This window comes from Suncus etruscus, chromosome 3 (assembly GCF_024139225.1).
Source record: "Suncus etruscus isolate mSunEtr1 chromosome 3, mSunEtr1.pri.cur, whole genome shotgun sequence".
NCBI classification, from domain to species: Eukaryota; Metazoa; Chordata; class Mammalia; order Eulipotyphla; family Soricidae; genus Suncus; species Suncus etruscus.
In genome coordinates, this window is record NC_064850.1 from 88,478,380 (window position 1) to 88,550,468 (window position 72,089).

The window sequence follows — 72,089 nt, forward strand, 5'->3', positions numbered from 1 at the left end:
GATGAATAACTCTGTGACATTTTAAAATCTCATGTTATATACTTCCTTATTGCTGTACTGTTGAAAGAGAGAGTGAGTGATGTGGTGGAAAAGACTTTAACCTTAGGATGCATTGAGTCAGCACTTGGCACATTAAATAAAACCAGCACAGGGGAGGAAAAATAGATTCCAGTATCAGAATTAGTCTGAACTTAAACAACAAATTAGTTGAGAAAAACCTGGGAAATACTTCATGTAAGGGCATATAGATATGCATTGCTAAGGTAGGACAAATTAGAAGGCATGAGGAACCCAAAGACAACAACGTCTGACAATTCTAAGGACATATACATGATAGAGTAGGCCGAAGCTTTTATGGATTTTTCTAGAGAAAGCTAAAGTCAGGTGATAATTTGTCTGGGCCTACTCCATACACTACTTTTTTTCTTATCTTCTCTAAACATTTTTCTTACTTCCATTTCTTAAAAAATTGCCTAATTTTCTGCACTTTATCCATCCCCAGATAATTTTATTTTTTCTTCTTTAGTTTTCTATCCCAAATTAGTTAAGAATACATTATCTTACTTTACTTGAGACAGAAATTCCTTTAAATGACTAGATCATTGATCCTTGGGACTTATTCTTAACATTGGTTAAAAACCAAATTACAGTAGAATGGAAAAAATCACAATGATGGATCATTGCTTTAAAAAGTTTTATAATGATGCTGGAGCGATAGTACAGTGGTAGGACATTTGCTTTGCAAGCAGCTGACCCAGGACAGACCTGGTTCGAGTCCCAGAGTCCCATATGGTCCCCCACTCCAGGAGCGATTTCTGAGCGCAAAGCCAGGAGTAACCCTGACCATCATCGGGTGTGCCCCCCAAATGTTCTATAATGAAGGAATATATAAAATTGGTAGATTCAGTGAACAAATTTCTTTTTCTTCTTACCTTTCTCTTATAATTTTTATTTGTGTGATAGCAAATTTCAGTACTGGTATATATTTGGTTGTAGTGCTTATTAGGGGTTGCTAACTTTTAGTGGTGGGACTTTCACTGACCTATTTTTTTTTATGACATTGGGAATCTCAGCAGCAGTATTGCTGTGATCTTACTCAGACAAGGTTAGGAAGAGACCTACACAGATGAATCTCTCATATGAAGGATATAAAGAAGTAGAATAGCAAATGCCCAAAAACCATGAGAACTGCTCTTCAGTAAAAAAGCATGCTACTTAGGAGGATAAGAGGATAGAACAGCAAAGGGAACTTTACAACAATGGAAGGAAACATTCTACCAGGAGCAAGAGGGGGAGCTGAAAGTGTAGTAAAGTGTCAAGGAAACCCTGTCGGTAATAGTACTGAAAATTGTAGTGTTAAAAATATTTTTAAGAACTTAGAGAGGTAGACTGGGAAGTAGGAGGCAAAGGGGGGTGGTTGGTGGAGGGAAGTAGACATTGGTGAAGAGTTAGCATTAAAACATTTTATGCCTAAAAATCAATCATGAATAACTTTGTAAATCACAATCACTAAAATAAAATATAATCGAGGCCTTATAGACTGCTTTAAAACAGGTGCTCTGTTACTAAGCAATCTCTGGATCCATCAAAGAGTGTAGTTTTAGGGGATGGAACAATAGTACAGTGAGTAGATCTCTTGACTTACATATGGCCAACCAGGGTTCAATCCCTCACACACCATATAGTCTCTGAGCCTCATCATAAGTGATATCTTGAGTAAACCCCCTGGAGTAAGCCATGAGCATGAATGGTGTGACCCCCAAAAATATTTTAATCAATCAAAAGCACCATTGGTGTAAGTCCTAGTCAAATATAGAGCTGCACACCTAAAATTCTATAGTATTGTAAATTATAAATTTATTTTAAAACCCAATAAGAAAAGAAAGGAAACAATAGAAAATTTATGTTGTTTTTATGTGGAGAAAATGAATATCAGTGTGAATACTTTGTATTCCTAGTAACATCTGGTAATAAGCTGGATCCTGATTGAGAGAATAAAGTTAGGAAAGACACAAAGTCCTGTCCTCAAGGATCTCCTTAAGAAAGTAGGAGAAATTAGGGCAAGATGAAGATCTTCAAGCAGTGAAGAGGGGGTGTGTGTGGCAAAGAAGGTTTTAAGAATAAACATAATAAGGCCCTTGTGTAGATAGCTACTTAACCTATGGGTTCACTTTCACTTTCTTGAGTAAACATTACCTAAAGTGGAAAAAATTCATTGAAGCAATAAATTCTCTTTTGCACAATAGAAAATGTAGGGGAGAAAAGTAACACAGAATTACTTACACAAACTCATGTAAAGTATATCACATAAATTCTCTCATTCTCCTGGAGAGGAAACTGATTCCTGAAACTGAGTAACATTTTCTAGATTATACAATTTCCAGAAAATCTCATACTTCAGAGATATAGTCTTTTATTTACATAATACTACTGCAAACTCAAAGCTTCACAGTGACAATTGGCATGGACTCTGGAATTCTGTGGAGGGAATTTCCCCTCTTTCACTCATAGACATTTCAAAGATAGAGCATATTTTAGCTCTGGTAGTAGTGGACTAGGATTGTGAAGATAGTCTTGGCTTAAAGAAGAGTGTCTGCATTTCTTTTTAAATATATCCAAACTAACTTCTATACTGAGAAAATTGAAATTCCTAAGCTGGTAGTTCTTAGGACAAAAAATTTATTTTTTGCAAATTGCCAACTATAGGGATGAATAGAAGACATCTGTTTTCCTCCTATTCTGCTGCTACATGGTAAGAAGTAAACACAGACAGATTTGGAACTTGAAAAATAAGACCCTGGCTTATTAGATTTAGAGTTCAATGGCAGGAACTTCAATGAAATTCAGTACTTTAGTGGCTTGGACATAATCATGTTCTTCTCTTCTGGAATCCAAGAATATGCAGGATGACTTTGGCAATGGGCAATTTTGTGTCCAGATAAATGAATGAAAGAGGTGCAGAGTGCCAGGGAGCAAAACCAGCTCATTGGTATGCCTCAATACCATTACTATCTCTTCTAATCTCTAATAGTATAAACCACTTTGAAATTGCACTAAGACAGTCATATCTCCAAATAAAACCCTTTCAAGAATATAAATTTTCTGCTAATTCTGCTGATTTCCCCTCATCAAAGAATTGATGAAATAGCATGGCTGCCAGTTTCTTTTCTGTATCTTTCTCTGTTCCATGTTATCTTATAACGAGAGCAAAGGCACAACCATAGGAGGAAGAGGAGAAAAGGCAGGATGCATCCCTTCTTTTCTTTTCCCCCCTTTATTTAAACATCTTGATTACATATATGATTGTGTGATTGTGATTAGTTTTCAGTCATGTAAAAAACACTCCCTTCACCAGTGCAACATTCCCATCACCAATGTCCCAAATCTCCCTCCCTACCACCCCATCCCCACCTGTACTCCCGACAGGCTTTCCAGTTACCCCATTTATTCACATAATTATGGTAGTTCTCAGTGTAGTTATTTCTATAACTGCACTTACCACTCCTTGTGGTGAGCTACATGAAGTGAGCTGGAAGTTCCAGCCCTCCTCTCATTGTCTCTGAGGATTGTTGCAAAAATGACTTATTTTTCTTAAAACCCATAGATGAGTGAGTCCATTCTGTGTCTCTCTCTCCCCCTCTGACTTATTTCACTCAGCATGATAGATTCCATGTACATCCATGTATAGGAAAATTTTATGACTTCATCTCTCCTGACGGCTGCATAATATTCCATTGTGTATATGTACCACAGTTTCTTTAGCCATTAGTCTATTGAAGGGCATCTTGGTTGTTTCCAGAGCCTGGCTATTGTGAATAGTGCTGGAATAAATATAGGTGTGAGGAAGGGGTTTTTGTATTGTATTCTTGTGTTCTTAGGGTATATCCCTGTGGGGAGCCTAGCTGATGAAACCTAGAACATAGGACACCTCAGTAATTCCTAATCTTGTCACCCATGTGACCAAAGGCGCCCATGCCTTGAGAACAAAGGAAATAGACAAATACTAAAGTAATTCAAAGCAGCCCAATACATCCAGCCAGAAAGAAAAATATAGAGCAACTTGCCTTTGTGTTAGCAAAAGGTTATTAGGATTACAGCTGATGTTCTATTTATGCTTGTTGAGTAAAATTTATAGAACTCTGTTTGAATCTTATGTTTTCAGGTAAAACGTGCTCTCTACCTCTTTGCCCCTCCCTATTACCTGCCCCCAGCTTACGCTAATAAGTGCTCACAGTTGTAATTGGTGGAAAACTTGTAACACCCTCTGACATATTTCAGCCCTTAAAAGCTGATTCCCCCGGACAATAAATCCCTTTTGAACAGCATGCGTTGTCTTGAGGACTTCTCTTACTAACTTCTCAAGTTTTTCTTCACAGGTCGGTTCTGCTCGGGCAAACCCACGAATAACTAGCAACCTTCATTTCCACACCCCCGCGGGTCGGGGGTCCCCCACGGGAGGTTGCATATCCCTAGGAGTAGAATAGCTGGGTCGAATGGGAGTTCAATTTCAAGATTTTGGAGGAATCTCCATATCACTTTCCATAGAGGTTGGACTAGACGGCATTCCCACCAGCAGTGGATGAGTTCCTTTCTTTCCACATCCCCATCAGCACTGATTGTTCTCATTCTTTGTGATGTATGCCAATCTCTGTGGTGTGAGATGGTATCTCATCATTATTTTGATTTGCATCACCCTGATGATTAGTGACGAGGAGCATTTTTTCATGTGCCTTTTGGCCATTTGTATTTCTTTTTTTTTTTTTTTTTTTTTTTATCAAAGCGTCTGTTCATTTCTTCTTTCTATTTTTTGATGGGATTAGATGTTTTTTTCTTATAAAGTTCTGTCAGTGCCCTGTATATTTTGGATATTAGCCCCTTATCTGATGGGTGTTGGGTGAATAGTTTCTCCCACTCGGTGGGTGGCTCTTGTATCCTGAGCACTATTTCTTTTGAGGTGCAGAAGCTTCTCAGCTTAATGTATTCCCATCTGTTGATCTCTGCTTCCACTTGTTTGGGAAGTGCAGTTTCATCCTTGAAGATGCCTTTAGTCTCAATGTCATGGAGTGTTTTACTGACGTGTTGTTCTATATACCTTATGGCAATGGTCCTCAAACTATGGCCCACGGGCCACATATTGTATTTGTATCTGTTTTGTTTCTTCATTGCAAAATAAGATATATGCAGTGTGCATAAGAATTTGTTCATAAGTTTTGTTTTTACTATAGTCAGACCCTCCAATGGTCTGAGGGACAATGAACTGGCCCCCTGTTTAAAAAGTTTGAGGACCCCTGCTATGGTATCAGGTCTGATATCAAGGTCTTTAATCCATTTGGATTTTACCTTCGTACATGATGTTAACTGGGGGTCTATGTTCGCTTTTTTGCAAGTGGCTAACCAGTTCTGCCAGCACCACTTGTTGAAGAGGTTTTCCCTACTCCACTTAGGATTTCTTGCTCCTTTGTCAAAAATTAGGTAACTGTATGTCTGGGAAACATTGTCTGAGAACTCAAGGCTATTCCACTGATCTGAGGGTCTATCTTTATTCCAACACCATGCTGTTTTGATAACTATTGCTTTGTAGTACAGTTTAAAGTTAGGGAAAGTAATGCCTCCCAGTTTCCTTTTCCCTAGGAGTGCTATAGCTATTTGAGAGTGTTTATTGTTCCAGATGAATTTCATAAGTGTTTGATCCACTTTTTTGAAGAATGTCATGGGTATTTTTAAGGGGATCACATTAAATCTGTATAATGCTTTGGGGAGTAATGCCATGTGGAGAGAAAGGAACTCTTATCCACTGCTGGTGGGAATGCCATCTAGTTCAATCTTTATGGAAAGCAATATGAAGATTCCTCCAAAAACTGGAAATCGAGCTCCAATATGACCCAGCTATACCACTCCTACGAATATACCCTAGGAACACAAAAATACAATACAAAAATCCTTTCCTTACACCTATATTCATTTGCAGCACTATTTACCATAGCAAGACTCTGGAAACAGCCAAGATACCCTTCAACAGATGAATGGCTAAAGAAACTGTGGTACATATACACAATGGAATATTATGCAGCTGTCAGGTGAGATGAAGTCATGAAATTTTCTTATACATGGATGTACTTGGAATCTATTATGCTGAGTGAAATAAGTCAGAGAGAGAGAGAGAAAGATGCACAGTAGCCAGGGTCTGGAAACAACCAAGATGCCTTTCAACAGACGAATGGCTAAAGAAACTGTGGTACATATACACAATGGAATATTATGCAGCTGTCAGGAGAGATGAAGTCATGAAATTTTCCTATACATGGATGTACATGGAATCTGTCATGCTGAGTGAAATAAGTCAGAGGGAGAGAACAGACGCAGACTCATCCATGGGTTTTAAGAAAAATAAAAGTCATTTTTGCAACAATCCTCAGAGACAATGAGAGGAGGGCTGGAACTTCCAGCTCACTTCATGAAGCTCATCACAAAGAGTGGTGAATATGCTATAGGAATAACTACACAGAGAACTACCATAATCATGTGAATGAATGAGGGATCTGGAAAGCCTGTCTGGAGTACAGGTGGGGGTGGGGTGGGATGGAGGGAGATTTGGGACATTGGTGGTGGGAATGTTGCACTGGTGAAGGGTGGGTTCTTTACATTACTGAAACCTAATCACAGTCATATATGTAATCAAGATGTTTAAATAAAGAAAAAAAGAAAAAAAGGAAAAATGAAAGACATTCTTGTAATAATAACTTTCAGACACCAAAGAGAAAAGAGCTGGAAGTTACAGCTCACCTCATGAGGCTCACCACAAACAGGGATGTGTTTAGTTAGAGAAATAGCTACGTTTTGAACTGTCCTAATAATGAGAATATATGAAGGAAATAGAAAGCCTGTCTAGAGTACTGGTGGGGGTTGGGTGGGGAGGAGGGAGATTTGGGACATTGGTGATGGGAATGTTGCACTGGTGATGGGTGGTGTTCTTTACATGACTGAAACCCAAACACAATCATGTATATAATAAAGTTGTTTAAATCAGATAAGGGGCTAATATCTAAGATATACATTGTATATGTATATTATACAAGGTATTGACAGAACTTAACAAGAAAAAAATTTAACCCCATCCAAATTAACCCCATCCAAAATGGGAAGAAGAAATGAACAGACATTTTCTTAAATAAGAAATAAAGATGACCAAAAGGCACATGAAAAAATGCTTCACATCATTAATCATCAGGAAGATGCAAATCAAAATAACAATGTGGTATCATCTCACGCCATAGAGACTGGCACACATCACAAAGAACAAGAACAACCAGTGCTAGTGTGAATGTGTGGAGAAAGGAACTTTCATTCACTGCTGATGGAAATGTCACCTAGTTTAGCCTTTCTGGAAAAAAAAATTGGAGATTCCTCAAAAAACGAAAATGAGTGCCCATATGATCTGGCAATACCACTATTAGGGATATACTTTAGGAACAGAAAAATACAATACCAAAATACCCTCTTCACCCCTATGTTCATTGAAGCTCTATTTACAATATCCAGAATCTGTAAATAAATCAGGTGCCTGACAACAGATGAGTGGCTAAAGAAACTGTGGTACATCTACACAATGGAGTACTATGCAGCTTTAGGAAAAATGAAGTGATAAATTTTCCTATACATGGATGGACATGTAGACTATTATGCTGAGTGAAATGAGTCAGAGGAAGAGAGATAGATATAGACTAGTATCACTCATCTGTAGTTTTAAGAAAAATAAGAAACTGTATGGTAATAATCCCTAGAGACAATAGAGATGAGGGCCAGAAGGATAAGTCCATAAAGCTTAGCACAAAGAGTGGTGAGCATAGTTAGAGAAATAAACACATTAACAACAACCATGACTATGATAGTATGAGAGAGAAATAGAATACCTGTCCTGAAGAAAGGCAGGGGGAAGGGGAGGAGGGATATGGAGACATTGGTGGGAAAGATGCACTGGTGAAGGGGGTTGTACATTTTATGACTAAAACCAAATTATGAGCATGTTTGTAAAATTATTAAAAATAAAATAAAATAGAAAAACCCTATAAATTGGGCTTCCATATCACCCAGGGGTAAGATTCCTAGGGATATGTCTTTCAAGCACAAAAACACAATGTAGAAAAGCTCTCTGCATCCCTATGCTCATAGCAGCACTACTCACAATAATCAGGATCTGGAAATGATCCAAGAGCTTGAGAACAGATAAGTGAATACATCTGTAAAGAAACTGTGGTACATCTACACAATGGAATATTACACAGCCATTAGGAAAAATTAAGTTATGAAATTCACTTGTACATAGATGGACATGGAAAATATTATTTTGGAAAAAATGAGTCAGAGGAATAGGGATGACATAGAATGATTACACTAGTTTGTGGGATTTAAAAAAAAAGATAATATAATGATAATTTCTAGCCTTGGTAGGAAGCTTCTCACAAATAGCAGGAGAATGCAGTGAGGGCAGATAAGGGACTATCATGAAAATGATAGTTGTAAATGATCACTCTGGAGAAATATTGGGTGCTAAAAGAAAGGAGATAATGTGATAAGCATGTTGCCCCTCAATAACAATATTGCAAATCACAGTGTCTAAAAGGAAGAAAATAAAGAAAGGAAGTGAGAATGAGAGAGAGAGAGAAAGAGAGAGAGAAAGAGAGAGAGAGAAAGAAGAAAATATTTGCCCATAGGCAGGGAAGGTGGAGATTGGGGACACTGGTTGGACATGTGCACTGGTGAAGGGTGTTGTGCATTGCATGACTGAAATTCAAGCATGGATAACTGCATCTGTGTTAAAAGCCAACTGTATTATGAACAACTTCACAACCACAGTGTTTAAATTAATTAATAAAACTAAAAACATTAAAAAAAGAATGTTTTCCAAATCAGAGTTTTAAGAGAATCTATGTCTATCAACAAGAGGAAGTAGTACAAGTTCAAAGGGCTGGAGCAAAGTTGAAATCAGAAGTTCAAGGCCCACTTTGTATCTGGGCAGAGATAAGACCTGAATGCAATCTTGGCCAAGAAGGAAGCAGGGGAAATCCCGATATTTATAACTCTTCTCTATAGTCTAATTGATATCTTCAGTACACATAGAGGAAGTCGACTTAAAGGGCTAGAAGTAAAACAGATAAAGTAGGACAAATTTACCTTTCCAAACTATGATTTTTTGATCATATATATCAAACTCATATCAGAAACAAGGTTCAAGAAAATACCTATGAGATTAGAATAATATATATATATATATATATCCATACAGAGCTAAAATCTAAGATACAGGGAAATGTTCACTTTGCTAAAATTAAATAAATTCTTAAAGTTACAGTCTAACTCTGCAGTTAAGATCACTCTGCAGTTATCAAATATAGTTACAATGGCTACTTGTTATGCATCTTTGCACAGTAGGCACTGCCCTAGCAGCTTTCTCACTCCATATTGCATTTGTCGCAAAATTTCTACAAGATAGGTAGTATAAATTCAATGTAATGTAAACATATATAATTATTTCCATAAGCATAGAAAGGACAAGATGAGAATTGTAGGCAAATATTCCTAATTGAAATCTGGCAGTAAGTTACAAGATCCTTCTCTATGTTTGGATTTATATTCAGGAAATTTGATTAGGCATTTTTTCTTTATGTACATAAAGACTTCCTTGTTTTCCTATTTTATGTCCACAAAAAGTTTCATAATAATTTCCAGTAATGTTTTCTTAAGCCACCCAGCAACCTTAATATTGTTCTGGCTAAATGAAGTGTAAAAGATCAGGAACTTGGAACTGAGATATAAAAATTCAGGATCTGTCTCTGAGGTTTTTTCTATGAATCCAGTTTCATTACCAGTAAGAACATCTCTGAGTAAACTGCAAGGTACTTGCTTAAGCCCAGCCAAGCTTTCAGTATTCCCCATGGAGATGTTGGAGGTTCTTCCTCTATAATCAGTCTTGGAAGTAGAGGGTCAGTTTAGATCACCAAGAGAAAGTATTTTTCAAGAAAAGAGCAAGTTTAAACAGGTAGGGAGTTTATTTTCTTTGTGTAATTGTTTTTTTCCCCCCTTTGTTTCTGTTTAAATCGTCGTGAGTTACAAAGTTATTCATGACCGAGTTTCATGTGTACAATGTACCAAAACCAATACCTTCACCAATGTCTCTTTCCCTCCATCAAAGTTCCAGGTTTCTCTCTCCTCTCCACATCCTATCTCTTGTTAGGTACAATTCTATTTTACCTTCTCCCTGCTCTTTTTAACTTTTTAAGCACTGTGCTTTATCCTACTGATTCTGCTACTACTCAGAAGAAAACACATTTTCTGTGGCTGACCTCACATTCAAAGGCCAACAATACCAATTTCCCCATTTTGATTTCTTCCTTGTTTTGTTCTATGTTACAACTAGTGGCTTTCAGAGGCTACTCTGGATTCTTTGTTTGGGGAGCACTCCCAGAAATACCCTGGTTCTAAGTAAAAAACCTGGGCCTCTTCATAGAGTGCATGCCTTCATAACCCTTTTTGAGTTATCTTTTTGACAATGAACTGTTTTTAATATATATGTATAGATATTTGGTATGCAACACTATAGAATTTCAGAAATTTATATGTAGACATACATACATACATACATACATACATACATACATACATACATACATACATACATACCTAACACTCCCATAACCAAAGCTCCAAAACTATCTCATCTCCAAAATTAATCCTTCTACTTATAGTTTCTGCTTACTTTCCTCTGGTATTCCTTCATAGTTTTTTATCCCTACTAAGTGTTAGTTTTGTTGGTTTTACCAGTTATTTTTCTTTAGTTTCATTTTTATTACGTTAAACAGACTTATTACAGGAACTGAGTTCCCCAGATAAACCTCAATTCATTATTAGTAACATGATAAAATTTAATTTTTCTCTCCTCTAAGAGGTCAACTGAAAGAGAGATGGATAGCGAGAAGTAACATTAACAGGACAGGTTTCTATGCAACACTTACAGAAGCATATACATATCAAAACGTGAAAGGAAGGATATTTTCATTTACCTGTTGGTTCTATTAAAAACTGGTCTAAATTCTTTATTTATTAACATTATCCTTATTATACATAGTGCAGGCAACTAAAAATAAAAGTTATAACTAATATATACATCAAAGTAAAGAATACTGTGTACCATTGCAGAGATGAAAATTGTAGTGGCTAGGGCCAGAAAGACAGTTCAGCAGGTAGAATGTTTGCTTTGCATGAGGCCAGCCCAGGTTAAAATTCTAGCATCATCTGAACATCCCAGAAATATTTCCTGAGAAAAGAGCCATGAAAAATGCTCAAGTCTATAATCATATGTGGTAAAGAAAGAGAAAGAAAGATGAAAAAGAGAAAGGAATAAGAAAGAAAGAAAGACAAAAGAGAAAAAAGAAAGAAGGATGTCAGGGCTTAGATAAGCACACATTTATTTATATTTTAAAACAATATCTTTAGGCACTATGATTACAAACATGTTTGTAGTTGGGTTTCAGTTATAAAACAGAACACCCCCTTTCAACAGTGCAACCTTCCCACCACCAATACTCCCCATTTTTGTTCTCCTCCATCCTTCATCTGTATTCTAGACAGGCATTCTATTTTGCTCACTCACTAACATTGTCATGATAGTTGTTAGTGTAATTGTTTCTCTAACTGCACTCACCTCTCTTTGTGGTAAGCTTCATATCATGGTCTGGTCCTTCCAGCCCTTATTTCTTTTGTCTCTGGGTATTATTAAAATACTGTCTTTTATTTTTTTCTTAAATATCACAGATGAGTGAGACTATTCTGCGTCTAACTCTCTCCCCCTGACTTATTTCACTCAGCATAATAGTTTCCATGTCCATACATGTATAGGAAAATTTCATGACTTCATCTTGTCTGACTGCTGCATAGTATTCCATTGTGTATATGCACCACAGTTTCTTTAGCCACTCATCTGTTGTTGGGCATCTGGGTTATTTCCAGATTCTGGCTATTGTAAATAGTTCTGCAATGAATATAGGTGTGCAAAAGGCACATTTGTATTGTGCTTTTGTGCTTCTAGGGTATATTCCTAGGAATGGTATAGCTGGATCATATGGGAACTCAATTTCCAGTTTTTGGAGGAATCTTCATATTGTTTTCCAGAAAGGCTGGACTAGACAGCATTCTCACCTACAGTGAATGAGAGTTCCATTCTCCCACATCCCTGCAAGCACTGATTGTTCTTATTCTTTGTGATGTGTTTCAGACTCTGTGGAATGAGATAGTACCTCATTGTTATTTTGATTTGCATCTTCCTGATGATTAGTGAAGTAGAACATTTTATCATGTGCCTTTTGGCAATCTGTATTTTTTTTGTTCATGTAAAAACTCTTCAACAAGTGGTGTTGGGACAACTGGTCATCCACTTGCAAAAAAGTGAACTCAGACCTCCATCTAACACCATGCACAAAGGTCAAATCAAAATGGATTAAAGACTTTAATATCGTACCTGGAACCATAAGGTATATAGAAGAACATGTAGATGAAACACTCCATGACATTGGGACTAAATGAATCTTCAAGAAGGAAACAGCACTGTCCAAACAAGTAGAAGCAAAAATAAACAAATGGGACTATATTAAACTGAGAAGCTTCTGCACCACAAAGGAAATAGTGATTAGGATACAAAGGTCACTCACAGAATGGGAGAAACTATTTATCCAATACCCATCAGATAAGGGGCTAATATCTAAGATATACAAGGTACTGACAAAACTTAACAAGAAAAAATACATCTAACCTCATCAAAAAGTGGGAAGAAGAAATGTTAGGCACAAGTTTAAATTCAAGATCACAGAGCACATTTTTTTCAGTGGCCACATTCCATAAAAATGCTGGGCTAGAATCCAGGCTTAGATCAGGAACAGGGAAATAGGAAGTCTTCAGAAGGACCCCAATGACTTGGAGTCTGATTGAGTTCTCTCATCTGACTTTATTCTTGTTGACTTTGGGTGTCTACTCAAAAAAACACCCCACTTCCCTTTCTCCCAGCCAAGGTAAGGAAGAAGTACAGTGGTTTGGAAACATAAGTAAATATTTGCTCATTTGTTTCCTAAGTCTCAGAGGTCAGGGAAAGCTCTTTAGCGACAGAATCTTGCCACAGAGAGGATAGAACTATTTTCTATGTTTTTCCTCTGTCATATTCTGCAGCATCATTTATATTTCCATAAGAACCTCAAAAGGAAAATACAGCCAAAAGACAGATAGCCACAGGTGATTCCCTTTATAGTTTCTATCTTTATTCTTTCAGGAGGCAAAATTATAGCATACAACCAACAACCCATAACCCCACCCTAGAAGAAAGGCATCAACATATGTGAGGAAAAAAGGTGAGTAACTTAAACATTGAAGAGTGATAAAAAGGGATAAATTCTAAGGGAGATGAAGGAGAGATGAAAGAAAAAAAAGAAAGTATTTGAGAATTTTAGGCATACACTGAATAAGTCACTCTCTATATCACTATTAAATAAACAAAATTTCTAAGTTGGTTGCAGCTCCATTATTTTATACTCCCACATGATAACAACATTTGTAATCTTCTGACATCTACCAGAGCACAGATGTCATGTTCCAGCTTCTTAGGAAGGACCATGGGAAGTATCTACAAAAATCATCTAATATAAAAATATATAGATAATTATCTTTTGATAAATTTGTATTTTATTGAAACCATTGTGTTCTACAAAGTCCTTCAAAATTGTATTTAAAATATACAGTCAATCAGGACCATGTCCACCATCAGTGTCGACTTCCCTCCATCAATGTTCCCATAGGGCATCACCCTTTGCCCTCTGGTCTGCCAGTATAACAAGCCCACTTAAGTTTAGTTTGTTAAGTTTGGTCTTTGGATTCAATTGTTGAATGTGGCTTGGATGTTAGTTCTGTCCCCTTTTTCTTCCACCAGTGCACCTGAGACCACTTGGCCCTGGTCCCCATCCTTTCTTTTTTTCTTCTTAATATTATAGAAAAATGCAGAAATTTGAGGTAAAACAAAATAATCCTTGCCCAAAGGTTCTATAAAAAAGGCAGGAGCCCCTATTTAAAAGATAAAAAAGAAGAAAAATAAAAATAAAACAACAATAAAAGAGGGTGGTAGAAGTTTTTTTTTTTGCCTAGGCACAGCAAAAGTTCGAGAAAATAAAAAGGAAAAACCTTTGTTCTAAAAAACAGGGAGACCCTACCCATGAAGTATCTTACCATAAGACCAACTACAGGCTCCAGGCACACTAAGTTGTCTATCCCCCAAATATTTCTTCATGGTCCCAGAAAAAGTTTTTATCTTTTGTTTTGTTGATTGTTTTTGATTTGGGTCCACACTCAGCAGTGATCAGGGGTTACTCCTGACTCTGTATTCATAAATTATTCCTAGCAGGTCCCAGAGATAAGATGGATGCCTGGAATAGAAAATGGGTTGGTTGCATGCAAGGTAAAAGCTCTATACACTGTTTTATTGCTCTGCCTTGGATAATTATCTTTTAGCCCTATTTCCTTTTCTAGCAGAAATACTTGGACACTGGATTAAAGTTGAACATGAGCCTGGGCTCAGAAAATTTCACAAAGTTTTACCAAGTCAAATAACTAGATTATTTATTTAAATTCTCTCTCTCTCTCTCTCTCTCTCTCTCTCTGTCTCTGTCTCTATATCTCTCTCTGTCTCTGTCTCTCTGTCTCTCTGTCTCTCTGTCTCTCTGTCTCTCTGTCTCTCTCTCTCTCTCCCTCTCTCCCCCCATACCAGTGCTTACTCCTAGCTCTTTGATCAAGAATCACTCCTGGACCCAGAGAGATAGCACAGCGGCATTTGCCTTGCAAGCAGCTGATCCAGGACCAAAGGTGGTTGGTTCGAATCCCGGTGTCCCATATGGTCCCCCGTGCCTCCCAGGAGCTATTTCTGAGCAGACAGCCAGGAGTAACCCTTGAGCACTGCCGGGTGTGGCCCAAAAACCAAAAACCAAAAAAAAAAAAAGAATCACTCCTGACATTGTTCAAGGCATCATATGCAGTGTCAGGTGTCAGTAGCATGCCTTAAACCAAGTACTATTTCTCTAGATTCTTTTTGAGAGTAGATTTTCTTATAAGAAAAGGGCAAATAAAAATTCTAATGTATAGGAGGCAATGTGAGCCAATAAGGCAAAGATTAAAAATCCAAGTCTAATAGTGCCAAGAAGTGCTAGGGGCAATAAAGAAGAGTTAAGAAATAGATTTATCTCAGAGTCTTCAGAAAAAGCATGACCATTTTCACATTTTAATTAGTATCTACTTTGCTCTTCAAAACTGAGGGAAAAAACATATATTTTGTTTCTTGGGCTAAACCCGGCAGCACTCAGGGGTTACTCCTGGCTTTGTGCTCAGAAATCATTCCTGACAGGCTCCGGAGACTACATAGAATGCTGGGGACCAAACCTAGGTCAAGAAAAATGCCCTACTAGCTATACTATCATTCTGCACCCCACATTTTTTAAATTATGTTAAGACACCGGGATATGATCATTTATTTTGGTGACCACAGGAAACTGATATAGGGGCTCCATAAAAACACAGAACTTAAAAAGCCTTACAAAATATCCTGTTACTCCCATTTAGTATATGAAAAGACAACTTTATAGAGTAAATCAAATTAGTGAAGGTCACCAAGTAAATATGGAGCAGAATAAAATCAAGACACAGGTATTCTAAGCCCAAGTCAGTACTTCCTGCTTTTCCTTCACAAACTATGACATATCACATTCTTAAAATTAAATGAGATTTTTATATTCTTCTTATATTATTGTTTTAAAATAGCATGCCTTTTAAGCTATTCTTATATTATTACGTTAACTGGGAATGGTTCTTAAGCAGATGAAATCTTACAAATTTTAAATGGTATAAGAATTACCATTATTTTTTTGCCCTAACAGTACATTCAATTTTACCAATTTAATGTGGTAAACAATAACAGGTCTGCAAAATACTTTCTTCAAAGAGGGAACTACCCGACCTTTTGAAAAGTGTTTGTATTCAAATACTTCATATCCCTTTTTTAAAGATATGGTCAGAGATAGCAATACTATTCTATTAAATATTGAGCAGAAATCCCAAAGGGAAAGTAAAAAAAACATTCATCATTAAATAGCTTGCTCTATTCTACACAAGGTTAGAACTGCAGCTAAAAAGTGAGGAATTCTGCCGATGATTTATTTAATGTTGCTGGTGCATACATTGTCATCTCACCATTACACACAACATTGTATAGTTTATTTCAGAGGAAAGAAAAAGAATTACCATTATCATTATTATTGAGTTGGGCAATTGGACTCCCTGTACCAGATTTTTCTACCCGAAGGCTTGAAGATAGGGCTGCTTTAAACCTAAAGAATTGCAGAGTTGCAAATGGGGAAGTCACTGTGAGAGGGGGAAGTTGATGGTTACGTCACTAAGTGTATGGTTGGGTCCAAAATAGAATGTAGAGTTTTACATTCCTAGCTTTTCTTTAAGTTCTGCTTCTCAATTTGCCTTTCCCTAAAATGGATTAAGAACCATAAACTGGCAGAAACAGAATTTTCTAGTCAGCGTTCCTGCATCTTCTCCATCTCCCCTAATTTCATTCCACTCGAATTTCTCTGGAGCTAAGGAAGATAAAGTTTGCTGATGGGCCAAAGAAGTTAGTTAGGTACAAACAACTTTGTTCTAGTCCTGCCATCCACCTGCATGGGGCTTGATACTGCAGTTTGGAGAGATTCACAATGGTGTATTTGCAAATATTAGAGTCAAGGGAGCCTATGTCTTGCTTGTCTTTATAATATTTTGATGATTAGCTATTGAATAACAGATTAATTACTGAGTCCTGAATGGAGGTGGATGATGGTGAGATGAATGGAAAACCCTTTCTCTGCCTGCTTGGGCCATGCTCCTCCAACTCCTTCCAGCCGGCAGATCTGAGGGTTCAGGATAGAGGCAGGGAAATGATCCACAGACAGTCAGGTTTCAGGAGACATGAAGCTTTCTTAAGGCCCTGGCCAACATGTGTGACCTATAATCTTAAACCTATTTAAGCATGCTCTCTTATTAGCCCTGCATTCAACCTTGTCTCTTCTAACTCCCCATTCTGCCAACATTCTTTCTCCTTTTCTCTTGCTGAATCCTCCTATCAATCCCCTTCCTTCCCCTAAGGTAATCCTTTTGTTACCTTCCAAAGACCCCTTCCCAGAAATGGGTAGATGTTACCATCAGGTAAGGTTTCACAGGAAAAATGAGGGGTGGGGTAACAATTAGCAATATTGTCAATATTTCTTTTAGTTCCACTTACATTTGAACAATGAAATGAAATAACTTCAAAAAAGTGTTATGAGAGAATGAACTCTGTTTCTCATAATCTCCTAGAGGACTCAGAAAAAATGTAGATTAAAAAAATTTACCAAGAACTGACAAGAAAAGTAAAGATAAACTGAGAAGCTCCAGAATCTGAAGACACTTATAAGAAGAGATGAGAATAGCTCGGGAACAAAGAATTAAAATAAAAGTATTGAGGTGCTTCTCCTGCATGTGGCCAACAACAAACAGTTTGCTAACCAGCACTGTATATTGTCAAGAACCATCAGGAGTAGGTACTGAGTACCACCAGGTTTACCATAAATTGAAAATAACAAAACAAAACAAAAACAACGAACATCTTTCGGTATGAGCATGGATAAACATTCAATGACAGGCATTACAAAGTTACAACTCAGAAAACAGAATTTAATTTTTGAGTGGATAAAAATGGTCAGAACTAAATACCCAAGCCAAAATCAATGACAATAGAATCAAGATAGCCTAACTATATAACAAGCTAAACACAAAATGGGCTGTTACACTGGTAGATCAGGAGAATAATGGTGGAAGTATGGGATGCATTCTGGGAACTATGGTGGAGGGAGGTCAACACTGGTGGTGGAAATGGCCCTAATTTCCTGTCACTATGTGCCTAAAGTAGAAAGAAGTGTGAAAGAATTATGATTCATAATGGTTTCAATAAAAAAATAAAAAAGAATAAAAGATCAGCATAATAAAAGGCAAAATAAAACTCTAGTGATGAGTTTTCTCACCACCATGAAAGTAACAGATCCTCACCTATACTCTCCCAGATTTAACATAAATGCCAGAAAGAACAATTATGAAAAGGAAAATATATAAAATATGACTGAGTAGAAATATGAAATTTAGTGACTGAAGTATTATTAAATAGGGCAAGATTTGCCAAAGTAACTGGGCATATTATCTTCTATTAATACATTATGGGACTAAGGCTCAAAATTTAACTCTATAATATAGCATACAGTTACTTTTCTTGATATCCAGACAAATATCTTCTAGTTGATACCCATCATGAATAAACCTGAGCCTCTGACTTTTGTATTTCTGGGATTTCATTTTTTCCATTTCTCTTTTTATTCTTCCCATTCAGGATCTTTGTCTAAGGTTGCTTCAGGAAAGAGACTGTCATGTCAGTCCTAAAATGGTAAGATGGGGGAAAACTGAAGAATGGGTGAGGAGTATATATATATATATATATATATATATATATATATATATATATATATATATGCATCTGTATATAGGGTAGAGGGCTTCATATGTGTGCTAATGACTGACAAGATTGTTTGAATTATGCCTAGGATCTCTAATACTCAAAGCATTAACACAAGTAGGCAGAGAAATACATATCTACTCCAGATAAGTAGACCAGTACTATTTTTACTATAGTCCCAAGTCCAAATTCTAATATGACTCCAAGATCAGCTGTTTTTAAGGGAAGCCCAGAAGTGGTCAAAGTCTTTAATTTGCCTACGGTGTAAAAAAAAATTCTTAGTAACCTAGTTTCCTGAAATCTCTGAGACTGAAAAAACAGTAACTGCAAAATATATAGAGCTTCACCTAAAGCAGGTGAAATTTCCCAGGGAATGGGAAATAATATCCCCAAGTAAGCTAAAGATTACAGCTTTCCTGCTCTCAATCCAATTAATATTCAATTTAATTCATATCAGTTTTATGCCATGCACTGGACCAAATGTCTAGTTTATACTTTCTAGTTTTTACTCTCTACCTGTAGGTTTTTAATTAGTATCTGTATTTTTGAGATTAAAAAATAATGGAAAGGTGACTTGCCTAAGACTTTGATTTTAGAAAGCAGCAATAGAGGATCTTCTTGCTTTTATAGTCTTCATCTCCTGCAGCTGCAATTATTGAAGATTTCCAAGTAATAGAAACTCACCAAGATCAAAGCAAATTGAGCTAGTCAGGAAACCTAAAAAAGTAAAATACAGGGAGATATGAGTCACGTGTTCCTGGCTGGCTGCCATAATTATAGTCGAATGTCCCTTTAAGAAGACAGGTATGGGATTGGTTCGACACAGTTTCAGTTTTGTTAGCAGCATTCAATGCCTCTCTGACAAATTCTTGAAAGACAGGGATTGTAAATGCCTTGCAAGTTGTGTTCTGAAAACCAAGTCAACAGAAGAGAAGGAAAAAACTAAAGGTAAGTGCTGTTATTATGGAATTTCTCAGAAGGTAGGCCATATGGAAAGGGGCATGGAATGGTGATTCAGGCCTTTGGCACTGAAAGTATGGCAAAGGAATGAAGATTCATATCCCAGTGGGACGAATAAAGACTCACATATGTGGAAGTCCCCACTCTTTTACTACAAATAGTAGGAGGTACAAAGAGGGTTGTCTAAGTTGGTCCTAGAGTTACATAATAACTCTTCCCTGGTTTTATATGTGACCTAAGAATCACCTATCATATGAACATTAGTTCTTTTTTCCCTTCCCTTCTCTTCCCTTCCCTTCTCTTCTTTTCCCTTTCCTTCCCTTCTCTTGTCTTCCCTTCCACTCATCTATTCCCTTCCTTTCTCTTCCTTATTCCCTTCCCTTTCCCATACCATCCTTTTTATTCTCTTTCCTTTTCCCTTCCCATTCTCCACTCTTTCTTTCCTTTTCCTTCCCTCTCCTTCCTTTCCCTTCCCCGTTCTTCCCTTCCTTTCATCTCTCCTCTTCTTCCCTTCTCCCCTCTCCTTCCCTCCCCTCCCCTTTCTTTCCCTCCCCTTTCCTTCTTTTCCCTCTTTTCTTTCTCCCTTTCCCTCCAGTTCCCTCCACTTCCTTTTCTTTCCTAAGTATTGAGCCATACCCAGAGATTCTCAGGGCTATGCAATGAGAATCAACTATTATCTACTGGGTAATGAGTCTGGGCCAGTTGTGTAAGGCAAGTGAAAGTGCCTTATCCACTGCATTATATATCCAGCTTCTAGTTTATTTTCTTTCTTTCTTTCTTTCTTTCTTTCTTTCTTTCTTTCTTTCTTTCTTTCTTTCTTTCTTTCTTTCTTTCTTTCTTTCTTTCTTTCTTTCTTTCTTTCTTTCTTTCTTTCTTTCTTTCTTTCTTTCTTTCTTTCTTTCTTTCTTTCTTTCTTTCTTTCTTTCTTTCTTTCTTTCTTTCTTTCTTTCTTTCTTTCTTTCTTTCTTTCTTTCTTTCTTTCTTTCTTTCTTTCTTTCTTTCTTTCTTTCTTTCTTTCTTTCTTTCTTTCTTTCTTTCTTCCTTCTTCCTTCCTTCTTTCTTTCTTTCTTTCTTTCTTTCTTTCTTTCTTTCTTTCTTTCTTTCTTTCTTTCTTTCTTTCTTTCTTTCTTTCTTTCTTTCTTTCTTCTTCTTTTTCTTTCTTTCTTTCTCTTTCTTTTCTTTTCTTTCTTTCTTTTTTTTTTTGGTTTTTGGGACACACCCAGCAGCACTCAGGGGTTACTCCTGGCTCTATGCTCAGAAATCGCTCCTGGCAGGCTCGGGGGACCATATGGGATGCCAGGATTTGAACCAATGACCTTCTGCATGAAAGGCAAACACAATGCATGAACTATACATTGTAATGTCCAAAGTAATATAAATTTTCAGTATTTTCCAATATCATTAAATTAATCAAAGACTCACTGAGACCGTAACAGATCTGTATACAGAACATGAAGGTAAGTGCTTAACATTTTATCTTAAATGCTTAACATATACTATTCTTTTTTTTTTAAAGAACTTTATTTAAGCACCACAGTTACAAAACTGTTCATTGTTGGGTTTCAGTTATACAATGTACACCATTCTTTACCAGTGTACACTTCCTGTCACCAATGTCTCCCATTTTTCTCTCACTCCCACCTTTACCTTGCTCTAAGGCAGGCAAATTGCTTCTCTTTTTCTTTTCATTTTGACATTGTGGTTTGAACTATTAATATTAAATTTTGGGGGGGTTATGGGCTTCACCAGTGATGCTCAGAGATTACTCCTGGTTATGTGCTCAGAAATTGCTCATGGCTAGGGGGACCATATGGAACACTGGTTGATCAAACCTCTGTCTTAGGTTAGTGTATGCCAGGCAGATGCCCTACAGCTTGTGTCACTGCTCTGGCCCCAACATACACTGTTTTTTTAACTCATCTAGTCTTGAAAGTTCCTCACCTCCTTTTTGTTCTTAAGAGGCATTTCCAATTTCAACCCAGTTTCACTTCAACAGATTCTTTCTATAAGGCACAATGTGTATCATAATATTGTCCTAGTCTTTCTATAGTGGGAAAGAAACAAGGTCCTCCAGAGTATATAAGTAAGATTGGGCTTGTGCACTTTCCTGAATTCTAACACTCCCTGGCTCTGCAAAAAGATGTCTTAGGTATATTATTTCTCCATGTTTCTCCATGCTTTCCTCCTAGCCATCATAACAGCATCACCTAGTCAGTTATGGGAGCCTACATTACCAAACCAAACTGCCTAATATTTCTAATATGTCTAGTATTTCTTTTTCTATTACCTCAAATTTTTTGTATGCAGTTGGCCCAGGCCCAGGGTCACCCAAGCTGCTGGTGCAGCTTTGTATCACAGCCTTCACTATAATCACTTTTATTCCTCTTTTTTTTTTTTTTTTTGGTTTTTGGGTCACACCCGGCAGCTCTCAGGGGTTACTCCTGGCTCTATGCTCAGAAATCGCTCCTGGCAGGCTCAGGGGACCATATGGGATGCTGGGATACAAACCACCAACCTTCTGCATGCAAGACAAATTCCTTACCTCCATGCTATCTCTCTGCCCCCCTTTTTAATTGCCAACATTTTTTTGTGGGTGAGATCTCCCTAGAAGTGTTCCAAGACTGGGTCTCTCCTGGCTATTCTCAGCCTACTTGGTAAAACATTGTGTCTAGGATCTGAGGATTCTGTGTTATTTCTGAAGTGTAGGTGCTCAGAGTACTGGGACCATTAGAATCAGTTGGGTTCCATGTCCATAACTGATGATTCTGGCATGCAGTAAGATGATCAAACCAGGGTATAATCAAGAATTAAATCACTTCACTATTTTCCTACCCTCACACATTTTTTAAAATAATATTTTTATTAAAGCACCATGATTTACAAAGTTATTCATTGTTAATTTTTAAACATACATATTCCAGCATTACTACAATCACCAGTATCAATTTCCCACCACAAATGTTTCCAGGTTCCTTCCCATACCTTTCTTTCCAGCTTGCCATCTTAACAGGTTGTTGTTAAGAAATGACAGCGCTAAATATCCTAAACACAAAACCAGGACACATATTTTGAAAAAGTAATTGTATTTAAGATTATTCTAAGTAGGGGCTGGGCAGTGGCTCTAGAGGTAAGGTGCCTGCCTTGCCTGCTCTAGCCTTGGACGGACGGCGGTTCGATCCCCCGGTTTCCCATATGGTCCCCCAAGCCAGGAGCGACTTCTGAGTGCATAGCCAGGAGTAACCCCTGAGCGTCACCGGGTATGGCCCAAAAACCAAAAAAAAAAAAAAAAAAGAAGATTATTCTAAGTAAAGATTTCACTCAGAATCTAAGGGGATATATAAGGAGAATACAATACATACTTGCAGGCAGCCAACCCAAGTTTGAGTTCAGACACCACATCGTTCTCCAAGCATTGCTGGGTGCAGTTTGGAAGTCCCTAGCCACTGCCTTCAAGACCCCTAGATGTTGCCAAAGTGGATAATATTTTTTGTCATAGGATCTGAGCATCATTGTATCCTTAGTTCTTCATGATTAAACCATCAGACCACTTGACAGAGTCACCCAAAGAGGGTATCAGCTTCCTGAGAACTCCAATATAATATAAATTAATTATTTAATATTTTGGCATTGTTTTATTGATGATTAGATGAATGTGGCTTCCATAACCCACTGATGCAGTGTTATGGAATAAAAACATTATTTAGAGACAAAGCATCGGGTTACAGAAACAAATATAATGTTCCCTACACATGGTAGGATAAATATCAACTATTATAATTTTCAAATGTAAATGTTACTGTTGAAGCATACTTCTTAATTCATATGCCTCTTCAGAGGAATATTTCTTTTGAAAACTATACAAGGGGGGGGGGAAGAAAACTATACAAGTAAACTGGCCTAGGTTTGGAGAGATAGTACAGTGCGCAAAGCACTTTACTTGCACATGTCTGATACGGGTCCCCAGAGCACTGCCAGGGTTGATTCCTGAACACAGATCATAAGTAAGTCCTGAACACTTCTGGGTGTGTCTCTAAAAATATAAAAAGAAAAATGAGGGGCCAGATTGATAAAGCATAGTGGTAGGGCGTTTGCCTTGCATGTGGCTTATCCAGGACCGAGCTTTGTTCAATCCGAGGCCTCCCATATGGTGCCCTGAGCCAGGAACGGTGTCTGAGCACATAGCCAGGAGTAACCTCTGAGTGTCACAGGGTGTGGCTCACAAAGCCAAAAAAGGAAAATGAGAGACAGAACTGAACAAACTTCTGGTTTGGAGCAATGCCTCTCTTAATAGGGCATTTGCTTTCTATGTGAAAAATGTGTTCTGTTTCTGGCATCCCATATAATTCCCTGAATGTCACCAGGAGTTATTCTGGTTATTCAGAGCCAAGAGTAGGCAGTGAGCACCATTTGATGTGGCCTACAAACAAACAAAAATAAAACTGGGCTAACTTCTTTTATGACTGAATTTTCTCTTTCTTCTTTTTTAGAATGCTTCCTCTCAAATATCACAGCATTAAGAACATAGACCCTCCTGCTTAAAAATAGAATGGAAAATTCTAAAATAGATAAAGGGTTGAAGTGTATCAATCTTGTGCCTTGAGTGTATAAAGCTCCATGTTTGTTCCTCACTATCTTTGGTCCTGAGATACGCTGTAGTGGCCTTGATACATCAAGAATTGTTGAATTTGAGCACATTCAGGCTGGCACAGACAAAAGAAATCTCTAGGAATGTCCCGTGGATACTCTGAATCATGTTTGAAAAGTTTTTTTCTCTCCCCTAAACAAAGTAACAAAAGAAAACCCAGATTAACAGTTATCTCCAAATAAAGTAAGAGAATTAACTTCCAACTTTATATTTTTATTTTAAATACATTTTTGGGGGGCCACACCTGCTGATGCTCAGGGGTTACTCCTGGATATGCACTCAGAAATTGCTCCTGGCACAGGGGACCATATGGAATGCCAGTCGAACCTAGGTCCTTTCTGGATTTGCCACGTGCAAGGCAAATGCCCTACTACTGTGCTGTCATCCCGGCCCCAATTTTTATTGTGACCAATGTGAATTACAAGTCTTTCACAGTTATATTTAAGGTACAGAGTGACAGTAAATTATGGCCACCACAAGTGTTCTCCTCCCTCCACCCCTGTTCCCAGCATGCATTCCATACCTCCCTCCTTTGCCCCCTGGACTGCTAGTATAATGGGTCCCCTTTGTATATAGCTTGTTGTAGATTGCTTATCATGATTCTGTTGTCGTTTACTTTGAGTTTGGTATTTAGGTTTGATCATTTTTATTTCTACTCAATGTTCATGTGACTGTTTGCTCTTGGTACCATCCACTTTTTTTTTCTCCCTCAATTTCTGAGGCAGAACAAGATAATTTAAATTCTGTGGTTCTGTTGAAAAGAAAAGCTGGGAGAAGCCCATCTAGAAGCTATAAATATAAATATAAAAGAAGAAAAAGAAAAAAACCAAACCCAAACAAGCAATAACAAAAAACACAACAACAACAGCAATAACAACAACAGTATAAAAAAAAAGAAAAGGGGGCTGGTATGGCAAACAGTAAGTATTGGAAAAATTAGAAAGGGAATTCCCATGACCTAAGAGATGTAGGGTTTCTCCACCCTTGAAGCATACTGTCATGGAAACAACTACAAGCTCTAGACATGTTCATTGTCAAACCCCAAGGTCTTCTTAAGGTGCCAGGAAACATTCTGCTCAGTTGTAATTGTCAAAATCAGTCCTCTATAATTAAAGATCTTGGTATTTGCACGGGACATAGAATAAAGTTTAGGATAGAATCTTTCTTTCTTTTTTTCCCATGCCCTGGATAGAATCTTTCTTTATGGTTCTAGAAGTTCTGCTCTGTCACAGTTGTTGTAGTTAGTCTTCTGTAAAATCTTGGTTTTTGCACAGATCCTAGGACAAAACCTAGGATAGAATATTTCCTATGGTTCCAGAAGTTCTGCTCAGTCGCAATTGTCAAAGTCAGACCTCTTGAATTAGAGATCTTGGTTTTTGCACAAATTCTAGGCCAAAGCCTAGGCGAGGGTCTTTCTTTATGGTCCCAGGAAAAATTCTGCTAGGTCATAGTTGTCAAAGTCAGTCTTCTGTATTTAATGATCTTGATTTTTGCACAGATCAAGGGATGGAGTGTCTTCTGATTTCATCTCATTATTAGGTGATGAGGTAGAGCAACCTGCTCTTAGATCAAGTCGTTGCTGTTTCCTCACCATCAGGATGTCTTATCAACCTGGCACAAGTTGGTGGCAGAGTGTTATTAGGAATTTCCCGGGTGGAGTTTGATTCCTAATGCTGTTGCAGGGAACTGTTGGACAGTTGCTGTTCGATCACATGGAGTCCTCATGACAAATCCAACTTCACTTTTATCAGAAAGGAACTGAAGATTCCTTTTCCAGTACGGTCAGTCTTCAGTCTTCACTGAGCAACTTTATTAGGTTATTCATCCACCTTCTAGGTTTGCATGAACAGCCTTACCATCATATAAACCTGATGATCTTCCACATTCTCTGATCCTTAGGGTGATTTTCAGACTTTGTATAGACTATGTTAGGTCTCAGTGAATATTTATCAATATATCAGTGATATTTCCAACAGGACTTAGGTCATATTTCTCCTAAAAGTAAGAAAAGGGACTATTTAGTCCAGGCAAATATGAATTCTTCTTCTTCTTCTTCTTCTTCTTCTTCTTCTTCTTCTTCTTCTTCTTCTTCTTCTTCTTCTTCTTCTTCTTCTTCTTCTTCTTCTTCTTCTTCTTCTTCTTCTTCTTCTTCTTCTTCTTCTTCTTCTTCTTCCTTCTTCTTCTTCTTCTTCTTCTTCTTCTTCTTCTTCCTTCTTCTTCTTCTTCTTCTTCTTCTTCTTCTTCTTCTTCTTTCTTCTTCTTCTTCTTTCTTCTTCTTCTTCTTCCTTCTTCTTCTTCTTCTTCTTCTTCTTCTTCTTCTTCTTCCTTCTTCTTCTTCTTCTTCTTCTTCCTTCTTCTTCTTCTTCTTCTTCTTCTTCTTCTTCTTCTTCTTCTTCTTCTTCTTCTTCTTCTTCTTCTTCTTCTTCTTCTTCTTCTTCTTCTTCTTCTTCTTCTTCTTCTTCTTCTTCTTCTTCTTCTTCTTCTTCTTCTTCTTCTTCTTCTTCTTCTTCTAACTTTATACTGAAAGGAAATGCTCAGAAACTGCCTGGCAGATTAACTTTAAGTTTCCATTGTGCATGGGACAATGCAAAAATTAGAGTTGCTGAAAAGCGTGAGTCTTACCAGCTGTCAAATCAGGGCCAAGGAATTTTTCTTCTTCTGAAAAAAAATAAATCCTAAGACTATAAAGACAAAAGTTTGCACTTCAAATCATAATAACTAAAGATTGGTAACACTCACTACAAAAAACTTGTTCAGTTCTTGGAGTCCCAAGATGTTGCTGGGGATCAAATCCTCTGTATTCAAGTCATGCTTGTCAGCACTTTAAGCTGATATAAAGCCCTAAATTGAGTTTCAACGCATTTATTAGTTTTGAGGACATACATGGCTGTTCTCAGAGCTCACTACTGATTTTATGCTCAGTGATCATAACTGATGATGCTTGGAAATCAAATCAAGGTATGCTGCATGCAAGACAATTACCCTACTCACCATACTATCTCTCACCTCAGGTTTGAGCTTTTAAAGACATGCAATTTATCATCACACCTAAAACTTCACCCCATTCAGAGCAACGTTGGTGGCAAGTGGTAGATTCCTCTGACCTGCATTCAACAATTAGTTGTCCAGGAGAAGATATAGACCCCAGTATTTTTACACCTACTTCTCCTTGATTTTGTCTCCAGGGTAAAGCAATATTCTCATACAGGTTGCTTCTCAATCAGAGTCCCCTACATTCATAAAAAATAGAATTAATATTGGTATTTGGTTAAGGTCTCAATACAGAAGTTAATCATTGACTAACAAGAATCAAGAGAATCAAGTTAGCACATTCCATAAATAATTCTTTTTCTTCTGGCCTAGCCCTCTAGGTATTTGAAAATAGTATACCTTATCTACACAAGGAAATGAAACTTACTTGATGGGAAAACCCCATGAAAAATAAATAATGATGACAACATTTCTTTTGCCTTTGGATCAGACAGTGAAGAGTCTTGAGAATGAATGCATGGGATAAACAAGTAAAAAGAACCTGGGAAATAAGACTGTGTTACCTTTTGCTTAAAGCTTCCTTTTTTCATTGGTTATTATTGCTATCCAACTTGCATATATGTTTTCATTTTTAATACTATTGTTTTCAAGTCCATATACACATACATATATGTATGTATGGTATACGTAGAAGCATACATATACAAACCACAGAGTATGGCAAGCGTGAAGTTTAAATTGTAAAAAACAAATTTGAAAGGAAGGCAAAAATGATATGCATGGCAACATATCAGTAAGAGTATTTTAAACCACAGTGCTTAAAAAGAAAAGAAAATAGTGCCTGTCATAGAGGTTGGGAGAGGGAGAGAAACTGGGGCAATGGTGGAGGGAAGAGGACATTGGTGAAGAGATTGGTGTTAGAACAGTATAACATGAAAATATATGAGAGATAGCACAGCGGCGTTTGCCTTGCAAGCAGCCGATCCAGGACCAAAGATGGTTGGTTCGAATCCCGGTGTCCCATATGGTCCCCCGTGCCTGCCAGGAGCTATTTTTGAGCAGACAGCCAGGAGTAACCCCTGAACACCGCCGGGTGTGGTCCAAAAACCAAAAAAAAAAAAAAAGAAAGAAAAAAATTAAGCATAAATAACTTTGTAATTCACACTGACTTAGTTATAAATAGTTAACTAAATTATTCTCTTTTGTTTTGGGTTCACAACTGGTGATGCTCAAGGCACACTCTAACTGCACTCAGAATCACATCTAGCAGGCTTAGAGGGCCATAGAGGATAAAATGAATGCAGCACAAGCTCCTTAACCACTATACTATCACTCCAGCCCTAAATTAAATTTTAAATAAAGAAAATGTTCCAACCAAAGAGACTGACAGGGTTGGGGATTGGGGAAGGGCCATAGGAACAATAGTGGAGGGAAGTCAACACTAGTAGTGGGAATGGTATTGGAACAATGCACTCTTGAACTTCAACTATGAATAGTTGTAAATCATGGCAACTTAATATGTAATTTAAGAAGTTTTGAGGTCTGTAGGAAATTGAGAACTTACACTTTTTTCCGTGAGCTGAAGCTTGGCTCTTAAGGACAGCTGGAGAGATTCTGTGCCCAAACATCATCCTTCTGTAGACTAGGTCTACAGAACTGACATGGACCACATATAAAGCACTCTCTGAGTATGCTTATCATAAATTATCCTTCTTGATCTTTCAAATCATCACACCTACATTTTTTTATATTTTGAAAACTCATATACCATAAGTAAGTGTCTGAGAAAACTTGTGCATGTACAACATTTTAAGATAATAGATTTTATTATATACAATTCTTTTAATTATATTTTCTGTTTAAAGTAAAGGTTTGAAGCTAAAGTATAACTTTATGTTACAATGCTTTGGTAAGCCATAGCAGATTTAGAGACATATACGAAATAAGTACAAAGGCTAAGGATTATATCAGATATTTGAAGTGCAATATGATGCAATACAAGAGATAAAATTTGGAACTTTGGAGTCAAAGTTGTGTTCAAATCTTGCCACAAAATTTACCACTAAGCTCACCCTTAATTATTCCAATCTTCTGAAATAAGCAGTTAACCTTTAATATTTTATTTGTTCATGTAAAATTAGTATAAAATACTATATTATAAGGTTATTGTAAATTTTTTAAAATATGGAACGTTTCACGAATTTGCGTGTCATTCTTGTGCAAGGGCCATGCTAATCTTCTCTGTATCATTCCAATTTTAGTATATATGCTGCCGAAGTGAGCATGGTTATTGTAAAATTTAAAATGAGATAATATATTCACATTAATTGGCCTAGTGTCCAGAACATTATGAGAAATTGATAGCACCTATCTTCATTCTTAGTTACACTACAACTTTAATACTTACAAGGCTTTTGTTGTTCTAATATTCCAATTTACTTGCACTACCAAGGAATGTACACATCAGGAGAAATAGACTATTGATTGGTAGCAACAGTTGTCCAATGTACTTATGAATTTTTCCCCAGGAATGTGCATAAAAATGTTGATATAGAATAAATCATATCCATGCTCCTATTTCAAAAGAAATTGAACCTTACATTATTTATAATGAGAAAGCAAGAGCCATTATTTAGGTCAAAGAATATGTGTCATTCATTGCAGATTTAAAAGTCAAACAGATACTGCAGGAACTCTAATATCAAATAATAATAAAATAAAGAACACATTCATCTCTTGCTTTTTATCTTTCAGAACATTGTGCGAATTGACCTGAAGAGCACAGTCTCTTGGGAGCTCCCAGCAATGATGCTTTTCTTCCTTTCCTGCCTGCTGGCTGTCTTACCAGGTGGGCCTGTCAGTTGCAGCCCATTCCTTTCAGTTTCCTGGGAAAATTAAATCAGGATTACCCTAAAGGAAGCCTCCCTCAAATTTACACTACCTTGTGGAAGAGTCAAATGCAGTATTAAGAAAGATTTTGTATGAATGTAGATTGATTCTAGCACATTGGGGATCAGAACAGGAATGGTAATTTCTTATTTTAAGGTCTGGAGTCTAGTGAAGAATTTTACCAATAATAAAAAGAAAAGTTCTTTGACCTTTACCAAACATTTCTACGAACTGTGAAGGAGATTGGGAAAAATAACATTTTTCTTACCTTTTCAGTATTTTTCTCTAGAAAATGGAAAATAACTGGCCTAATGTTTAAAAAAATAATGAAAAACAGCAGTTCAAAATAGACACCTGAAATGAGAAAATTTTAAAATAGGATTGTTATCAAAATTTTATATTCTACTGTCATTATTATTATCAATGAATTACAATTTGTTTTAATAATGGTTGATCTCCATTCTATTCACTTGATGAGTACATTGTCAATAATTGACAAATGCTATATGTTTTAACGAGAAATTTCATAACTTCAAGGTGAACTGTCTGGATCATTTTAACAGATTTATTTCCCATGATCTCATCCTGAAACTTTCTTTTTTCCAAACAGTGGCTTCCATGAAGAGTCCTATATTTGGGCCTCAGGAGATGAACAGGGTAGAAGGCAGTTCAGCTTCCATCAAGTGCTACTATCCTCCTACCTCTGTGAACAAACATACTAGGAAGTACTGGTGCCGGCAGGAAAACAACGGCATATGTACAACCCTCATCTCCTCACAGAACTACATATCTAAAGACTATAAAGACAGAGCCAAACTTACTGACTTCCCAGAGAACAATACATTTGTGGTGGACATTTTCAATCTTACTAAGGATGACTCTGGGCTTTACAAGTGTGGTCTGGGAATTAATAGCCGAGGCCTGTCCTTTGATGTGAACCTACAGGTCTTCCAAGGTAAGAATCTAGGCTCATTCAGCCTCTGTTGAGAAGTGAGTAGTATGATATAATCATTGTTCTTTAGCATGATGTCTCAAGGAAGAAGTTTCTCAGAAAGCATAGAATAGATAAGATTGGGGAACAATTCCCTCCAGAGGCAAAAACTTTATGTAATAGAATACATAGAGATGAAAGTTAGGCATGAGAGGCAACTAAATAAAGGCTATCTTACATGAGAAAGACAACTAAAGGCTATTCTACTTTTGTAAGGGCTATAATGTTTTGAAGCTTTACTAAACCCTTGCTATAAGTTAGGATAACACTGTGAAGATAATTTCTCTCATTTTGTTTGCTGCATTTGAGACAGAAAGGAGCTGAGAAAGACAGAAAAAGGGCCAGAGCAATAGTGCAGCGGTAGGGTGTTTGCCTTGCACTCGGCTGACCCAGGACAAACCGAGATTCGATCTCCCGTTGTCCCATAGGGACCCCCAAGCCAGGAGCAATTTCTGAGCACAGACCCAGAAGTAAGCCCTAAGCATCAGCAGGTGTGGCCCCAAAGCAAACAATCTGGTGGTGATAAAGATTTGTAAAATATAAAAAGAAAAAAAAAAAAAGGCCTGGAAGGTGGCGCTAGAGGTAAGGTGTCTGCCTTGCAAGCACTAGCATAGGACGGACTGCAGTTCGATCCCCTGGTGTCCCATATGGTCCCCCAAGCCAGGGGCGATTTCTGAGCGCATAGCCAGGAGTCACTCCTGAGCGTCAAACGGGTGTGGCCCAAAAACAAAAAAAAAAAAAAAAAAGAAAAAAATATTTGTAAAATATTGAACAAAGGAGAGTTTTCAGCTGATCCTAGATGGAATGTTTAAAAGAACATTGGGAGGATTGAAGATGATAGTTATAAGTAGCCAAAAATTTATTTATTTATGCCAAGAATATTACTTTGGACGCCATATACACAAAGCACATTCTCTATCACTATCACTGAGTTTTATATATCACTGGTAACTCAGATCAAATAAATTTAATGGAATAACTTGCTATTTCACAGAACCACCCTCTACATATATGGACTTTTGAAAATTTTACAAACTTTTTGTGCTCTGTATAATATTGCTTCTAAACACTTTCAGTTTGTGAGGAACATAATTAAGTATGCACAAGATTTTATGTAAAAATTATTAAAAAATATTAACTATCAAGATAACCCAGAGAAGATAGAAATTAGTATTAGCCAATAGAAAAGACAGCAGTTTATAGGGGTGTTCAAATACTTTTTTGTAATGGTGTTTCTCTGGGAATAAGGGTGATAGCCAAATCAAGAAGCTTTTTAGGAACCTTGAGAAATCCTTTGTGGCAATGAAACCAACCTTATGTTTTTCTCCCCATTCTACTTTCTGCTCCTCACTTTGTAACTCCTGTACTCCCTGAAGACAATGAAGTCTACAAAGAAGTCCTGGGAGGAACAGTGAGCATCGACTGTCCTTTTAAAAGCGAGAATTCTCAGGAAGTCAAGTCAGTGTGCAAAAGAAGAGACAAAGATTGCATCCCAGTCATTGACTCCTCTGGGTATAAAAACCCTGATTATAAGAATAGAGTAAAACTTGATTTTTCAGGTGGTACCAATGATTTCAAATTTACTTTTATCATAAAACAGCTGCAGTTTACAGATGCTGGGATATATGTTTGCCAGGCTGGGGGATCTTATAATGATAAAAAAAATGTTTACCTACAACTGCTGAACTATAATTCTGAACCTGAGCTGGCTTATGGAAACTTGAGAGGCTCAGTGACCATTGATTGTGCTGTAGACCCCAATGTGGCAAATAAGGCCAAATTTCTGTGTCGGAGGAGCAATGGGAAAACCTGTGATGTGGTCATTAACACCTTGGGGAATAAAGCTCAGGCCTTTCAAGGAAGAATCCTGCTCACTTCCAAAGCCAATGGTTTATTCAGTGTACTGATCACGGGCCTGAGGAAGGAGGATGCAGGACAGTACCTGTGTGGAGCTAGCTCTCTTGGTGAGCCTGAGGAAGAATCACCTACCCAAGCTTGGCAACTCTTCATTAATGAAGGTGAGGCATACAGGGAAGAATATGATGGTGGGGAAATTCTGCCAAGTGACCAGCCACTTCATTCCCTGTAACTTTATTAAGTATTCATCAGTAAGCTGACCACATCTACTTCCTGACAAACCCTGGACAGCATGGTGTTAGCTTCTCATTTATGTTCTATCTTATTTCTCATTTTACTTACTAAGGGGTTTATGAGAGAAAATGAAACTTCCCATTGAGACAGGACATAAATTTGAGCAGACTCTGATGAGTACTCAACATAGAATTCCAGCCAGATACTGACAAAGTTCTTGATTCTTAAACAACACAGAACCTCATACTTTACATTCAGGTGGGAGACAGCTTAACTTAGAGTGGTCTCAACTTATTCCAGGAAGGCAATTCATAGACTCAATTTTCCTCTTTAGCATATTTATTAGTGCTATTGGTTATCCAATATGATTATAATCACTCAATCTCTTTTGGTGAGTTACTGATGCCATAAAAATACATGTTCTTTCTTACCCTGGAGATTTGTGAAAAGTAATTATTCTTATGAAAAACAGCAAACTCACTTTTAGTTCAAAGTAATTGCCTTTTCTTTGAGTATATCTTCTTGTGCACTACTATTTCTACATCTAGCTCTTAGTTCATACCATAACCCCAGCATTTCTCTGAATAACAGGGCTCAGGAAAGCTGATTCAGATTCCTGAGAATGGTCAATCTTTTTGATACAACTTTGAGTCAACCATTAAACTTACATGTGTTACATAGATTATATATTAAATCATCCTAGAAATCAAATAATCATATATGTTATTCTACTTACAATTTTGTGTTATAAGCTAATAGACAAAAATTCAGGTATAGGGAGATTTTTAAAGAACAAGAAAACAGGCAAATAATTTCTTTTTAAAATTCACAATTATGGAAAAAACCCACAATTATTTACTCAGATACATTGAGAAAGGGAGAAGGAAGTCCAAAGTAGTGAGGGTAGTCACTGGAGTTTGACTGGGTAATTCCAGTTAGTGACTCCATGATATTTAACACAACTCTTTTCTTTTCTTTTTTTTTTCATTTTCTTTCCATTACATTATTTTATTTTTAAACTCTATTTTCTCTTCTCTTTTTTAGTTTTATGATGTAGCAACATCCAGCAGTAATCACAGGATACTCTTGGTTCTATGCTTATGGGGCCATTTCTGGAAGTACTCAGGGAACAACATGGGTTTCAGTGACCCAACTAGGAATGATCAGTCATAAGCAAGGCTAGAGTATTAAATTAACCCATGTACTATGTGATGTTATTTTTTTTTATCTTCTGAGAAGGGTAAAATGATTAATCTAAACCAAAGTTCCCACAGTTACTGAAACTATGGGGGGGGTGGTAATTTGTCATAAGATCATGTTTTTATTCTATCCCATCTCAATCTATCCTTCTAGAGACCCCAATCCCCCCTAGTCCTTCTGTGGTGAAAGGTGTGGAAGGAGGCTCTGTGGCTGTGCGCTGCCCCTACAACCCCAAGGAAAGAAACAGTGTGAAGTATTGGTGTCGCTGGGAAGGTAGTAATAACGGCAATTGCCCATTGTTGGTGCAAAGTGAAGGGTTGTCCCAGGAACAAAGCAAGGCTTATGAGGGGAGGCTTGCTCTATATGAAGAACCAGGCAATGGCACCTACACTGTCATACTCAACCAGCTAACCATCAAAGATGCTGGATTCTACTGGTGTCTGACCAATGGTGATATTCATTGGACATCAGTGGTGGAACTAAAGATTGTTCAAGGTAAGACCTAAACTGTGCAAGAGGTAAGGAAATATTCCCAATACCCCTCAGTTAGCTTTTTGCTTAATCCAGCCACCTGTGTCTTCTCTTACCCACTTCCACAATGATTGGATGACCTCAAGAGAGCCAAACTCTTAAGAAATCACATTTCAAATCTGTAACAAGTGTCCTTCCCTATATATACTCCACACGCTTCAAATTACCAAACATAGCTCCAGTTGTTGAGTGCAGATATATGTCTGGAAGATAAGAGAGGAACAGGAATGCAAACTTAAGCTAAGATTGATTCATACTAGTCACTAATAGTAATTACTATATAGGGACATAACTGAATTTGTTCTGTACTCAGTATCACATGAATATTTTTAATGCTGGATAATGGTCACCAACAGTCACATTAATTCATCATCACTGGTCTAGTTTTTATTTCCAATTATCGCTTCTCTAGGAACACCAACTCTCAAAGTACCCACAAATGTCACTGCTTTGGAAGAAGGCACCACAAATATTTCCTGCCACATACCCTGCAAATTTTACTCCTATGAAAAATACTGGTGCAAATGGACCAACAATGGTTGCAAGACCATACCTAACCAAGGCAATGTCTCCAACCAGCCTGTTGTTAGTTGTAATCAGAAAAGCCAACTCATTAATCTGACTCTAAGCTCAGTAGCAGAAAAGGATGTAGGATGGTACTGGTGTGGAGTAAAAAACAACTCTCGATATGAAGACACTGTGGCAGTTTATGTGGAAGTCAAGAAGAGGATAAAGGGTGAGTCTCCAGGGAATCTCTGATATACTTTTGTGATCTTAAAGAAAGGTTTCTACATAATAGGTTTTCTCTTTATCAGAGTTGTCCTCTAGGTTTAAATATAAAAATCCATAAAAGGATGGGAGCAAAAAGATATTTATCTGCACATATATAATTCCAAAATGGCCTCTTAAATAAACAAAAAACTAAGTAAAAGATTTAACCTCAGCTTAAATATAAGTTGTATCATTGTTCTACAGAAGATATTGAAGACTCATAAATTATCTGTTTATTTTAATAAGTACTCTCTTCTCTGTATATACATATATAAGTATATGTATATATAAAATATTGTATATACACGTATATATAAATGTGTATATATAATGGGACCAGGGTGATAGTACAGTGGGTAGGGTATATGCTTTGCATATGGTTGACCTTGGTTTGGATCTTAGTACCTCATATGACTCTCTGAGTTTCATCAAAAGTGATCTCTGAATATAGAGTCAGAAGTAATCCCTAAGCATCTTCATGTGTAGCCAAAATTATATTTACTATTAAATGCAATATGCCAAACTTGCTTCCAATAGAAATTCAAGTACATTATGAACATCATCTTCAAAAGAATTAAGGCTATCTTACCTAGTATGTTTATTCATTTTACCTTAAAAATATCATTGACATGTTTTTTTAATAATATAATTTTTATTTTGATCATAGTGGCTTACATATTGTTGACAATAATATTTTAGGTACATAAAAATATGGAACGCTTCACGAATTTGCATGTCATCCTTGCGCAGGGGCCATGCTAATCTTCTCTGTATCGTTCCAATTTTAGTATATGTGCTGCCGAAGCGAGCACGACATGTTTTTGTTTTGTTTTGTTTTGTTTTGGGGCCACATCTGACTGGAAGGCTCTAGGACTGTATGATGCCAGGATTGAACCCTGACAGTCCTGAGTTGGCTGCATGCAAAGCTAATTCTCTACCACTGTGCTATTGCTCCAGCTCTGACACTGACATGTTTTATCTTTACTGAGAATATTAATAGTTCATCTCTAAATCTTATTGAGTATGGTCAAGCTTACCAAAAGACTAGAAAATAAATCATGCACCAAAGGTCATCATTATCACATTGACTATATAGTTAGAAATCATTGCAAAGGATTTGAAAGCTGTAAAACTCTGTCCTCAAACAATGGGTCAGTGTTTTATCTGTGTTGAAACTTACAGATGGAAACCAATCTGGTATTAAATAAAATTGGAGATCATCTGTGACAAACAGAAAGTTAATTTTCTACTTATGTATATGCTGCCATCATGTGTCCTATTCTAACAATATTTTATTTTAACTCTGATCCTAGAATTCCTAATGAAGTCTCATTACTTAGATTCCTTAACCTCAAGGAGTGGAAATACAGAGAAGAAACTAAACCTATCCCCACTCTGTTTTCTTCAGTGTCCCAAGATATTATACAAGTTAATTCTGCTCCTAGAGGAAAGGTGATAGACTCAAGTGTCAGGGCAATTGAGAACAAAGCTATCCAGGATGCCAGCCTTGTTTTGGATGACAGAGCAGTGAACGAAATAAAAAATTCTGCTGATGGGAGCAAAGAATCCACAGACATGAACAGGTGAGAAATAATCTCACTCTGGAAATCATTCCAGAGGGTGATGATTTGAGGCTTGGTTATGAGCTCTGAGTACGGCAACCTGAATAGTTGAGGCAACTGTCTCAACTTAATCTTAATATTTCTTTTATATATAAATCTTTGTTTAAGTACCATGATTACAAGCATATTTGTAGTTGGGTTTCAGTCATAAATAGAATACCCCACCATCACCAATGCAACATTCCCACCACCAAGGGCCCCGTCCTTCCCTGCCCCTGCCTGTATTGTGACAAGCATTCTACTTCTCTTATTCTTTAACAGTGTCATGCTAGTTGTTAGTGTAGTTATTTCCCTAACAGCATTCACCACTCTTTGTGGTGAGCTTCAAATTGTGAGCTGGTCCTTCCAGCCCTTCCAGTCCTTAACTTTATTGTCTTTAATTTTTCTTAAAACCCATAGATGAGTGATACTATTCTGGGAAGAAATGACTGTAGTCAAGTTTCTTTTCAGGAATATCTTAGTTTCTCTTTCACTAACAAACTAATTTAGTCCATTTTTTTAGTTCTTCAGGACAAGAAAGGAGCTCCAGCATACTAGTTTATACCCTAGTACCCCTTGCCCTAGTGTTGGCATTGGGAGCTGTGGCATTGGGAGTGGCCAGAGCCAGGCATAGAAGAAACGTGGGTGAGTTTCCAGGATGATTCTGCCCCTCACTTACATAAAAACTCTCAGTCTTACTTAGATGTACCTAGTGGTCTCTTCAATAGTTCTTTATTTTTCATGAACTCAAAGATAGGGATCTTTAATAAGAAAAGGTCAATATGCATACAAAACAGATACTCGGTATTTGTGGCCTATGGAAGGCTATCTCCTATTGATAGTGAAAATTCAGACAGTATCTAACAAGAGACATCTAACTCAAAGACCAGACCTTTCTGACCTAGATTGAGAACTTATTGGCTGGGTGAATTTGTTCACTTTTAATGTATCAGTGTGCATTTAAAAATAACAGAACAACAGATTCTTTATAATTTTTGAAAAAAATACTGATTGTTATGATCTGGTGAACAAGACACCATGCCACCCCTTTAGATGACTATAGGGCTACAGCAAATGATTATAGGGAATAAGCATGTCACATATTCCAGAACATATATCTACACCAACTTTCTCTTGTACAGATCGTGTTTCAATTAGAAGCTATAAAACAGACATTAGCATGTCGGACTTTGAGAACTCCAGGGATTTTGGAGCACATGACAACATAGGAAACTCTCCATTCAATCAAGAGACAAATCTTGAAGGAAATACAGGTATGCCCTTCACTCATAAAAGTGCTTCTTTTCAGGGGCCGGAGAGATAGTATGGAGGCAAAGCGTTTGCCTGTCATGCTGGAGGTCATCAGTTTGAATCCCGGCGTCCCATATGGTCCCCCGTGTCTGCCAGGAGCAATTTCTGAACCTGGAGCCAGGAATAATCCCTGAGCATTGCCGGGTGTGACCCAAAACAACCACAAGAAAAAAAAAAGAGTAAGGAATCAAATCTTTGGGCCCGGAGACATAGCACAGCGGCGTTTGCCTTGCAAGCAGCCGATCCAGGACCAAAGGTGGTTGGTTCGAATCCCGGTGTCCCATATGGTCCCCTGTGCCTGCCAGGAGCTATTTCTGAGCAGACAGCCAGGAGTAACCCCTGAGCACTGCAGGGTGTGGCCCAAAAACCAAAAAAAAAAAAAAAAGTGCTTCTTTTCTTTTTTTATGTTTTTTTTTTTTTTTTTTTTGTGACTGAAGTTCACTACACAGAATTATTTACGGTACATAGTGACAATGAATGAAGGGCATTCCCACCACCAATGTTGTCTTCCCTCCACTCCTGTTCCCAGCATGTCTTCCAAGGATAGCATAAATTATCCTCTCTGTCTCAGGTGGGAATAAGAAGCTTTTGGGAAGTAATTTATTCCCTTTGTGCTCACAGATTTCATCACTACCACAGTGGACACCGTGGAAACAGAAGAAACCAAAAAGACCAAACGGGTAATAAAAAAGTGAAAAAAAAATAGAAAGAGGGCCATATTTTTGTGAAAAGAAAATGCAATCTGAGAGATATCAGGAAAAACTTCATCAGCATTGGGGCTGATCACAGAATAGGACAAGTGGTATACACAATCATTATGAAAACTTTTTGAGGGAGAAACAAATCTTACTGACTGAGGTATAAAGTGAGATTATTTAAAGTTAAATATGCAGAAGTGAAGGAGTTCAAGGAACAAAGAAGACAAGTGTATAGAACATTTAGCCACAGATGGGAAATCAAAAGTGACTCACTGGTAGATATAATTTAACTGTATAGATAATTGACTTCTGGTCTCTTCCTTAACCCTCCCCCAATATAGACACACCCCTGAAAGTTTTCTGAGGACCATAATTTTGTCTGAGCTTGGGAGATATTTTTCCATGGTAAACAATTTGATGGGTTAGTAGGTCATTCCACCTTCAATTTGAAATTCTACGAGAGGCAATTCTTACTTTTGGCTCATTCCTCCTTTTAGATATTATCCACCATTAATGCCAACCTAATCCCAAGATGTGAAAAACTATAATAATATCTAATTTTCTCCACAACAGAATAAAATAAGTTTTGGGATAATTAGGTAAATAACTTAGTTATGGACCCAATAGAACCCTCTAGCTTTTATTGCTGAAATATCTCTGAACTGGTAGAGAAAGAAAAATGTAAATTGTCTTAGGTGATATCAGTGTAGCTGACCTTTCCCATGGACTGTCTGGGTAAAAATTCAGGGAGCAGATCCAGGTTGTATAGAGGTTGTATAACTACTGTGTCAAAAGTTCTATGTCGTGAATATGGGATGGTTTAAGATAGTCCAATGTTATTTCTTAATTATCCTTGTTGTGTGCAGTGGCTAAAAGGTCATAAAAGGTCATAAAAGGTTTGATCTGTTTAATCCAAGATTATTAATTGAGATTGGTGTATCCCCTCATTCTGAACCCAAATCCCTGAGCCTTTAACTGACTCTTCTCTTAATGCCTCCATAGTCATCCAAGGAGGAAGCTGACATGGCCTACACCAACTTCCTTCTTCAGACAAACAACATGGCTACCAATTTCCAGGAAAAACCAAGTGAAGTCTAGACTGAGTATCAGCCACCCTCTTTATCCATCACAATCACATTCATAATCACATTGATCCTTATTGTCCTCAGCACTATGGCCTTCATTGTCTGCATTCAGATCCCATTTAGGCTTTTCCTCTTTGTACTAGGCATTTTAATTTCTCTCCATATTAACATCCATATCTTTCCTGTCCTTCCTATTGGGAATTAATCGATGAGAATACTTACCTCTGCTGAGAAGGAAAGAGAAAAAATTAATCGCCTCTTAGAAAATAGAGGTTGAGTGGAAAGATGATAATTTAGAAGGGAGATCCATTTAAGTATATCCTTATTATGTGCTGTTTATGGGTTTTTCTCCTCTGTTCCATAATTTTGTACTTCTTTTCTTAATTATAAAATTAAAATTACTTGTTGAAAACCACTATCATGTAGGTGCTTCATTAGATATTGAACGTATGACTGCATACTGATTAGTAGTCTTTAATAAACATCACCGAACCCTTAGAAACTATAGCTATTTATAATGTATTTATGGTAAAAAATGAAATACTTATCAAATATGTTTGCTTTTGCCTATACTGAAAGAAATAAATTGCTTTAAATTCCAAAAGTTTAGGATTTATATAAAAAAGGACATATATAAAAGAAATCATAAACACATAGTATTACTATTTTACAAGTAAGAAAATTGGGATTCTAAGAGATAATTTGTTCAAGGTCAATAAGAGAGATATGCTTTTATCAAAACTAGATTTTGGGGGCTGGAATGATAGCACAGCAGTAAGGCATTTGTCTTGCATGTGGCCGACCAGGGACTGTACCAGGTTCGATTCCCAGCATGCTATATGGATCTCTGAGCCTGCCAGGAGCAATTTCTGACCATAGAGCCAGGAGTAACCCCAGAGTGCCACTGGGTGTGGCCCCGAAACAACAAAATATAAACCCAACAATAACTAGATTTTGTGTTTTCTGTCTATTAGTTAGAGGCCTATAAGGAAGCTAATAAACATGTACTTTTATATGTTGTACCTTTTTATATGCTTTATATAGTTTATATATATCTTATACCTCTATATATAGTTCTTTTATATGTCATACCTCAAGGAAATGGCCATTCCTCTTTATGTTACTCAACATGAGCCTTAGAAATTGAGAGAGTGATCAAATACTCATATTTATATCCCAAAAGTTAAATACATAAAAGTAAGAAGACAGTTTGGGGTGGCCAATGACTATATGATTTCCAAAGAGCCTAACCATTTTCCCTTTGAGTTATTTATTTTAACTTGCACCTTCATGTTGATGCTTGCTAAGATTTTTAATTAATTACTAATTAAAGATGATTATTGGCTCCTATGAGTTACACACTGCAATTTTTCCCAATGCCTAATGTTCCTTTTTTCTTTTTAATTTTTTGGTGTGTGAGGGCTGCACATATGGCAATGTTAAAAATCTTACTCCTGGTTCTATTCTCAAGAATTATTCCTAGTGGTGCTCACAGGACCATATGTGTGACAAGGATCAAACTTGGGTTGACAGCATATAAGAAAGAACTTTAACACTTGTACTATCTCTCAGGCTCCCTTATTTCAAATGTTTGTTTAGAAATCATTATTTATCATTATTTTAATGATAGTATTTCATGCATACAATGTTCCAGCTCCATTTCTACCACCAGAGTATCTGCTCATCTACTCACTTCCACCAATGTTCCCAAGACTTCTCCCATTTTACCCCTCATGACTTCCCCTTCATAAATTCAATTCTATCACACTACTCTCAGATTTCTTACCATTAGCGATTTTTATTCCTTCATAAAATTATATATTCATCCTATGAGAAAGATGTTCTCTACCTCTCTCCTTTGGACAGATTTCACTCTCCACAATATCCTCTAATTCTATACATCTAGTATCAAATAACACAATTTAATCTTTTCTTATAGCTGAGTATTATTATATTGTGACTATATTCACCACAATTTCTTTACTCAGTCATCTCCTCTTGGAAATTTGCATTGCTTCCAGATATTGCCATAAACACAGGCATACAGAGGTCTTTTGAAATAGTGTTTAGAGGCTCATCAAGTAGATAACTTGTGGAATCGCTGGGTCATATTGTAAATAAATTCTTAGTTCTGTGAGAAACACATGTCCATCCTGAACCAGTTAACATTCCCATGAACAAGTAAATATATGAAGGTTCCTTTTGCCCCACATCTGTGTCAGCACATTTTCTAAATATGTATCAATCTCACTAGTATGAGATAAACTTCATTCCTCTTTATCATTTTTCTCTGATGATTATAAATGCAATCCTCAAAAAGGTTAGTAAAATGTATCTAATAATACATTAAAAGGATCAAACAAGTTATGCAAGTCCAAATTATGCCCAAATATGCAAGAACGGTTAAATATTTGAAAGTCAGTCAACATAATAGTCCATCTTCATACAAAGAAAGATAGAATTGTAGAATATTATAAGTAAATGTTGTAAGGGCAGTTGGCAAGAGCTAACACCAATTAATGGTTTTTAAAATTCAAGAAACAGTAATAGTAGGAACTTTCCTCAACATAGTTATATACTAGAAATCCACAGCTAATATAATATTCAATGGTTAAAAACTGCAAAACTCAAAGATTAAACACAGAACAAGGTTAGCCTTCCTCATTTCATTTTCAACATAATATTGGAAGTTCTTGCTACAGTTATGATATTTTCCAGATTGGAAAAGTAGTCAAACAATTAGTATTTGAACGTGAAATGATGCTATATTTAGAAAACTCTAAAGACTGCAAAATTATTTTTAGAAACAATAGATTTATAGTCTAGAAACAGACTATTAAATAAGTATCAGAAATCCATGGTTGTTCTTTCAACAATTTAGTTAGAGGCAATGATATACAAAGTTATGGAAAATATGGTTTCAGGCAAATGTGTGCCAACTCCCATTCCATTACAAGTGACCCCATTCCTCTACCACTAATACCATGCGGTTCCTTCAAGTCCCCGACCTAGTTCCTTTAAGAGTGTAGTTATTGAGTTTCACTATCATGCTTATATCAGGTGTAGTGATTTATATATACACACAAATACCTCATCACTCTGCCAAATAAAAGCCCAAGGCCACAGATACTTGCACCTATGTTTCTTCCAGACCTCTTTTCTTGCTTTCCAATCCTTCATTTCTTTTTTCCCTGACATATTTTCTGTAATCTAACTCACCATTTCCACTAATTAATATTCTCTTTTCCATATACAAGTTATTCTACATGCTCCATATTAGTGATAATACATGGCACAATTCTATTTCTTTCTGAATTACTTCACTTAACATGAGATCCTTCAGTTACACACAAGTTACAGTAAATTGCATCTGTCATCATAACTTATGACTGTATAATATTATGTTGTGTTTATATATACACCACATTTTATTATCCACTATTCTATTATTTGACACACTGGTTGTCACTATATCCTGGACAATATAACTATATGATGCAATGAACAGTTAGGAATGTATTTTTTTTTAATATGAAACGCTTCACAAATTTGTGTGTCATTCTTGCACAGGGACCATGCTAATCTTCTCTGTATCGTTCCAATTTTAATATATGTGCTGCCGAAGAGAGCAAAGGAATATATTTTTCTAAACAGTGTTTCTGTATCTTGGGTGTAGATGGCAAAAAGATGGGTCTCTGGATCACCTTTCAGCTCCATTCTTAGTATTTAAGAAATCTCCATATAGTTTTCCATATGGCCTTAATCAGGCAACATTCCCACTAGCAGTGTAATTAAATTCCCTTTTCATTGCACACTACTAACATGGATTGTTTCCAGTCTTTTTTGATATTGTCATTTTCACTGGTGTGAATTGATATATCATTATAATCTTAATTTGGATTTCCCAGATTATAAATGCCAATGTGTGGGTTTCACCCGAAACAAAGATGGCTTCCTCTTTACATGTGAAGATCCACCTAGGTGAGAAGAATTTCTAGATAAGTCCTTGGCTTTTGCTCCCCTGCCCATGGGGGTGGTCTTAATTTTCCAATAAATACTGTGGTCTCTGCCATCCTGTTCTTCTTGCTCCAGAAGGTGGAAAGTTTCCCAGACACACATGTTTCACACTTATCAGACTGGTTTGGATTATTTTCTGTGGCGACTCCTGCTTCAGACTCACTTTCCCAAGGTGGGATCACTGTGTGTGGAGCCTTTACACCAATTAACACCTTTTCTTATACCTACCAGCCATTTATCTGTAAGAGACGTGCCAATTGATTTTTGCTCCCCATTATTTTGGAATTATTATACCATACCATATTACATTACATCATATCATATTAATCATATCATATCACATATTATATTGCATCATATATTATTATATTATACATTTGTGGGTACCCCCAACTTACCATGATTCATGAACTTACTGATAATTGAGTTTTAGGCATATAATATTTTGACATTAATCCTACCACCAGTGTCAACTTCCTTTCACCAGTGTTTCCATACTTTATCTATCCTCCTGCTGTCCCATAAGTCATCTTGAGAAGCATTTTACAAAATTTAGTGATTGTAGTTTAGGTCTCATGTTTTTAATATTGTTGAATATGTGCTTTGGATATGTAGATATACCACTCTCACACATCACCAGTTTAACTGAAGCCCTAACCCCTTTCCACATAGCTTCCCTTTCTCGTCTTCTTACTTTCCCTTGTTTCTCTCCTTCCTTTTAATGCCTTTTCTTCCCTAAATATCTGGGGTTAAGGCTTTTATAGACATCCTCCATTTGCTATATTGCACGTCCTTGTCCTAGTATTCTATAGATCAGAGATAACTGAGATTATCACTCAACATGATATCTTACAGTTTCAAACAGATTGCATCAAAATGCATGATTTATTGTCCCTTGTGGCTGCATAGTATTACATTGTGTGTATGTACCACATCTTCATAATCTATTCATCTATTGATGTACACCTAGGTTGATTCAATAGCTGAGATATTGTATTAAACAACACAGTAGATGAAGAAATATAATTTATAATAGTGCTTTGAAAAAACAAGTATCTGGGAATCAACTTAACTGAAAGGTAAAAAAAAATAACAAGTAACTTATAGCACTACTGAAAGTAAAAGTCATCACAAGGAAATGGAAACACATTTATTGTTCATGAATTAGAAGGATCAATATCATCAAAATGGCAATACTGCCAAAAACCTTGCATATATTCAGTGTAATCCATGAAAAAGTATGGCATTTCTGGAGACATAAAAATGCTACTAAAGTTCATATAAATCACTTCCTCCAACCCCCAAATAGTGAAAGCAAAACTAGGAAACAAGAAGAGAGGTTTCTATTCCAAACCTTAAATTAAATATAATCAATGAAGATTTGTAGTTACAAGAATTAAGACAGACTCTCAGACCAATGGAATCAAGACAGAACCTCAGGTATATGGAGAGCTAATCTTTGATGAAGGAACTAATATTATAAAGTGGATCAAAGAAAGTCTTTTCTATAAATAGTGCTAGAAAACTGGTCAGTCATATGTAAAAATAACCCAAACAAACCCCAAACTGAGATGCCAAAGAGATAGTATAAATCTAAAGGTAATAAGCTAGGATGTAACTATGGTAATGGCCATGGTTCAGTTCATAGACCCCAAGAACATGGCCCAGAAAGCACTTTGAGCAAATGTCTAGGAGTGACTCCTGAGCTCAGACTCAGGAGTAGCTCTTGAATACAGAGTTAGATATGGTCCTCAAGTACCACTACAAGTGACCCCCAAAAGAAAAAGATAAAAGGAAATAACTTTTACCCCTAATCTCACATCCTAGAAGCCTTCTCACTATGAAAGATAAGTGTAATAAGAAGTAAAAGCACAGGCTGAAGCACAAAAGATGAAATTTGAGGAAAAGGTCCAAGTAAACTTTGGGTTTGTATTCTGTGGAGGCCACAGGAGCAGAAGCAAGGGATGGTGGTGGCTTGAGACATTGGTACAAACTAACATGCATGCTTTTCAAATTCATCTCACTGGATATGGAATCTCTCCTCAATCACCACCACACCGTTGAGAGACAGTCCACTCAAAGTCTATCCTTTTTATTCTATATGTCAGAGATAAGTGAGATTATCACTCAACATGATATCTTAGAGTTTCAAACAGGCTGCATCAAAGTGCATGATTTAAAACTTCTAGTTTCAGGACTAGTTCTATACTTGACTGGCTAAGTGTAATATGCACATTAAATCATCCACTCTATCTTGACTGAAGAAAAATAAGTCAATTAAAATGGATTAAAGGGGTCAGAGAGTTAGCATGGAGGTAAGGTGTTTGCTTGGCATGCAGAAGTTTTCTGGTTAGAATTTCTGCATCCCCTATGGTCCCCTAGCCAGCCAGGAGCAACTTCTGAGCATAGAACCAGGAGTAACCCCTGAACGCTGCTGGTGTGACCCAAAAACCAAAAGAAAAAAAAATAGATTAAAGACCTTTATATATACACCAGAATTTATAAATTATATTGAATAACTATAGTAATAGAGCTTCATAAAATTGAATATAGGTGAATCTTTAATCAATTAAATATTTTTCAATCAAAGAAGAAAAATTATAGAATTAAATTTAGGTTAGAAGCACTAAATATGTAGTGCCGAAATATTCTATAGATTAAGTTTCTTTTCTAGGATTTTTCTTCCTTTCAAAGCTATAAAATTTCATCTTAATATCACTTTCAACAAGTTCCAAAAATTTTTGTATTTATTTCTTAATTCTCATTTTGCTCCAGGATTCTTTTGATTTCCTTTCTGAACCAATGACTGTTTAGTAGTGAGCTATTTACCTTCCAAGTGTTAAGTTGTTTTTCAATTTCTGTTTGTAATTCACTTCTATTTTTTAAGGCATCATGGTATCAAAAGATAGTTAATAAACCTTTATCTTCTTGATTTTGAGGTATGTTTTTTTGCCCAACATATAGTACCTATTGGAGAATTCCACTTTGGATTGGAGAAGAATGTGTATTAAACTTTTGGGGGATGAAAACCCACGTGTGAAATTTGAAGTTAAATTTTATTTTATTCCTATCACCAAATATGGTCACATGAACACTGCCAAAGCAATTCATTAGCATAGGATTAGGAATAATCCCAGAACAGAGCCTGCTGAGACTCAAAACCACCACCACCACCACCATAATAATAATAATAATAATAATAATAATAATAATAATAATAATAATAATGTCTACCAGTGGTCCTCAAACTATGGCCCACGGGCCACATATTGTATTTGTATCTGTTTTGTTTCTTCATTGCAAAATCAGATATATGAATGTGCATAAGAATTCATTCATGTTTTATTTTAATATAGTCAGACCCTCCAATGGTCTGAGGGACAGTGAACTGGCCCCCTGTTTAAAAAGTTTGAGGACCCCTGGTATACACTGAGAGAAATTATTTGCACATGTATGCTTATCATTCACTAATCTGACAAAGAGTTAATATGAATAATTATACAACTTAATAGCAAACGACAAAACACTCCATCATACCAATGGGAGGAAGAAGAGAATAACAGACAATTATTCAAAGAAGAGATACATATAGCCAACAGAGAAATAAAATAAAAACCTTTATTACTTGTCATCTAAGAAATGCAAATAAAGACCTTTAGGCAGAACATTATCAGTTTATTTATTTTGATTACATATTTTAGGCTTTGTGAAGCATATATCTAAACCAATTTTTAATAATTAATTTATTTAAACACCGTGATTACAAACATAATTGTAGTTGAGTTTCAGTCATAAAAAAAAAAACCCTTTACCATGCAACATTCCCATAACCAATGCCCCCATCTCTTCCTTCCCACCTCCTGCCTGTATTCGAGTCTGGCTTTCTACATCCCTCATTCACTGACATTGTTATAATAGTTCTCAGCATGGTTATTTCTCTAACTGCACTCACCACTCTTTTTAGTGAGCTTCATATCTTGAGGCGGTCCTTCTAGCCCTCATATCTGAGAATTATTTCAATATCTTTCATTTTTCTTAGAACCCATAGATGAGTGAGACTATTCTGTCTCTCTCTCCCTCTGACTTATTTCACTCAGCATAATAAATTCCATGTACATTCATGTATAGGAAAATTTCGTGTCTTTATCTTTCCTGACAGCTGCATAATATTTCATTGTTATATGTACCATAGTTTCTTTAGCCATTCATCTGTTGAAGGGCATCTTGGTTGTTTTCAGTCTTGCTATTGTAAATAGTGCTGCAATGAATATAGGTGTGAGGAAGGGATTTTTGTATTGCATTTTTGTTCCTAGAGTATATCCCTAGGAGTGATATAGCCAGATCAAATGGGAGCTCAATTTCCATTTTTTTGAGTAATTTCCATATTGCTTTCCATAAGGGCTGGACTAGACAGCATTCCCACCTCAGGAAGAAATGAAATTTATATATATACATATAAGCATATATGTATATATATACACACATACATACACACATGAATTATCATCCCCCCAAAACACATTCTTCACCAATGCAAAGGTGGAATTTTCCAATAGACACTATATGTTGGGCCAAAAGTATACCTCAAAATCAAGAGGATAGAAGTTTTATCAACTATCTTTTGAGACCACGATGCCTAAAAAAGAAAGGTGATGGAACCAGAGATATAGCATGGAGGTGGGGCATTTGTTTGCATGCAGAAGGATGGTGGTTCAAATCCAGGCATCCCATATGGTGCCCCAAGCCTTCCAGGAGCGATTTCTGAGCATAGAGCCAGGAGTAACTCCTGAGCGCTGCTGGGTGTGATCCAAATTCCCTCCCAAAATAAAAAAAATAGAGGTGAATTACAAATAGGAATTGAGAAATACTTAACACTTGGAAGGTAAATAGCTCACTACTAAACAGTCATTGGTTCAGAAAAAAAAATCCTGGAACAAAATGAGAATGAAGACTCAAATATAAGCATTTTTGGATCTCATTGAAAGTGATATTAAGAGGAAATTTTTTTTTGGCCAAACCCGGTGATGCTCAGGGGTTACTCCTGGCTATGTGCTCAGAAATTTCTCCTGGGTTGGGTACCATACAGGACATCAGGGATTGAACCCAGGTATGTCCTGGGTCAGCCATGTGCAAGGCAAATGCCCTACCACTGTGTTATTGCTCTGACCCCTAAGAGGAAATTTTGTAACTTTGAAAGAAGGGAAGTAAAATCTTATATTAAAAACTTAATAGTACAGCTTAATTGGAAAGTGGCCAACAAAATAAGTTAAAAGCAGGCAGAAGGAAGTAAATAATAAACTTAGAGAAAAAAATTGATGAACTTGAATCTCAAAAAATAATCCAAAGAGCTGTGAAAAAAATATTGGAAAACTATTATTAAGAGTCCCAAAGAGGCCCTGTCAACACTTGATAGGTCAACCAGACTGAAACCCAACAAAAGTATACTAGACTTGAACAAAGAAGTGAAAGAAAGAGGCCTAGTAGATATAGGACACTCCACCCCCAGAAACCTGGGTACACATTCTTCTCCAATGTACATGGGTCATTCTCCAGAATAGACCACATGCTGGCACATAAAACATACCTCCATAAAATCAAGAGGATAGAAAATTTGCAGGCTATCTTTGCTGACCACAAAGCTCTGAAATTAGATGTGAACTACAAAGGGACACAATAGAAATATTTTAACACCTGGAAATTAGAGAGCCTACTACTGAACAACCAGTGGGTCTGAGGTGAAATCAAGAAAAAAATCAAAACTTTCCTGGAAACAATTGACAATGAAGACACAGACTATCAGAACCTATGGGACACAGCAAAAGCGGTTCTGAGAGGAAGATGTATAGCTTTGCAAACACACATCAGGAAGGAAGAAGGGGCATAGCTGAATAACTTAATGATGCAGCTCATAGAATTAGAAAATGATCAACAAGAGGAACCAAAATTAGGGAGACAGAAGAAAATAACAAAGCTGAGATCAGAAATCAAAGAAGTGGCAACCCAAAAAACAATCCAAAAGATCAACAAAAGCAGAAGTTGGTTCTTTGAAAAAAAAGCAAGATTGATAGACCATTGGCAAAACTCACAAAGAGAAATAGAAACTTGATAACCCATATCAGAAATGAAAAGAGGAAGATCACTACAGATATTGCAGAGAGATTCAAAGGGTAATCAGAAACTACTTTGAGAAACTCTATGCCACTAAACATGAGAACCTGGAAGAAATGGATAACTTCTTGGACTCATAACCTTCCACGTTTGAATAAGGAGGATGTAGCATATCTAAATACCCCCATCACTATTGAGAAAATCAAAACGGTAATCAAATGTCTGCCCCCAAGCAAAAGCCCAGGCCCAGACTGATTCATTAATTAATCTTTTCAAATCTTTCAAGAGGAACTACTACCATTCCTGGCCAGACTCTGGGACCAAGAGTTTTCTAGATAAGTTCAATTTAAACCACTGCATTATTTCATGCAGTTATTCTAAATAACACATATAAGTGATATCATCGTGCATTTATCTTTCTTCTGGCATATTTCACTTAAAACAAAGTGAAAATCGACCCATATCTCACTCCTTATACAAAAGTCAACTCAAAATGGATCAAAGATCTGGAAATCAGACCTGAATCTATAAAGTTTATCGAGAATAAAATAGGCACAACACTCGAAGACCTTTATATCAAAAGGGTCTTTGAGAATGGAGCACCAATGGCAAAAACGTTAGCATCAACTATAAACAAATGGGACTATATCAAACTAAAAAGCTTTTGCATGGCAAAAGAAACCCTACTTAATGCAAGAAGACAGCTAACAGAATGGGAAAAAATCTTTTCACTTGATATATCAGATAAAGGGCTGATATCTAGAACATACAAAGCGCTCAGAAACCTGAGCCCTTCAAAACCAAACGAAGCCATAAAAAAATGGGGAGACGAAATGAATAGACATTTCTCTGAGGAAGAGAGAAGGATGGCCAACAAACACATGAAAACATGCTCACCTTCGCTCATCATCAGGGAGATCCAAATCAAGACAACAATGAGATACCACCTCACACCAGTGAGGTTGGCTCACATCAAAAATAATGGGAACAACCTTTGTTGGAGAGGATGTGGTATGAAAGGAACTCTCATTCATTGCTGGTGGGAATGCCCCTTGGTCCAACATCTATGGAGAAAAGTCTGGAGAGTGCTCAAAGAACTTAGAATTGAGCTGCCATTTGACCCAGCAATTGCTCTCCTAGGCATATATCCCCAAGATGGAAGGACATTCATTCCAAAATACGTATGCACCCCACTATTTATTGCAGCACTCAGTATAATAGCCAAATCTTGGAACCAACCTCGATGTCCAACAACAGATGAATGGATCATTAAGATGTGGTACATATATACAATGGAATATTTACATGGCAGTTAGAAATGATACAATCACAGACTTTGCAGCAACGTGGATGGACCTAGATCATGTTATGTTAAACGAAGTAAGTCAGAAGACAAAAGAAAAACACAGAATGGTAGCACTATTCTGAAACACCTAGAACACATAAAAAACAAAAAAATGACATTGAAGAAGCATAACTGCTAGAACCACAAAGAAAGACTTCATAAACTCCATTCCCTGATCTGCACAGCCACCAAGATCTTTAGAAACAGGTCTGATTTTACCATCCAAGATAAAGTAGAAGTCTTCCACATACCACGAAAGCAGCAAGAGGAGAATAAATGATCTATTTTTTTGACGTCTTTATTTTGGGGTGGAGATTACGGTTGATGTCTCCAATATTATTTTATTTTATTTTGTTTTGTCTTTCTCTTTCTTTTTTGCACTTGAGTATGATTTGATTTCAGAACCGAGATTATTGTGTGGTGCCTGTCTTTATTGCTGTGGTGCTTATCGGTTATTTAATTCGATATTTTATTTTTTGTGTATTGTTGTGGTATTTTAATTACTTTTTTCACATCCTCTCTCAAACTGAGGTTGGAAGCCTCTAGACAGGACTCTGCCTATTTTCAGCATATTTGATTTTTGATTGAGAAGAGGACATATTAGGTGATGGGTATTCCCCTGAATCAATGTGAATATGTACCCAAAATACTACAGTGAAAGATATATAAGCCATTATGAAAAAAAAATTGTGTTTTTAATCAGAAATTTTCTTTGACTTACATGTATTATTATTATATCAATTATATTATATGTTATGTTATGTCACTATATTATGTTATATTAGTTTACCTCATTATGTTAATCAATTTTGTCCTTTAAATGAATTCTTACTTTAAAAAAAACAAAAAAAACAAACAAAAAAAAAAACAACTTTAGTTTGCCCTGAAGAAAAAAAAATAAAATAAAATAAATAAAAGATAAGATAAGGCCTCCCAAATCTTACCACAGGCTGTGTTCTTTACACTGGCTGTATAGAAAGAGGAGGTACAGTAAAGGCACCCCATATACACCTCAACACAGGCCCCTTGCCGGGTATGTATTGTGAATTGGGGGACAAAAAAACAAAAAACAAAAAAAAAACAATATCTTCCATTTCCATCCACATTGCAGTGAATTGAATTATCCCATTGTATATATATTTCACACTTTTATGATCTACTCATCTGTTGTTGGGCACCGAGGTTAAGTCCAACCCTTAGCTGTGATGAGTAGTAATATACATATGACATTTTAAATGAATGTTTTTCTGTCTTAGGGTTAGATAACTAAAAGTGAAATTGCAGGGTCATATAGCAGCTTGATTTTGAGAACAGTTCATACTGTTTTCCATAGGATAAAAATCCCACCAACAGTGGCTGAGAGTACTTTTTTTTTTTACCACATAACAGCCAACACAGATTGTTTGCAGTATTTTTGATATGTCATTCTCACTGATTTAAGATGATGTCTGATTTTTATTTTTATTGGGATTTCCCTAATAAGTGATGTTGTGCCTATTGACCATCAGAACTTCCTCAGATTGGTGTATGTTCATTTGCTCTCCCCATTTTTGATGGAAGTTTTAGATTTGGGGGGTTAATTTGTTAGTAGTATAAATATTCTAAATAGCTATCCTTTATCTGATGTGTTGAGTGCAAATACTTTCTCCCACTCAGCTGTCTTTTAGTTTTATCTGGTGTTTTTATTTTTGCCATACAAAATCTTTTTAGTTTGATGCAATTCCATCTTTTTAGTTTTGATTTTTGACATTGGCATCATATAGTTGAAAACTTTGAGGTTTAGGTCTTGGAGTATTTTGCATGTTTTTCCTCAATTTGATTTATAACTAAGGTTTAATCTAAAAACAACTGATTTTTTGTGAGTGGACTTTTGTGTAAGGGGTGAGATCTGGACCCAACTTTAATTTCTTACACTTAGTAATACAATTGTTCCAAAATCAATTGTTAAAAGGCTGACTATTGCATTTTATGTTCTCATTTTACTATATAATTCAGGGTTTTTCTTTGGATATTCTATTCTGACACATGGGTCTGAAAGTCATTGATTTAATACCATGCAGTTTGTTCACGATGGCTTTGTAATACCGTTTTGAGTTAGGTAATAAGATGTTACCCAGTATCTTGATTTTTAGTATGTTTTTGACTATCCGGTGTCTTTTATGATTTCACATATATTTTATAATTCACTGTTATGAGTCCTTGAAGAATGTTATCTGAGTTTGGATAGGAATAGCATTGTGTATATAGTAACTTAGGTAAGAGGTCATTTTGATAACATTGATTCTTCTAGACCATTAATATGGAATATATTTTCATTTCCTTAGTTCTTCAATTTCTTTATTTAGTGGTGGCCATACAAATTCAGAATTTGGAAACAGTGGCTCACTGTGATGACTTTTATCCTTCTGTTGATACAGCTGCAATAAATGTCCCTTGGAGAGGTAAAACCCTGAGAAAAGAACATCATTAGTAAGGGAGAAATCACATGCATTAATTCAAAACCTGTCTATTTTTGGTTACATGTTATTTATTCATTATTAATGAAGGTTTCATGTCTTGTGGTTATCATATATGGGTTTGCAGTTGGATGGCTGGAAGCAATAATCAAATAGCTTTTCTAATCTCTATTAGGAATTTTAAAGAATCTGAAAATATACTTCAAATTAAAAATAATTCTGATTCTGTTTAAGTAAAACATGTTAGTTTTAATCTTAATATTGAAGATTTATAAAAGTTAAATTTTATATGTATCCCCTAAATAAGAATAGTTGGAAGAAAATTTTAATTGGTGGCACAAGTAAATGGATACCTGATATGATCCAATTATTTTTTTGGAACAATGCATTCTGACCTCCCTTGAGCAAAGTTCCATGAATGAACAAAAAACATAGAGTGTTGCCAACTGTAATAGCCCTGATGAAGGACATTGGGTACTTGATTGGGGGAAAATTTTGAAAAACATAGGAAAGGAAATCAGAATGTAGACTTGGTGAACAAGTATCTACCTCACACAAGAACACATGCAGAGGAAATTGGGAAGGTCTGGGTAAAGAGAAAAGGGTCTGGAGTGTTGACTTGCCCTTTCTGGAAAGATTGGTTGGTCACACACTTATTTTTAACATACAAGCTTCTGTCTGTAACATATTAGCCCTAGCTACATTTTCTTTTTCAGTTACTACAAATAACTCTAGTTTGGTGACATCCTAGTTCACTGTCTTTAGGAGAAAACAGCATTCTTGTGTGTGTGTGTGTGTGTGTGTGTGTGTGTGTGTGTGTGTGTGGTTTTTGGGTCACACCTGGCAGTGCTCAGGGGTTATTCCTGGCTCCTTGCTCAGAAATTGCTCCTGGCAGGCACGGGGGACCATATGGAATGCTGGGATTCGAACCGATGACCTTCTGCATGAAAGGCAACCGCCTTACCTCCATGCTATCTCTCCGGCCCCAAAACAGCATTCTTAACCTATAGCCACTTCTTATTTATTTCAATGGTTAAATGGGGCCAGAAATAAGAGGCCCTGATTTATAGTCACAAAAATTTTAATAGTGTTTTTCACTGCACAGGTATAGTTTCAAGTACTACATCTAATAAGAATTTTGTGGAGTAATAACTCACAGAAAATATCAATTGACTAATTGATATGTTTTAACATATCATTGTTAAAACAGTGCCGCTATGATTATTCTCAATGTTAGTTTTCAGACCAAGAATGTGTAACCCTAGACTGAGCTCAAAAGCAGCTATAACAGTGCATTTCACAGAATAAGTGCACTTGCAAGAATAACATATACTATCTGTTTTGAAAGACCCAGATCTTGTTTCTAGAAGAAAACAGTAGTGTGAATAAAGTGCCATTTCCCAGAGGTTCCCAAGGAATTTTTTTTATCTAGATAATAAAGGCTATAGAATATGAGCAAAGGATGTTACAGGAGTGCTTTTCACAGCTACAAACTTCTAGAAGAGGACTTTCTTAAAAGTGTTATTCTTAAAAATGTCATTACCCCTTGATTGTTGTGGGGGCATTTTGGACTAAAAATATTAGACTCAGGGGCCAGAGCAGTGGCACAAGCAGTAGGGCATTTGCCTTGCATGTGCTGACCTAGGACTGACCGAAGTTCAATCCCCTGGCATCCCATATGGTCTCTTAAGCCAGGAATGATTTGTGAGTGCATAGCCAGGAGTAATCCCTGAGCGTCTCTGGGTGTGGCAAAAAAATTAGACTTAAGGTTGATCTCAAAAGCAGATACAAGAGTTTCTTGAACAGCAAATTTCAAGTCCTACATAAATATCTGTTTGTCATGCTCTAGGTCATTGTTCCTAGAAAAGAGGTGTTCTTAGAAAGTACATTTTGACATTGGTTTCAATGGAATTTTCAGACTAGAAAACAAGTGAAGCAAGTTTGAAATCAAAAAGTGCTACAAGGAGGCTGATAGCACAGAGGTAGGACTTTTGCCTTGCATGCAGCCAACCCTGGATGGACCCGGTTCAATCCCTGGTATCTCATATGATCCCCCAAGTCTGCCAAGAGCAATTTCTGAGCACAGAGCCATGAGTAACCCCTGATGGCTTCCAGGTGTGACCCCAAAACAAAACAAAACAAAACAAAAAAGGTGCTACAACTGTACTTCATGAAGAGTGCACTCAGACAAGAGCATGGTCAGAAGAAAGAAAGTACTGGTAACAGACAGCAGCTTTTCAATGCATACCTGTAATTTCAAGCATTATTTATTCTAACATTTGGGTGAAGCTGTATTAAGCATTTCTATAAAAGGGGGCTTCTTTAATATAAGTGTCATCCCCTGTTAGTTTCTAGTGGAATTTTTGGCATTGAAACCAATGAATCTTGGCTTGAGCTCAAACGGCACAATAGCAGTGCTTTTCATAGCACAAGTTTATTTTCAAGTACTACATAATTTTGGTAAAATAGATGGCTGTTTCTAGAATAACATTTTCTTAACAAGTGTCACTTCCTCTTGATTTTCAATTTGACTTTTTCAGCAAGGAAACAAGAGTCCCTAATTTAAAATCAAAATGAGCTACTAGAAGTCTTTACACATCACAAGTGCAGTTTCAATCACTGCAAGGAATATCAATTTGTTTAAGCGAACTTTATTTTATGTAGTTGTTTTAATATTTTTTTCTATAGCTAACTGTTTAAAGGGGAGCCCAGCATTAATAACAAAGGGCCACATCCCCTTGCCTCCAGGGGGAATTTTCTCCCTCGTATGTCATCCTAGATTGAGGTCAATCATTAACAAAAGTGTGTTGTTGTTGTTTTTTTTTTTTTTTTGTTTTTCGGGCCACACCTGTTAGATGCTCAGGGGTTACTCCTGGCTAAGCACTCAGAAATTGCCCCTGGCTTGGGGGGACCATATGGGACGCCGGGGGATCAAACCGTGGTCCTTTCCTTGGCTAGCGCTTGCAAGGCAGACATCTTACCTCTAGCGCCACCTCACTGGCCCCTACAACAAAAGTGTGTTTTATAGGACAAATGCTGTTTCAATTACTCCCTATAATAGTGGTTTGGTGTTCTAGCTGAGTTATTCTAGAAAAAAAAAAGGTCTTGAAAAAGTGCCATGTTTGATTGACTTATAGGGACTCATAGAGACTTATTTGGCCTAGAAACAAATGACAATATTTTAAGAGCAAAAGGTGCTACAAGAATGCTTTGCACAACTTAAGTGTAGTTTCAAGTACTACATAAGTTTCTTTTGAAGTTGCTAGTAGGAGAAAATGGCCTTGGTTACAAGGGCCATTTTGCATTAGCTTCAATTGATTTTTCAGCAAGGTTAAAAAGACTTATTAAAAAATTTAAAATCAAAAGGAACTACTACAGTGTTTTATAAATCTCAAGTGAAGTTTCAATTATTACAAATAACACTAGTTTATTGAGGCATAGTTTACTGTATCAAGGGAAAACCAGCCTTCTTAACATCATGCCACTTCCCATTAGTTTCAAAAAGATTTTGTCTGAAGCTCAGAGGCCCAAATTCGAAAACAAACCAAGATATAAGTTTGATTTGTACTGCACAGGTATAATTTGAAATATAGCATATAATATTTGTTTCATAAAGTGATAGCTCACTTTTTATAAAAAACAAAAACAAAAACAAAAACAGTGTTCTTATAACAGTGCCATTACTCAATGTTCTTAGTGTGACTTTTCAGACTAGAAGCATGTATCCCTAGACTCAAATCAAAAGCACATATAAAACCGTATAACAGTACAAGTGCACTGACAAGTACTACATATAATTTATTTTGGTGAAGCCCATATTCATTGTTTCTAGAAGAAAATGGCATTCTTGTGAAGCTATAGCTCACAGATTCTAGAAAAAAAACAGCATTCTTAAAACAGTGCCATTATCCAGTTTTGCAAAGCAACTTTTCAGACTAGCAATATGAGACACTAGACTGAGATCAAAAGTAGCTATAATAGGGCCCGGAGAGATAGCACAACAGTGTTTGTCTTGCAAGCAGCGGATCCAGGAGCAAAGGTGGTTGGTTCGAATCCCGGTGTCCCATATGGCCCCCTGTGCCTGCCAAGAGCTATTTCTGAGCAGACAGCTGGGAGTAACCCCTGAGCACTGCCGGGTGTGGCCCCCCCCAAAAAAAAACAACAAAAAAAGTAGCTATAATAGTGCATTCATAGCACACATTCATTTGCAAGTACTTCATGTAAGATCTGTTCGGTAAAGAGCTAGATCTTTGTTTCTAGAAGAAAATGGCATTCTTAGTAAAGTCATTTCCTGTTGGTATCCAAGGGACTTTTCCACCTAGATAAAATGGACCATAATATATGAGCAAAAGGAACTATGAGAGTGCTTTTCACAACCCAAATGTAGTTTAAAGTACTACAAAAAAACACTAGTTTGGTAAGTTATAGCTGTTTATTTCTAGGAGAAAAAAAGTGCCATTTAATATTGCTTTTATTTGTTTCTTTTGTTTTGTTTGAGGGCTACACCTGGAAGCTCTCAGGGTTACTCCTGGTTCTGAGCTCAGAAGTCACTCTTAACAGGCTTGGAGGACCATATGGGATTACAGGGATCATGAATCGGGGATCAGGGATCGAACTTGGGTTAGTCCTGGGTCAGCCACATGAAAGGCAAATGCCCCACCGCTCTGCCATCATTTTGGCCCCAACATTGGTTGTGATAAAACTCTTCTTCACCCAGGAAATAGGTGGCCCCACGTAAAACCAAAAAACAGCAGCAAGAGTGACTATTGCAGCACATGTAATTTCAAGTACTGCATATAATAGTAGTTTGATGACACTGTAGCCGACTGTTTTGAAGAGAAAAACATTCTTAACAAATGCCATTTTGTCATTAGATTTCAAAAGGACGTTTCTGCAAAGAAAGAAGTTCCCAATTTAAAATAGAAATAAGCTACAAGAAGGTGTTTGACAGCACAATGACAGTTGGAAATACTACACATAATCTTAGTTTGGTGTAGCTATTGTTTCAAATTTCTAGGAGAATCTGACAGTCTTAATGAAGTGTCATATCCCATTTGTTTCTGAGACATTTTGGACAAGAAATATGAGACTCTAAAATGATATCAAAAGCAGCAACAGCAAGCTTGCAACAGCCAATTGTCAAGTCCTACATATAATATCAGTTTTACTGTTTTAGGTCTAGATCTAAAGCATTGTTCCTAAAAGAGACAGGTGTAATTAAGAAAATAAAACTTGACAGAGGCAGGGCTGCACACGGAAGACTCCACATGCCAGTTCTTCTGTGTCCCTTCAGCTGGGCAGGACAGCTAGCCATATCCCCCCTGGACTGACCACTTAGTCCAGGGGACTGAGATCCCCCCACGCCAGGCGGGTCTTCAGGGCCACGCCTGGTTAATCGGGCCCTGGAGGGTGGGGAGGAAGAGAAATTCCTCTCTGTGCATCCACAAACTACAAAGGCAGGGCTGCACCCGGATGACTCCACATGCCAGTTTTTCTGTGTCTCTTCAACTGGTATGTTCGGGGCTCTGGGCAGGACAGCTAGCCATAGGCCCCCTGGGCTGACCACTTAGTCCAGGGGACTGAGATCCCTCATGCCAGGCGGTTTTTCAGGGCCATGCCTGGTTAATCGGGCCCTGGGGAGTTGGGAGGGAGAGAAATTCCTCCCTATGCATCCACAAATTACAGAAGCAGGGCTGCACCTAGAAGACTCCATATGTCAGTTCTTCTGTGTCCCTTCAGCTGGTATGTTGGGGGCTCTGGGCAGGACAGCTAGCCATAGGCCCCCTGAGCTGATCACTTAGTCCAGGGGACTGAAATTCTTCACCCCAGACTGGACCCCATTCAGGATTTCTCTTCTTACTATTATTCATTTGCGACCGTGTGACATATATACTTTTTAACAACACCCAAAAATATTCTTAATTCTCGACTGTTTTAGGAAAAAAAATGGAATTCCCTAGATTTGTAGGATAATATTCAACTAAGGTCTCTAAAATTAGTGTATATGTAGACGTGACTTCCTATACAGTGGTGCTCTCTGACTGCCAAGCCTGACCATAAACAATTCATCTATACAATGTATACATCCCCTCTGATATATTTCCCCTCCTCCACACAGAGGCCATTCTACTCCCTCATATCCCAATCCGGATTTGTTATCTTCCCCTTAATTAATCCTCTTTACCCTCAATTCTTTAATTTGTTAGGCACCAAGACCGACTTCCTTCTCCAACAGATTCTGCCCTTTCACACACCCCTACAAAGCTCTTTATTACTCCTTAACTCTCCCACCCCCAACCATCAGTACTTCACAATTACCCTTTTTAACTTCAGTACTACACAGTTCTAATCACAGACCAAAGTCATGCATTAGATTTAACAACCCCCAACTATTTCAAAAGACATAAAATGGACACATATGTCTTTTGAATATTTTTTGTGTATTTTCTTTAACAGCTATAACTTTTTCTAAATATTCTTTTACTGTGACGATTCTATCCACTGTTTATCTAGTCTTCTCTTTGTGAGCTGTTCAATAAGGAATTTTGGTGGAAGAGTTCCTCAGTTTAAAGCTTATGATTGAACCATGTCATGGGGACTGTTGGGCTTGTTCTTATGGCCCCCATATGCACCAACAACGCCACATGGCATTGTTCCTTGTTTGTATAGGCACATTAAAATGGGAAAATACTATACATACAAATAAGTTCTTATCTATTAGAGATCGGAACACACAATGGGGTCATACACCCTGAACATTGATATAATGACCTGGCACAGGCCTCAGAAGAATGGGCATCCTCCATTCACCCCTGAACCAGAGAAGGTATCTACGAAACATCCAAGATTTTTTATAACAACACCTGGAAGTAATCCTCTACCAGAAAGATACTACCACTGCTCTGACATCGACCTGCTCAAAAGAGACTTTCCTTAACACTCAGAAGACTTGACAACAACAATGACCTGCTTACAGGACAGGGTTTTCTGCATTGTCCTTTAATTGTGAGGTGAAATGAGAGGACACTCTGCACCATCCTGACTGCAATATAGGATATGCAGATTCCAGGACCTTTAATACAGAAACATGATACCAACAACAGAGACTGTGTGAAAAATAAAAGTGTATTGGCACTACAAACAATGACCTGGATTGGACAAACTAGTTTTCCTGGAGCCAAGAGTTGGTCTTATGCCAGAAAACTTTAGTCTCCTTGTATTTAGGCCAAAGCTTTTCCTTTCCATGTCCCTCATATTTTGGTGGGCCTATGCAAACAATAGTTGTCACTCTAACACCGTTTTTACTGTGCTCCTTTGATCTCTAATCCTTAAGAGAAACAAACCACTTAAACTTTTGAGGTTAACTTAAACTAATATGCATGTGCATGGAAATGTAAAAAAGTACTTTGCCTTCAATGTTTAAGGAGTTACATAAATGTTATGTCTTTAGATTGCTTTGTGTGCTGCTAAGAAATATTATGTACTACAATCTGGGGATTTGCGGGACAAGGCAATTGTACATAGGTTCTGTTTTATTTTTCTTAATGTTCTTTGGCTGAAAGTTCAAAGTTAAGATATCAGCAATAGGACTACTGAGAATTCTGTTTATGAGTGATTGTCCTTCACTGTAACTTTACCTTGTCCTCTTTGTTTTCATCTTTGTTATCATAATTAAAAATAAAAAATTAATAAAAAAAAGAAAAGAAAACTTGCCATTGGTTTCAGTGGATTTTAGGACTAGAAACATGTGACCCAAGTTTGAGAGAAAAAGTTGCTACAAGACCGCTTTTCACAGGTCAAGTGTAGTTCCATGTATTACATATACTAGTTTGGCGAAGTTCTAGCTAATTGCTTTTAAGAAAAATTTGAGTTCTTAAGAAGTATTATTTCCCATTGGTTTTCAATTGTATTTTTTCTTCTTTTCTTTTGTATATGTGCTACATCTTCATAATACATTCATCTGTTGTTGGACACCTACTTTGATTTCATATATAAGCTATTGTATTGTTTTAGGTTTAGATTTTTGTATGAGATAGGGACTAAATATTTTTTCATTAAAATGCAAGTTAAAGCCAGAGAGATAGCATGGAGGTAGGGTATTTGCCTTGCATACAGAAGGACAGTGGTTCGAATCCCGGCATCTCATATGGTCCCCTGAGTCTGCCAGGAGTGATTTTTGAGTGTAGAGCCAGGAGTAACCCCTGAGAGCTGCTGGATGTGACCCTCCAAAAAACAAAAACAAAAAATGCAAGTTAACAACTGGCAATTGTTAATTTAGGCTAATTTTTTGGTTACAGTCTGGGCAAGGGTCAGGATTATTATAGTTTAGGGTCATGATTAGGATTAGAACTATGGCTTAGGTTTAGTTTTTTCACCCTCATATAATTTCTTTTTTTAAGCACTATGGTTACAAACATGTTCATAATTAGGTTTCATCCATAAAATTCACACACATACAACCTTCACCAGTGCAACTTTTCCACAACCGTTGTCCCATATTTTTCTTATCCCCCACCCCTACCTGTATTTGAGACAGACATTCTATTTCTCTCACTAACTACCATTGTCATGATAATTGTTAGTGTAGTTATTTCTCTCATTGCACTTACAACTCTTTGTGGTAAGCTTCATATCATATGCTGGTCCTTCCAGCTCTCATTTCTATTGTCTCTGGGTATTTATTATTATTATTATTATTGTTATACTGTCTTTCCTATTGTTTTTTAAGCAAGGAAACAAGTTTTTATAATTTAAAATCAAAAGCAGATACAAGAGTGTGTGGAAGAAGTCTTATTTTGGTGAAGCTCTATATAATTGTTTCTAGAAGAGTATGTTTTTTTTAAAGTGCAATTTGACATTAGTACCAATGCAATTTTCAGACTATAAACAAATGACAGTACTTTGAAAGCAAATTTCAAGGACAGTATCAACTACTAGAAGTAATACTAGTTTGGTGAAGTCCTAGGTATCTGTCTTTAGGAGAAAGCAGTGTTCTTAACACTGTCCTAATTCCCTCTGGTTTTAATAAGATTTTTGACCAGGAGAGCAAAATCAAAATGAGCTACAAGAATACTTTCACTGCACAGGTATAGTTTTAAGTACTACCTACAAAAACAGTTTCATGAAGTGATAACTCACAGTCCCTAGAAGAAAATGGCATTCTTAAAACATTACTATTATCCATTGTTCTCTAACAGGCTTTTCAGATTAGAAATATGTTATTCTGGACTGAGATCAAAGCAACTATAACAATGCATTGCACAGCACCAGTTGCACTTACTTGCAAGTACATATATAATTATATAATATTTGTTTGGTGAAAACCTTGATTTTTGTTCCTCTAAGAACATGCCATTCTTAAATAAGTGCCATTCCCCATTGGTTTCCTCAGGAACTTTTCTGCCTAGAATAAAAGAGACAATAATATTTGGGCAAAGGGTGCTACACAACCCACATGTAGTTTCAAGTACTATAAAGAATATCAGTTTGATGAAGTTGTAGCTTACTATTTTTAGCAGAAAAGGCATTCATAACAAGTACATTTAACATTGGTTTCAATAAGATTTTCTGACCAGGAAATAAGCGGCCCTCTATAAAACCACAAGAGTGATTTTTGCAGCACACATATAGTTCAAGTATTATATATAATACTAATTTGGTGACGTATCTGACTGTTTAGAGGAGAAAGCCCCTTTTTAACAAATACCACTTTTCATTGGGTTTCAGAGGGACTTTCATCAAGGAAAGAGGAATCCTCAATTTGAAACTGAAAGGAGCTACAAGAATGTGTTTATGGCACAATTGAAGTAATGTGTCCTATATCTAATCCTAGATTGGTAGCTACAAGTTTCTAGAAGAAAATGATGTTCTTAACAGTGTCATTACCCACTGGTTTTTGTGGAATATTTCAGACTAAAAATGTGAGACTTTAGGTTGATATCAAAAGTAGATACAAATATGTGTTTAACAGCACAGTCTTACATATAACTTTGGTTAGAGCTCTAGACCATTATTTATAGAAGATAAAGGCATTCTTTAAAATGAAAAATTTGGCATTGGTTTCAGTGGAATTTTGGGACTAGAAACAAGTGACCCAAGTTTGCAAGTAAAAGTGCAGCTGCTTTTTCCAGCATAAGTAGAAATGCAACTTTATTTTTCTAGGAGAAAAAGGCATTCAGAGGTACCTTGACCCAATGGTTTTAATGGAACTTTCAGCAAGGAAACATGAAGCACTAGTTTAAAATTAAATGAAACTACAGAATTGACTTTGACATCTCAAAGACACCTTTTTCTTTACTATTAATGATACTAGTTTGTGAAGCCCTAATTAACTGTCTTCAAGAGAAAACACAATTAACATATTGTTACATTCCATTTATTCTTAGGAAATTAGGATTCAGAATTGAGAGGACCTAATTTCAAATCCAGTGGTGCTACAAGAGTCCTTTTCACGGACTAAGGGTAGTGTGATAAAGTACATATAATTTTAGTTTAGCAAATTTCTAGCCTACTGGTTTTTGGAAAAAATGAAGTTCTTAAGTGCCATTTCCCACTTGTTTTCAACTGGACTTTTCAGCAAGGAAACAATTTAAAATCAAAAGTAGTGACACAAGTGCACTTAACCAAAGTTTCAGTTGCTACCTGTAATATTCATTCGATGAAGTTTTACCTGAGTTTTTCTTCTAAAGTGCAATTTGGCATTGGTTTCAATGCAATCTTCACACAGAAAAAGTGACTCTACTTTGAGAGTAAAAATTTCTGAGAGTTCTTTTCACATCTCAAGAGCAGTATCAATTACTACAAATAGTGTAGTTATGACCTAGGTTACATCTTTGGGACAAAATAGTGTTCTTAACATAGTCAATGCAGAGATGTGATTTCAATTACTACATAATACACCACTTAGGTGAAAGTATAGATTAGCATTTCTAGAAGAAATGGGATTCCTGACCCACTTGCTCCGCAGCCCCGACCTACTTACTGCTCCTGCACTGGAGAGAGGTGAGTGTGAACGGGTCAAAAAAAATCCCCTCTACACCACAACCCCACAGACCTTAGATTGGAGGGGGTAGGGTGCAGGGACTCCCAAGGCACCTTTTATTTATTTATTTATTTACTTATCTATTTATTACTTTTTCTCCATCCCCCTTCACCAGTTTTTTTTTTTAAAGACTTTTGACTCATTTCATCCTACAGGGATGCTCTGGTACTAGGAGACTGTTAGAAATTTTATGTGTTTTTTAAATTTTATTAATTACTTTAAACATCATGGTTTACACAGTTATTCATAATTTTTAATACTTTTTTTGGGGGGTGATATACACTATGGTGCCAGAGAATACTCTTGGCCCTGCAGTTAGAAATTATTCCTGGTGGGGACAGAGAGATGGGAAGGGCACTTGACTTGCACATAATCAACCAGGGTTCTAGCCCTGTATTCCATATGTTGGGACCATGGAGTGTTTCCTGAGTGCATAGCCAGGAGTAATGTCTGATCACCACTGGGTGTGGCCCCCAAACCCCAAACAACAAAATAAAGAAACTACTTTTGGAGGGATTGGGGGACCCCATTGGATGTTGGGAATAGAAACCAGGTTGGCATGTGCAACCTATCTACTGTCAATATTTTATTCATTTCCTCAATTTATCTCATTTTATGGCATAAGAAGTTTTAAAATAATCTCTAATTACCCTTTGAATTTTTGTAGTATCTCTAGTGACATCCCTCACTTCATTTATGATTATGTTTATTTAAGTTCTCATTCTTTTGGATTTTTTATTTTTTTGGAGAGCTTGGACCTTCCAGCCGTCCTCTCTTTTGTCTCTAGGAATTATTGCAAAACTGTCTTTCATTTTTCTTAAAACCCATAGATGAGTGAGACTATTCTATGTCTATCTCTCTCCCTCTGACTTATTTCATTCAGCATAATAGGTTCCGTGTACATCCATGTATAGAAAAATTTCATGACTTCATCTCTCCTGATGGCTGCAAAATATTCCATTGTGTATATGTACCACAGTTTTTTAGCCACTCATCTATTGAAGAGCTTCTTGGTTGTTTCCAGAGTCTGGCTATTGTAAATAGTGCTGCAATGAATATAGGTGTGAGGAAGGAATTTTGTGTTGTATTTTTGTGTTCCTAGGGTATATCCCTAGGAGTGGTAGAGCTGGATTGTATGGGAGCTCAATTTTCAGTTTTTGTAGGAATCTCCATATCGGAAAGACTCAATTTCTTTAGCCAATTTATAAAATTTTTAGTTTACTTTTGATAAAACAAGGTTACAGTAAATAAATAGAGTATCTTCGGTTTTAAAATGGTTGTTACATAACCTTAATATTTAGAGATTATGTTGTTTATCCCATTTATTTACTGTCTTTCCCAGGTCTCTACCTAAGTATTTCTATTTCTAATTCCAACCGGCTTTAATATTCTACCAAACACAGACACACATATGAATTGACTATGAACATAAAGTTGGCCACCACACATACACATATGCACAGGCATACACAGTTGACTGATGAATTTTCTCACAGTTATTATTCTGACCCATTTAGAGTGGGAAAGATGAAATGGGTGTGATGTGGAACTGATAAAGGGAAGGACAAATACTGGGGCAAAATTAGCCCTATTAGCAGATTGGAACTTTGTCCCATGTTTCCCAAACTCATGCATTGGACTCTTATGTCAGCCTGTTTTACATAGAAATGGGTCAAAGAGCTTCACTAGTACATAGCAGACAAGTATGATTTAATAGGTCAATTTAAGACAATGAGATGTTACTATTTTCAGTTATTCTGTCCTGAGGAAAAGGAATTAATATTTTTGTAGATTGAGAGAGGATCTCTTTGGTGGCTTCTGACAAAGTGATAGAAGGGAACTTTAAGTCATTTACTATAATTTCTTTCTTTCTTTTTTTTTTTTTTTTGATTTTTGGGCCACACTCGGCTGTGCTCAGGGGTTACTCCTGGCTGTCTGCTCAGAAATAGCTCCTGGCAGGCATGGGGGACCATATGGGACACCGGGATTCGAACCAACCACCTTTGGTCCTGGATCGGCTGCTTGCAAGGCAAACTCCGCTGTGCTATCTCTCTGGGCCCTAATTTCTTTTTTTTTTAATATAATTTTTATTTTGATCATAGTGGCTTACCTATTGTTGACAATAATATTTTAGGTACATATTTACATAAAATCAGGGGGATCCCCATCACCAATTTGTCCTCCCTACACCTCCGTTTTTGTCCTACCTCCCATATCCTCTTCCCTCACCCCCAGGGCTGCTAGAATATGTGGTCCCCTCTGGACCTAGCCTACTACTTAGTAGTCTTGCACCTGTTTGGTCTTGGTGCCTCCCTTATTTCCCCCTCTAACTGGGAGGTCAAGTTACGTGGTTTTGTTTGAAGAAGAGAAAAGTAATAAACTGGGGGAAAAGTCTAATACGCCGAAAATAAGCGGAATTCTTCTAGAGGCTCTCATCATTGGTTTGAGAGATGAAGGAGAAAAAGAAGGTGAAACACTCCACCAGTGCAAAAAGAAGTGTCAAATATCCAGTGAGGACTCCAACAATAACGATAAGCACCACAAAAAAAAAAAAAAAAAAAAGAAAGAAAGAAAAAAAGAAACTAAAACCAAAACCAAAACCAAAAACCCGCCAGGGTCTTGAGATAAGAAACATTGCAGAGCACATAAAGAAAGAAAAGAAAAGAAGAGAAAAAAAAGTATAAATGGGGGCAACAACTTCAATAACCACACCAAAACAAAGAAATCAACCAAAAATAGATAGGTAAATAAAAAATAATAATAATAATAATAATAAATGAAGATAAAAATAATATATAAAAATAAACAATATTTTGTGCTTTTTGCTTTATTTTTTCCTCCTGCCCTGGCACAGTAAATATTGGGGTCATTCGAAAAGAAATTCACTTGGCCTAAGAGATATGGGGTTTCTTCGTCCTTGGAGTATATTGTCATGGGATTAACTATAGACTCTGTTCAGGATCATTTACTCTCCTGGTGGTGCTTTTGTGGTGTTTGGAAGACTTCTGCTCCATCCTGGGTGATACAATCAGATCTCTGTGTCTAGAGATCTCAGTATCTGCACAGTTCCAGGGGTGGGACTTATGATGAAGTCAGTCTTTGTGGTTTTAGGAGTTCTGTTCCCTCAGTGTCGTTTTAATCCATCTTCTGTGGTTGGTGGTCTTGGTCTTTGCTCTGAACCTAGGATGGCACCTAGGCTAGTACCGTTCTTTGTGCTTCCAGAAGCCCCATTCTGTTATAATTGTCTCTGCCAGACCTTTGGAGCTGAAGATCATGGTTATTGTGAAGGTCGTAGTTCAAACCCTAGACTAGGGCTTTTTTATTGGTCCCAAGATATATACAGTCTGGTCATGGTTCTAGCAGCCAGTCATCTGTAAATGGCGATCTTGGCTTTTGGACCTACCAACGGGTGACAAGTCTTCTGATTTTGTCTTATCATTAGCTGGTAAGGTAGGAGAACCTGCTCTTAAATTAAATTGATCCCATTTTCCTCGTTGTCAGGATATCGTATTAGAGTTGGTACTTGTTGGTGTTCCAGCAGTATTAAGGCTATCCCGATGGGATTTGTTTCCTGCAGCTGTTGTGAAGAACTGTGCCGTTTCTATGTCTGGGATCCAGGGTTCAAGGCTGGACAGATGCTATCTAATCACCTGAGGTCTAAGTTGATTCCACATGACATATTTTCAACGTAGAAGATATCCCTGTATTGTAAACAACTATGAGTTCCTATCCCTAGTAGATAAGAGCTCTTTTTTATATGTAAGATTTCCCCCTTTTTTAGTGTGCCTTTGCAGGGAGAAATAGTGCTACATTATATTGTCGGTGCATTTGGGGGTGGACAGAGGGGAAAACAGAAACAGGTTACATACCCAAAAAAGATAAAAAAAAAAATAGGGTTAAAAATGTATGTGCTCACATATGTATATGTAGAACAGACATTTTAAAAAAATGAATTAACAGAGTATTTAAAGGACCAAAGTGATGCAAAGGACTACCTTACATTTGGGGAAAAGCAGGTAAAGAGGTGGTGTAATACAGGTCTTATGCTTATGTTGGAAGTACAGGTTTTCCCATTGTCTTTTGGATTTTTCTTGTGGTGTGTGGGTTCCCAGGTACCTTTCCATCGCATCCCCTGACCTTCTTCATATTGGCAAAAGATTTGTGGCAGGGAGGTCTTGGAAGAATTCTTGCATTGGGGATACTAAGTCCGGTTTCAAGTAACAGTCCACGTTAGGGGGAGTTGGTAGGGAGGACTGCACAGCATGAGTCCGCAGGGGAGTTGGCTGCCTTTTCTTGCAGGAGACGAGGTGTGGGTTTGACTGGGTGTCCCTTCGCTTGGGTGCTGGGTACTGGTTCGTTGGGGTAGGAGTTCAATCTTGATGCCTAATAGATTAAGGAATGAGAGGGAAGAGTTTTAATATGGTGGGAGGTCTGGATGGGATTGAGGGGTGAAGGGATAGTTGGATTTCCAAAGGGGGGAAAGAGGAAGTTATATGGAAGGGGTAGGAAGGGAGAAAAGAGAAAATACATTAGAAAAAAAGGGAGAAGAGAAAAGAAAAAAGTAAAGAGAAGAATAGAAAAGAAAAAATAAAAAAGAAAGTAGTGAGAAAATAGGAGAAAATAGCAAGGGAATGCTAGTTTGCTTGAATGTGTTTGATTAGTAGAGCCTGTAGTTTAGTCTGCACGTCGCAGTTAGTGCTTCGGTGGTCTGACTGGTCACATGCTTCAATTCCTAAAAGAAGGTGTAACCTTGAGATAAAGTGTATGTTAAAGAGTTTTCTCGGGACCATCTTGTAGTGCCAGCTAGGTATGGTATCTCGTGTAGTATCCAGAGCTGCCATCTTAGTTTGTCCACCCTTTGTATCCAAGAATGCCTGTGGACAGAAAAGCTGAGAGGTTTTTTTAAACACAGTAAGATAAAGGCATTAAAACATAGTGTTATGCGATGTTTCCATTGGAGTCAGTGATTTCCTGTGGCATTCTTTACCTGTGATCTTGTATATAATCTCTAAGGGATTATTGTGGGCCTTTGTTGTAGAAGGCTGATTACATACCTGTTCTCTCTATGCTGCTGTTTCTGTTGTTGCTGTTTCCTTTGTGGTATAATGTGTAGTCAAGAGTTTGCGTTGTTCCTTTTTCATGCATTTTGGGCACTGCTCCCAAGTATATGTCGACTATTACAGAGTTTCTACTCTGTTAAAACCTGTTATTTGATTGTTGAGGATTAGTTGTGTATAAGATGTATGTTCTAGGTGCTTCAGAATAGTGCTACCATTCTGTGTTTATCTTTTGTCTTCTGACTTACTTCGTTTAACATAACATGATCTAGGTCCATCCACGTTGCTGCAAAGTCTGTGATTGTATCATTTCTGACTGCCATGTAATATTCCATTGTGTATAGATACCACATCTTAATGATCCATTCATGTGTTGTTGGACATCGAGGTTGGTTCCAAGACTTAGCTATTATACTGAGTGCTGCGATAAATAGTGGGGTGCACACATATTTTGGAATGAATGTCCTTCCAAGTTGGGGGTATATACCTAGGAGAGCAATTGCTGGGTCAAATGGCAGCTCAATTCTGAGTTCTTTGAGCACTCTCCAGACTGTTCTCCATAGGTGTTGGACTAGGGGGCATTCCCACCAGCAGTGGATGAGAGTTCCTTTCATACCGCATCCCCACCAACAGAGATTGTTCCCATTATTTTTGATGTGAGCCATCCTCACTGGTGTAAGGTGGTATCTCATTGTTGTCTTGATTGGGGTCTCTCTGATGATGAGTGAAGGTGAGCATGTTTTCATGTGTTTGTTGGCCATCCTTCTGTCTTCCTCAGAGAAGTGTCTATTAATTTCATCTCCCCATTGTTTATGGCTTTATTTGGTTTTGGGGGGCTCAGCTTTCTGAGTGCTTTGTATGTTCTAGATATCAGCCCTTTATCTAATATGTTGAGTGAAAAGATATTTTCCCATTCTGTTAACTGTCTTCTTGCATTAAGTAAGGTTTCTTTCACCATGCAGAAGCTTTGTAGTTTTGTTTTGTTTGCTGCTAAAGTTCTTGCCATTGGTGCTCCATTCTCGAAGACCTTTTTGATATATAGGTCTTTGAGTGTTCTGCCTATTTTATTCTAGATAAACTTTATAGATTTGGGTCTGATTTCAAGGTCTTTGATCCATTTTGAGTTGACTTTTGTATAAGGAGTGAGGTATGGGTCAATTTTCACTTTCGTACATGTGGTTTTCTAGTTGTACCAACACCATTTGTTGAATAGGCTTTCTTTGTTCCATTTCAAGTTCTTGCCTCATTTATCAAATATTAGTTGGCTGTATATATGGGGGATTATGTCTGGGAATTCTGTTCTGACCCACTGGTCTGAGGTCCTGTCTCTGTTCCAGTACCATGCTGTTTTGATCACTATGGCTTTATAGTATAGTTTCAAGTTAGGTAAGGAGATGCCACCCAGTTTCTTGTTTTTCAGTATGTGTTTGGCTATCCTGGGTCTTTTGTGGTTCCAGATGAATTTTGTGATTGATTGTTCTATTTCTTTAAAGAATGGTGTCTGAATTTGGATAGGAATTGCATTAAATCTATATAGTAGTTTGGGTAGGATAGTCATTTTGACTGTTAATTCTACCTATCCATGAGCATGGAATGTTCTTCCATTTCTTTAGATCCTCTTCAATTTTTTTCTGAATTGTTTTGAAGTTTCCCTGGTATAGGTCTTTCACTTCCCTTGTAGGTTGATTCCTAGATAC

The 72,089-nt window shown here is 37.0% G+C and overlaps 1 protein-coding gene and 4 non-coding genes across 5 annotated transcripts; 2 read left to right on the plus strand and 3 right to left on the minus strand.

Annotated features, from left to right (window-relative positions):
• Window positions 1–29,378: 29,378 nt before the first annotated feature.
• Window positions 29,379–29,485, minus strand: LOC126005691 (U6 spliceosomal RNA). The gene has a single exon (XR_007494731.1). It is a non-coding gene; the product is annotated as a U6 spliceosomal RNA (small nuclear RNA).
• A 473-nt stretch (window positions 29,486–29,958) lies between these two features.
• Window positions 29,959–40,451, plus strand: PIGR (polymeric immunoglobulin receptor). Its single transcript, XM_049771006.1, is given in 10 exon segments — window positions 29,959–30,048; window positions 30,700–31,045; window positions 32,440–33,098; window positions 34,525–34,866; window positions 35,315–35,686; window positions 37,103–37,256; window positions 37,798–37,919; window positions 38,417–38,548; window positions 39,207–39,265; window positions 40,286–40,451. Coding segments are annotated over 10 exon segments (2,325 nt in total). The 5' UTR covers window positions 29,959–30,005; the 3' UTR covers window positions 40,382–40,451.
• Window positions 36,379–36,485, minus strand: LOC126005523 (U6 spliceosomal RNA). The gene has a single exon (XR_007494574.1). It is a non-coding gene; the product is annotated as a U6 spliceosomal RNA (small nuclear RNA).
• Window positions 40,452–43,893: 3,442 nt separating the features above from the next.
• On the minus strand, window positions 43,894–44,000 carry LOC126004679 (U6 spliceosomal RNA). Its single transcript, XR_007493944.1, has one exon. It is a non-coding gene; the product is annotated as a U6 spliceosomal RNA (small nuclear RNA).
• An 8,765-nt stretch (window positions 44,001–52,765) lies between these two features.
• LOC126005186 (small nucleolar RNA SNORA51) lies at window positions 52,766–52,898 on the plus strand. Its single transcript, XR_007494357.1, has one exon. It is a non-coding gene; the product is annotated as a small nucleolar RNA SNORA51 (small nucleolar RNA).
• Window positions 52,899–72,089: the final 19,191 nt, after the last annotated feature.